Here is a 72,089-nt window from a genome sequence, read left to right on the forward strand (position 1 = left end):
ATTATATTAAAGTGATGTTTGTAATTTTGATATAAAAACTTTATATTTCATTTGACAAAAAAGTATCGTATGAAAATTATATAATTAGATTGTGACAAAAAATACTATCATTAGAGTGTAGATTGGCGTCACAAGTCATAGGAGTAATGACGTTATGACGGAAGTTGTCGAATGGTATTTTGGGAAAGAAAAAGGTGAACACAGGGGTACCATTTGTAGAAACTTAAAAGTAGGGATACCATGTGTAATCTATCAAAGTTCAAGGTTAGCCTGAGAAATTTACAATATTATAATGATATAGTTAATTAAATTTTCATTTAAAATAGAGAGATATCCGTACCAATAAAACAATAAAGGGGTATTATTTTTTTTTTGTTATTTTATTGTCATGTCATCAAACTTAATGTCCATTTAACAGCCTTTATATTAGGGGGTATCATGGGCAAAAAAATGGAACCTCAAGGGTACCGTAGGCAGATTCTTAAAAGTAGGGGTAACATGAAAAATATGACAAAATTAAGGGGTACCACGGGAAATTTTCGTATCTTAATTATGATAAAAAAAATTGAAGAAAAATAACGTACAATTATTAGTGGAGAGTACTTGATCATATTATTAAATTTAAATATAACTATTAGATATAAAGAGTAGCAATTATCTGTATTCGGTATTCAGGATCTGGTTGGATGTCGAACTAAGTGCAAAAAAAAAATGGTGTAATTCTGAGTATCTTATTCGTCCCACATTGAAAAACAATGCAGATTTGATGAATATATACTACGTATAAATAGTAGAATTGTCCCACATCAGAAAAATAATCCAAGTTTGGTAAATATATTACTTATAAATATTAGGCTCCGTTTGGCACGACACTTCAGGTAGCTTATTTGACCAAAATTTCAGCTACCTGATTTTTTTTGGAAGTGTTTGACAAATAGCTTATTTGGTCAAATAAGGTATCTGAAATGAAATGCTAACTCAGGTAGCATTTGAGAAATCAGGTACCTGAAATGACTTATTTTCCATTTCGTACCCCTTTATTTTAAAATATTAAATAATTTTCATATCCTTTTAGGTCATTTACCAAAATCAGCTACCTTTTCAGCTAGTTTGCCAAACATTTTTATATAAGCAGTTATCTTATCAGCTCCTAATTTTTAGTTACTTTTTCAGGTTTCAGTTAGCTTTTTAGTTTTCAGCTACCTTTTCAGGCAGTTTTGCCAAACAGAGCCTTAGAATTGTCATACATCGAAAGATTAGTATAAGGTGGGGTGATTGTATGATTATAATAAGAGTTAACCCACGTATTTATTAATCTTTTATTTTTTTTGAAAGAGATATTTTAATAATATGTAAATAAATCATTAGACATAGAATATAAACATTAAACCCTTATAACATTTTTTTTTGTATTATAAATAAGTTAATTACCCCGTTGCAACGCACGGACATTCAAACTAGTATAAAATAGGAGGGAGTATTATAATTTTGGCTAGGTGGTTTTAAGCTAGCTTATTTCAAATGGAGTCAAGAAGTCTAACAATCATCAAGTTTGGGCAACAGTTACATGAGGTCAATTCGACTTATAAGTCACGTTTGGCTGTATACGGCATCAAGTTAGTCAAGTCGGTCATTTATGTCGTTAATTTTGCCAAATGTACGGCTCGACTTTAGCTTTGTGTTATGTGTTATGTCAAGGCTATTTGACAACGGTTTATAAATACGAGTATTTGTTAAACAAAAATTACAATTAGTTTTTGAAATCCTTCAAAAAAAATAAAAAAAATAATGGCTAAAATAAATTTATCGCTAATTTATATTCCAATATTATTATCTATGATTACCAATTTAAAAACTTCATCGGCAACGAATCTTCTTGCCCATGAATGTTCAACAACCACCTTCGCCAGCAACAGCAAATACGAAACCAATCTAAACACACTCTTTCAGTACCTGAGGTCCAACGCCACCAACCCCACCAACAGTTACGGCTACCATGCCGCAACAGTCGGTGTTGGAACAAACGATGTCGTATACGGTCACTTCCTCTGTCGTGGTGACGAAAGCAAAAGCTGTTGTCAAGACTGTGTCACCTTGGCAACAGTTACGGACTTGGCGAATATTTATGTATGTCCTAACCGAAACGCGGCTACTATATGGTACGACGAATGTATGGTACGTTACTCGAATGAGTCATTTTTCGGTACATGGGCTGAAGATCCTGGGTGGGGAGAATCGAACAGACAAAATGTCACCGGAAATGTATCGCATTATATGCAAATAACGAAAGATATGTTGTTAAATATTACGAGTCAGGCTGCGAACGGCGGGTCAAATATTAAGTATGCGACGGGTGCGGTTCAGTATTCGAGTTCGGATACGGTTTATGGGTTGGTACAATGTACCCCTGACCTTAGTTACGACGATTGTAAGAAATGTTTGGTAGGTGTGATTTCGACATTCCCTATTTCTGAAGGAGCCCGATATTATCAGTCTAACTGCAATACTCGATTTGAAACGGGTCAATTTTTTAGTGGGAGTGTTAATGTGACGGGGTCACCACCACTGCCACCGCTGCCAACACCATCATTACCACCACCGCCACCGCCAACAAGAAATACGACGGACACCGGGGCGGGGACGATGATATTAAGTCCTATTGGTAAGTTATACTCAAGCTTTTATTTTTGTGCGTTTGTCGTGGAACACTTAAATAGCGTTGTACTAGAGCTCTTCATGGAGGGACGACCTCGACCTATAGACAATGGTCAAACCGAAAATGAGTTTGTTCTTCGACACATCACCGCCACATCAACAAATAATAAACTTAAATCCCAAACACATTATCACAAAACGGAAATCTGGTTCTTAGATGGGTCCCAAATATCACATTAATAATATATTGGAAAAAATACAAATATTTTTATAAAGGAAAATGCATTTATAAGTGCTAGTCCACATATTTGTTTGGCTGTTTTGAATAAAAAAACGGGATGTTTATTTGGGAAGTAAAGTGCACGCACGCCACATTTGTGCTGCGTTCTTTACACGCTCCAACAACTTGTTATTTTTTTTTTGTTATTTTTTTTGGTAAAATGTAGGTGCTGTTTGGTAAACAGTAGATTAATATTAGCAGAAACAGATTTAGAAAGTAGATTTGACTAGCAGAATGATTTAACAGATTTGACTAGCAGATTTATTTAGCAGAATTGTTTTAGAGGTGTTTCGTAATTGACAGTTTTAAATTAGCAGATTGTTTAGATCTTTTGTAAAATGACAAATAAGGATATGAACAAATTATTTATTAAATATATAAAAGAAAGGTTAGTATTTTTTAAGAGGGTAAAGAAGACAAATTCTTTTCTTTCTAATCCGCTAACCCAATATGCTGGTAGGAGCAGCATATTGCAAAATAGCATATTGGACCCCAATATGCTATTTCAATATGCCAAACACTCTAAATAGTACTCCCTCCAATTCATCATAATGATCCAATTTGAGATGGACACAATACTTAAGAAAAATGAATAAAAAATGAATAAAGGATAAATGTGGGGTTTGTTGATACGAGAGAGATGAATTATTAGGAGTTAAATAAGGAGTTGTGGGGCCAGAACATTAAAGAAAGTAATAAAATAAGAGTAAAAGAGTTGTGTTGGGTTTGGTAATAGGAGAGTAGAATGAATAAAATAAGCGTAAAAGTTACCAAAAAAAGGAAAAGGGAACATTACTTGAATAATCCGTTTCGGGAAAGAGGGAACATTATAACGAATTGGAGAGAGTATATTCATATGTCAAACATGCTAAACCACTCTAATATGCTGAAATTTGGCCAATATGTCATTTACCAAACAAAGCAGTAAGATATATTATAAAAAAGGGATAAAACCCGTAACCATTACAAAAATGAACCGAATAGAACCGGGCCAAATCTAACAAAGACATACAGCTTTCCATTTAATCTTTTTTTTTTTTTTTTTTTTTTTTTTTTTTTTTGGCAGCAATACATAAAGATTTACAAACTACGTCCCCCTCATGGCCCTCTTAGCGAGGTCATGGGCGGTCCTATTAAAGCATCTAGGAACAAAAGAAAAACTTAAACAATGAAACATCGGAAATAAATCGCCCATATCATCTAGAATCCCTTTTACCAGATGATGCATTTGTTCCCTTCCAGTTATTTGGAGCAAAAGCTTGAGACAATCCGTTGATACATCTAAGTGTCGAATCCCTTGGTCCCTTTCCATTTAATCAGACCAACAAAAACAAATAGAAAGAGATGGTGTCTTGTCGTCATCGAACATAATCCACACCCTTTATCTTTCAAACATAACTCTCCAACTTCTCTCGCTCGTTTCCTCAGATGGATATGCTCACAAAATCTCTGGTGATGAGAGTTTAAATCGACACTATTTTTTTTTTCTTTTTTTTTCTCTCACCTTTCATGAACGAACTCGTTCGTCTGCAAGAACTCTTAAGAACGAACCTATAAAGAACTGCACTCCTCAATGGTGTTAGTTTGTTCTTAGCTAAGAACACCATCGATGAACGAGCCATTGCTGATACTCTTAGACCTCGTCCGCCTGGCCCGCTAACAAGCGGGATTGGACATTAACAAAAATCTGCACACGAACGTGTTCAAAACCCTCTAACAAGCGGGATTGGACAATGTATTTCCAAAACTAGGCTATGTTTATCCCCCATACTATTAAAAGTAGTAATGAGTCTTAAAAGTCTACAATTTATTTTTAAGACTCGGTTGAGACTCTCTTGTTTTTCTACATTATCCCCTACAGTCTTCAGAAATTCTTATTTATGAAGGGCGATATTCGTCACAAGCTTGTAACGGGTCAAATAAAACCCATTTGGATATATAAAGACAAACCAATTTGTGATTTCCTAGACGCTCTTACTTTTGCCTTATCTACCCAAGTTGGGTGATATTTGCCCCGTCACAAACTTGTGACGGATATACCGGTCACAAGGGAGGCTTATTGTATACTCTTATACCCAATAAAATTACAAAAGACTATACTTAGGATCCACATTTTATACCCACAAACTACAAATCACCAGTGTTGAGAACGAGAGTTAGCTCAAATAAGTGGTAAGAGCTCTCTTACTCCATCAATGAAGCTGAGCTTCAATTCTCACTCGTGATATAAATGCGCTCATTTGAACAATATGAAGAAACCCAAAGTTTTACATGTGAGGGTTGTCCCACATTGATAAAAGAGGAGAAGAATTACCACTTTATAAGGCAAGGGCCTACTCCTTCTATTGCCGATTGATTTTAGAGTTGACCTGTGTTGTGAACTCTTTTTCCTCTCTTCGGATGCAGCTCAGGCCTGTTGTTGAATTTAACATGGTATCAGAGCCCATGGTTATGTGACCTGAGTTTCATAGGCCAAAGTTTGTAGCTGCACGAGTAAAGTTTCCCAGTTGAATTTGTCCGGTCCAGTTGATACTGTTTAATTTTGCCCAGAATTACCACTTTATAAGGCAAGAGGCCACTCATTTTATTGCCAATTGGCTTTAGAGTGGAATCCTCTTGGACCTATGTTGTGGACTCTTTCTCCTCTGTTCGGGTGCAGCCCAGACCCATTATTGAATTTAACTAACAATTTTTTTTTTTATGAATTTTAACATGAGTCTTAGATTTCCATGACCCTATCTTAAAACCTTAATATTCTCCACCCACATTATTGTAAGTCTGAGTTAAAAAGTGTAAAAGTCTCGGGCCCAGACTCACCGTGAGATTCGAATAATCTTAGGGATCGTTTGGTTCTCAACGGGAAAATACAATGCCCGGGAAGTTCTAATTACTATGCTATTCTAGTTCATGTGAATTTGAAAAAGTTGTTTGGTTGCATGTGGGAACTTCAATTCCATAGGAACTTCCACTTACCTAGGGGGGCTAGGTAAGCAACTTCCTCCATTATGGAGGAATTAGAGTTCCTAGGAAATTCCAATTCACATGAATTGGGGCAACCAAACAACTAGTTATTTTCACACTTCCCATGAATTACAATTCATGTATTTTGATGGGCAACCAAACAAGTCCTTAGTCTTAACAAAAGATTGCACACAAACCTATCCAAAACACGCATCTTTATAGGCATAGTGTCACGGTCCGGTATTTTTGCCGGATCGTGGTGCGCACCCTTGCCCAACTCTAGGGCAAGAATGCAAGCAACAAGGGTCTCGCACTAGTGAGGGATGCCCACTAGCACGTTTCTCGGGACTCGGGACGTGTGTCGGGAATCCTAGTCACGATTATCAAGTCCGGCACACGAAAGCAATAAAGGTAAGCAATACGATTATTGAAACAAGCAACAAGCAACAACAAGCTTTTGGATGAGAAGCGGTTTTTGATAGACTAGCACCTCTCATAGAGGCAAATTTGATAGTTTGATCCTGGTAGCAGGATACATTGAATGCGTAGAATAGCGATATGTTTTCTAAACGCCTAAAAACATATATTAAACTAAAAACGAGACTTCAAGAGTCAACACGCAGGAAGTAGTCTTGGTCTACTAAATGAAACTAAAAACAGAAATGAAAATACATAAGCGGAAATATAAAATCTAAGGGCTCGAAGTGAAAGGACCGCGCGCCCAATTCTCAGGGATTATGCGGCTAAATGTGCGGCTCCTTACACTCTCCCCCACCTAATCTGTTGCCGCCCTCGACAACAAACAAATCTCGAACGACGCTTTAATGAGACATCCTCTGTGAGCTGTGGCCATCCATGCTGTATTAAGGTTTGGCTTTCTGTTTACTCCGGCTTGTAGATACTTCTCGGTCCACACCATGATCGGATTCATCGTCCCTTTAAGAATAGAGTGCATTTCCTTAACGGTTAGACTGTCGAACATAATATCCTCCAAGTTTATCACTCGCATGTGGTCATTGTGGAAAGTCCATGGCCTCGTTGCTTGAGCGGAAGCTTCACGAGATCGTTCCTGGTGCTGGCTCCAGCGCACCTTCACCTTGTCCATCACCACTTCACTACCTGCATTCGATTGTAAGTTAGTTTTCCAGGACGCCGAATCAGCATTTCGGCGCGGCTCCCTGATGGTACGAGGCCTTCTTGTTTGGGTCGACTGACCCTCAAACTAGGACGTCGATTCAGCATATCGATGCGGCCCCTTAATGTCACGAGGCCTTATTCTTTGGGTCTCACGACCCTTATTGTCTACTCCCCTTTGAGGTGGTAGACTCTCATTTTGTCTCTCGGGCCACTTAGCAACATAGTTAGCCCGAGTCCTGTTCACCCTCGGTTCCCCTTGTCCTCGTCCCCATCCAAGGTCTTCTTCACTAAGAAAGACCCCATCAGCAGCATCGAACCGTCACTTGCCTTTATCACTGCTAATACTTTCTTAAAGAATTGCATCCCGAGTACTAACTTGAAGTCGTCTAACGGAACAGTGGTGAAGTCGAGCTCCCCTGCCCATTCACCCACCTGAACCGCGACTTTCTTAGCCACTCCTTGGACACGTTTCATCTTCCCATTAACTAGCTTGAGACAGTTGTTCGTGTCGCACAGAACTAGTCCCAATCGATCAACTTCCTCTTTAGTCACGAAGTTGTGGGATGCACCCAAGTCGATCATGGCCCGTGCTTTCCTCCCATTCACCATCAAATCCACGTACATATGCCCTGTGGATTTCTTGGCGAGGGGTTCGTCCAACTTCCCCATCGCACTTATCCTCTGTAGTGAGCTCATACGTGGCTGGTCTTCCTCATCACCCGAGTCTTCATCATACTCTTGGTGATAGTCGGCCAGTGCCCTGTCAAGACGCTCTTGATCCCCCTTTGGTATCTTCTGAATCATCGCGTTGAACTCGGCCTTGTTGGGACATTTGACCATCTTGTGAGGACCCTTACACACAAAACACGCGAACGGGTTCTTTGTTGTGGACGCAATCGAGTTTCCCACCTTTGAAGATGAGCTTGTGGGCGAGTTCGAACTGCTCGTCGCTTGAGCCTGGCTCCCCTGTGAGCGAAACCGACTGTTCCCAACCGAAATTGAACTAGCTTGTGGCTTCCTTCTGTTGAATCCAATTTGAGGCGCACAAGTATTCTCCGTTGGGGCAACATCTCGAGGTACCTCTCGCTCTCCGTGGAAATCGAGAAGACGCTCCGCAGCCGATATGGCTGAAAACAGAGTCTTGGGGTTCTGTCTCATTACCTCCTGTTGAGCCCACCTCTTCAATCTGTTGACGAACTCGAATGTCATGTCCGTCTAGGTCATTTCCGTAATCTCGAGTATGCAAGCTGAGAATTCCCTCAAATAATCTCGGATTGACTTGGCGTGCTTTACTTCCTTCAGCTTCTTCCAAGCGACAAACTCAGTGTTCTCGGGGTAGAAGTGATCCTTCAAACTCCTCTTGAAGTCGGCCCACGATGTTAGTGTAATCGTGACCGATTCGATTTTCTTGTACCTAGCCCACCACCACATCTTGGCATCGTCCACCAAGTACATACTTGCCTTGTTCACTTTCCCTTCTTCGTCGAGCCCACTTACTCTGAAGTATTGCTCCATATCGAAGACGAAATTATCGACCGCTTTCGAATCCTTCGACCCATCGTAGGTACGAAGTTGAGGCGCCTTCACTTTACGGCCCCTAGAGATTTCCCGTCATTGGCCACTGCTTTCAAGAGCGTGGCACAAGTGTTCTCTAGCTCCTCGATCTTTCGATGGAGGTGATTAATCTCTTCCGACCGATCATCGGGGATTGCCTCACTGATCGCTTGGATCCGGTTACTCATCCCGTCCACCTTCGACTCAAGTTCACTAACCGTCTTTTCCGTCTCCTCGATGCTCTCTCCCATTCGGATAACGATGCCCTCGAGTAAGGGAAGTTTCCTATCGAACAACTCCTCTAAGGCGTCCACTCGGTCCTCGATACTATTGCCCATTTTATCGATCTCGATGAACAAATGCGGCTTGTAGAAACCCGTCCGAAGACCGGGCTCTGATACCAAATGTCACGGTCCGGTACTTTTGCCGGATCGTGGTGCGCACCCTTGCCCAACTCTAGGGCAAGAATGCAAGCAACAAGGGTCTCGCACTAGTGAGGGATCACCCACTAGCACGTTTCTCGGGACTCGGGGTGGTGTATCGGGAATCCTAGTCACGATTATCAAGTCCGGTACACGAAATCAATAAAAGTAAGCAATACGATTGTTGAAAGCAAGCAACAAGCAACAAGCAACAACAAGCTTTTGGATGAGAAGCGGTTTTTGATAGACTAGCACCTCTCATAGAGAAAATTTGATAGTTTGGTCCTGGTAGCAGGATACATTGAATGCGTAGAATAACAATATATTTTCTAAACGTCTAAAAACATATCTTAAACTAAAAACTAGACTCCAAGATACAACACGCAGGAAGTAGTCTTGGACAACTAAATGAAACTAAAAACAGAAATGAAAATACATAAGCGGAAATATAAAATTTAAGGACTCGAAATGAAAGAACCGCGCGCACAATTCTCAGGAATTATACGACTAAATATGTGGCTCCTTACACATAGTAATGTTAGCACGGCCGACGGCCAACGTCCGACGTCCGACCTAAGACCCATTAGTTTGACTACTCCCCCCGTTTCTTACCTAAAACATAAAAGCTCAACTCAAAAAATAAAAGTGTCATACATAAAAAAACGGAGGGAGATTTCATATATATAATTAATAAGACCTTAACCACATCAATTATTGATTGACTTTTGAATATAGTGATTTGTTATATACTAGTGTAATCCCGTGCAGAGATGCACAGTTATTTTAGATCGGAATGTTAGAAAATTTCGTAAATAAAAATGATAAAATTAAAAGTAGATTTAAATATTTACCCACAATAGATAAGCGATATTAAGTTAAAGGGTAGGATTTTGCCCGTAAGTATGGAGTCAGTGGTTAAAACTTGAGTTAAATTCCCACGAAAACCCAGTGTGCACCGAAGGTAGCGGCTGCGGGTTCCCTCGTCACAAAAAAAAATGTAAGATTTTATATTTATTCGTAAGTGTATAGTATTAGAAGCTAACGCTCTTTATGTATATCTTCCATAAACAATGTCAATTAAAATTACGTATAATATTTAGCGGAGAATATAAGAATTTTAATATTTATAAAATTTAAATAAAATATATTATTACAAAACAAAGTATACAAAATGGATTTGCACAAGGGTCTGCCACTTTATTGTGCGGAAGCGTGAATATCGTGAATATATTCTACATCGGTAGAATAAAGATGGAAGAGTGTGTGAGTGTTCTTCACAAGGGTCAAGCGTGAATATCGTGAATATACAAAATGGATTTGCAAATCCACTTGTTGTGCGGAAGCGTAAATATCACGTGTTGGGCCTCTGCTGCATCTTTGTCCATAACCCATAATAGTACGATATTGTCCGCTTTGGGCCAAGCCTTCACGGATGTACTTTTGGGCTCCTTCCTAACAGGCCTCGTACTATTATATTTTGCAGACACTTATAAAGATGATCTTCTATCTTTGTTCTATCGATGTGGTACATGGATTTGCACCCTGATAGTTACTGGTCATTGGGGACTTAGGGTATTGGCGGATGATTGGAAGATGGGGGAACACGGAAAATTTTATGGAAAAATGTCTTTCGGAGTAATTAATTAATACAATGAACTAGGGGAAAAATCAATTTTTTTTTAACTATTTTTGTTTTTCATGCTTTAGTCGTACCTATTGGCGGCTCTTGTCATGCCAACAATCGAATGGCTTGAAATCTTGAACGAATGCAATGAAATTGTGGTTGTATTGTAATCATGCATAGAGAAAATTTACAGTTTCCAAATGCAATGAAATTGCAGGTAAAAGAAAAACGTCAACTAATAAGGTGATCGCGATTGCTGTTGTTATAGCTCTTCTTGGAGCTGGATTTCTGGCGATAACCTCCTATTTCATCATTACACGATGTAAGAGTAAGAGGATTGATGATGATGATGATGATGATACTCATGAAACTGGTATGAAATCTATCATATACTCCGTATTATATAGTCCCATTGGGAGACATTGTTACTTTTCAAAGCTCAATGCTAAAATTAATTTTAGTTAAAATATTTTGATTTTTCGTATAGTTTATATTATTGTTTCAATAGTTCGCTCATTGTAATACTCTACTCGCTTTAACTGTAAATCCTGATTCATATTCTAATGTTCTATACATAAATATATAATTATAATAGTTATTCATGGTAACTGAAAATTAATACATATGTATATACCTATAGTTTTTGTTTGAACGATTAACATATGCCTATTTTTAGGTGTGATGGCCGGAATGCTTGAAGAGGATCTCATAACTCGCGAGTCTTTGCTATATACTATGGCGACCCTAGAGACAGCAACAAATGGTTTTTCGAATGAGAACAAGTTGGGTCAAGGTGGATACGGTAGCGTCTATAAGGTAATCATTTGCCTGAATTCTGATGTGTATTTTCTTATAAAAATGTGGTAATACGTCTAGTTCGATGATTCAAGTATCTGATTTGTTATTCATAGGAATTTTGTCTCAATCAATAAGCTAAGACAAATTCAAATTTAAGATATCGTTCAAGTGAATCAAATGGGATTGGAAATCGAGGATACAAGAAACTTGAAAATGTTTCAAAAGAGTGTAAATAAAATTTTCGTGTCAAAAGAAAATCTCTAACAATTATATCATGCTTCTCGACCATTATGTACGTCTGTGCCATTTTTAACGACTTGATTACTTTATGATTTAGTGACATTACAACAAACTTAAATTTCATTTTTTTTCTACCACAGTAAAAAAAAAAAGAAGAAGCATATCACTATTTTACATAAACTAGAAATCCATGACAACTTGGAGCCACACACAAATTTATGGGGTGATTTTAAACATATGATATTATATTGAACAAAATTTAGTTAATTTACTACTATTAATTTTTTGTATATATATATATATATATATATATATATATATATATATATATATATATATATATTTTTTTTTTTCTTTTGACAACAATAAACATTCGTATTTAAACACACAAGCAAGATACAACAAAGTTTAGTCTGTTGCAAGGCTTACAGACCATAAACGATGAAGAACAAACAAAGTACAGATCTGAAAGAGAGAGTTCGGCACAGCAATTGGTACTGGCAATAAGTTTGCCAGAACGGAAGATAATTTTCGACATATAACCCGGAAGTTAACATGGCCATAATATGTCTGTTGAGCATAACGCATAGCCAGAAGAAGGGCTCTTGCAGAAGCAGTGAATGAGGTTCCCGCACGGACAGTGAGAGAAAATGGATGGCCCAAAGCAGAGTCAAAAAAGAAGCAAATGAAACAATGTGAAGCACGAACACGTTGTGTAAAGACGGAAATCCAGACATCGTCTTGTTGACAGGTAGAAGTTCCTGTAATATTAATAGGAGGAAAACACACAGCAGGAGTCTTGAAGGAGGACCTAGTCAGTTGAAGTTGAGCATTAGAACTTACCAGGTCGTCAGTGAGATGATATACAAATCCAGGATCAACAGGATGATTTTGGAAAAGCACCAAATTACGAGATGTCCAAATTGCACGGAGTACACAACAAAAGTAAATCAAGCTATAATCTTTGCTCGGTCCATAAGAGTGACGCGAAAGATAAGATAATAAATCCGCAATCCATGTGATAAAGGGGGTAAGCGGGTTCGCCATGGAGTTAATACCAAGCCAAGAAGATCTCCATAAGTGTTGTGTTATCAAACAGGATCTAAATAAGTGTTCCATAGACTCATGCGAAGAATGACAGAGGTGACAGTCCTGCTCCACATTCAAACCTCGTGATAGCAAATTAACATTTGTTGGCAAAATATTGTGTGCCATTCGCCAAAGAAGGACAGACAACTTACGTGACATTGTTTTTCTCCAGACAATATGCCAAGGAAATCGTTGTACACTAGATCGAACAAAGGAAGAAGACGAAGTTTGTGACCAAAGGAAAAAGTAGCCGGACTTGGCCGAGTAAACGCCATACTCCGTAAACTTCCAGTAAATGAAGTCATCAATATCAGGTACTGGAGGTTCCATAGCAATGATTTTCTTCGCCGTTTTGGTAGAAAAATAACGAAAGAGCATTGTCGGATTCCAGTCCCCAGATTCCAAAACAAAGGATGATAAAAGTGGTGGTGGGTCTGGAATGGGGGAAGTAAGTGTAGGTAGCTCTCCATTTACCCATCGACTCAACCAAATATTAACCAACTTACCACTTCCGATTTTCCAGCAAACTGCATCTTTAGTTAAACTCACTGCACGACAAATTCCCGACCATGCATAAGATACATTCAAAACCGATGACTTGGACTTCGGAATAGGCAGATCCTTCTGGTATTTTGCAGTCCAAAACTTTGCAAGTAAGGTAGTTGGTTGAGAAGAAATGCGCCAGAACTTCTTGAGGAGTAAGGATTGACTTAGCAAGAAAGTATTTTTAATGCCAAGGCCGCCATATTCCTTGAGAGCATGTAAAATATCACGGCGAAGCCAGTGTATGGTATTCTTGTTCCAATCACTCCGCCACCAGAAAGCGGTAATCAGAGCATCGATCTTGCGACAGACACCATGTGGGATAGGAACACAGGATAGAATATGGTTTAAAGAAGCCAGCAGGATAGAGGAAATAATAATAAGCTTACTCGATTGGCTCAGATGAAGTGCAGTCCATGAAGCGATACGAGTAGTAATTTTGTCAATTAAAGGAAGAAACGGTTCTGATTTTTTCCGAGGAATATCAATCGGAACACCCAAATAATCACCAAAATAAGAAACCGTGGGCATCATCAGGATCGGTGTCAGATGCGCCCGGAAGTCAGTTGGCGTATTCGGACTGAATTTAATGTACGACTTATCCAGGTTAATCATTTGGCCAGACACAAGTTCAAAATCCTTGAATAAATCTCTCAGAGCTTCAAAAGAATTATGTGTGGCTTTACAGCAGAGCAGAGCATCGTCCGCATAAAACAAATGCGACAGTGTAGGCGCATATCTCGAAATCTTGATTCCAGTAAAATTTTTCATCCTTTCTGCCTTGGCAAGCTGACGAGATAAAACTTCCATGCAGATAATAAACAAGTAAGGGGATATCGGATCTCCTTGACGCAGACCAGAAGTGGGTTGTAGAGGCTGAGAAGGTGTGCCATTTATAAGAATCCTATAAGAAACCGTGGAGACGCATTCCCAAATAATATTGCGCCAGTGAATAGGAAACCCCATATGTCGCATTACCGCCATAAGGAAATGCCAAGATACTCGGTCGAAAGCTTTGCTCATATCTAATTTCAGCACTGCATAACAATTTTTTGTATATTTTATAACCAAGTAATAAATTGAAACCGCTTTAACCGAAAAAACAACAAAACTACATGATGTTAGTTCAGGGTCAAGGTCCAAGGGCCACGGCTCAACTGAATCCTGGGATTGTCCCGTGGTTGTCTAACACGATCTGTGGCTAGGTGTATGCGAAATTGATAAGTTCCGTCAACGGGCTTGGGTCGCACCCGCATGGAGAAGAGAGAGTTCGGCTTATAAGTCCAAGGGGGGTCCAATCCAAAACCAATTGGCAATGGGTGGAGTAACTCATTGGTTTATATGACTCACATGTGCCTTTATCTTAGGTAAGTTGTATCCCTGTTCAGGCAGATTGGATTTTTTAAGTCTTTCGTCCAACTGCAATTTTTGGCCCAGTTTTTCTTTTTCTATTTTTCATGCCCAGGTCTTTGTTTTAGTTTTTTCAACCATGGGCTCTGATACCATGATAAGTTCCGTCATCAGGCCTGGGTCGCACTCGCATGGAGAAGAGAGAGTCCGGCTTATAAGTCCAAGGAGGGTCCAATCCAAAACCAATTGCCAATGGGTGGAGTAACTCCTTGTTTATATGATAGACAACTCTCTCCTCTTTTTCCAATGTGGGATACTCACATGTGCCTTTATCTTGCACAGATAACATTATACCTCAAGTGGTACAATAGCATTATACAACCAAGTTATATCTTATCGAGCTTATGTGTATTTTTTTGAGCTTTCTTAAAGTTAATTTTTTTTTATGTTTAAGTGAGTAAATTCAGAAATTTTATGATATAGCTCGACTTCTTTAAAACAAAACTCAAAAACTTTATTATATAGCTCGGATTCTAGAGCATACAACTGGGTACAACTGGTTGTAGGATCTATTAACTGTTTATCTTGGGTGAGCTATATCTTGGCAGAAATAGTGAATTATGTAGTAAATGACACTTGTGGCTTTTTCATTATTTTGTTTTAATTTTAGCTTAGATCTTTTTATTTCCTTCTCCTTTTGTACCATCTTTAAGTATTTTTGAAATAATCTTGTCGCAATTTATTGTCATTATACACAGGGTACGTTACCAAATGGGGAAAAAGTCGCGGTGAAAAGATTGTCTAGAAACACACGTCACGGTGCACAAGAATTTAAGAACGAGATCATATTAGTAGCCAAGCTTCACCACAAGAATTTGGCTAGGCTGTTAGGATTTGCTTTGCACCAAAAAGAAAAACTATTGGTTTATGAGTATGTGCCTAACAAAAGCCTTGACAACTTTGTTTTCGGTAATTCGCCTGCCTTTATTTGTTTTTTTTTTCTCCTTGTTGGTGCTTGTTTTTTTTTTTTTTTTTTTTTTTTTTTTTTTTTGGTAGATATGAGGGCAAAGCCCAAACCTTGTTGGTGCTTGTTGATGTGGTTAATTTTAGTGTGGATTGTAAAAATCTCCTAACAACTAAAAATTTAGGTAAAACTCCAATTTTCCTGTCCAAAACATTATAATTTATAATTGGGTCTATTTTTTGTAGTCCATTCGATAAGTATGTTACGCTACAAATGAACGTAATTTATTAAAATTTAATTTGTACAACTCAAATTACATCAATTTTGCGATTCATTATAATTTGTACAACTCAAATTACATCAATTTTGCGATTCATTATATGTTTCAGATCCTGTTAAACAAGGACAATTAAATTGGAGATCGCGTTACAACATTATTCTGGGAATTGCGAAAGGAATGCTTTATCTTCATCAAGACTCCGGTTTGAAAATAATACATAGAGATTTGAAGGCTAGCAACATATTATTGGATGCAAATATGAATCCCAAAATTGCTGATTTTGGTTTGGCAAGGATGTTTGATTATGACAAGTCCCAAAGCGACACAAGCAGGATCGTTGGAACATAGTAAGTACCATTTATTTATAATATCGGCCACGAATGTAGAAATTCCCCACTTTATCATTCCGTAAACCTACACACGACAATTTCTTGTATCCTGGCATGGGTCTAGGCGGTACCCAAGAATTTTAAAACAAATTGACAATATTAGGAGTAACCCTTATGTATGTTAACTAGGTTGAAGTCGCTTTTTTAATTTGTGTCGATATGAGGCACTAACAAGAAATTTTAGAACTATACAAGATCTTCAGTCTTTAAGGGGTCGAACGTTGAGAACAAACTATAAAATAGTCAAACTTTAATGTAATTTCTACTAATCAAGCACGCCATTCAAAAGTAAATGTAATTTAATGTAATCCATGATACAAGAAACTTTAATGTATAAATGAGGAAAAATACGATTAAAGTATTGTATCAAATACCAGTTAAAAGTAAATATTTCCAATGGCTTGGATTAACGAGAATATACTTCATTATACGGAGTAGTTCGGAAAATTTATCACTCACATATCAATGTTGCTTATTGCATCAGTGGCTACATGTCTCCGGAATATGCTACACGAGGGATATACTCGGCAAAATCAGATGTGTACAGCTATGGAGTATTGATCTTAGAGATCATTAGTGGCAAGATGAATTCAGCATTTCCTGAAGCGAGCTATGGCGAAAGTCTTGTAATCTATGTAAGTTATATTCATTTTTTTTCTTACAACTAATTGAATGGAGGGAGTAATTCATTAATCGCTTATAACATTAACAGGCTTGGAAGTTATGGCATGAGGGTAAATCCTTGGAATTTGTCGACGCAAGCATAAGACATTCATGCTCGAGCCATGAAGTGATGAGATGTGTGCACCTAGGTTTATTGTGTGTTCAAAAGGTAGTCGAGGCAAGGCCGACAATGGCCACTGTGGTCTTGACATTGGAGAGTAATAACACTGTTACTCTTCCTGTACCAGGACAACCTGGTTTCTTCGACAAGATCTTAGGAGTTTCCGACATTGGCAATGACATTGTCATAGTTCATTCCTTAAATGATGTATCTATGAGTGAAATTGAACCTAGGTAGTTCGATGAAAAGTCTTCAATAAATTGCTAGATAGATTGAATGAGATTTATATATACAAATTGTTTTATAGGACGTTCTTTTTATGTGACTAGTCACTAATTCAATTACAAATTTACGATAAACATAAATAAAAACTAATAGTTCTTGTCTAAAATTATTTTACACAAGTGTATTGTAAATTTAAAGGATAGTTTATTTAAATAAAACCACCAGAATAACCGTCACGTCCACCGTTTCATGATAAAGACATCAAGGTATTTGCTATACTCCCTCCTTAATGCACGGGTCGTAATAGCAGATGCTATTATTAGATACATGAACATATATAATTGAACGTGATTAAGTGTTCAATACCGTGACAATATAAATAATCCATATTTGGAGATTCGAATATTTGATAAATATTAGATTTGAATATCAGATAATATACAACCGTATTTTATTGGAATTATATTAAAGGTATTTGACATGTTAAACCGGTTGAAGGTATGTAAAATTGTTAATTACAACATTTATGTAAATTATGACATTTTAACTTATGTTTTAACATAAGCAATTAAAATACACAAAAACTTGAGAGAGACGGAATTTGCATGAGGAGAGAAGATAATTAAATAGTATAGGAGACATGGCGGGGCCTGCATGTAAAAACTCACCAGCCAATTAAAAGCAAAAAAAAAACTTGGCTTTTATACTATGAAGATTGTCAAGATATTGATACCATATATGGTCCAACATGCAGACAAGATATTGATTCATCATACATATATGGCCTAGTATTAGTATTTAGATTTAGAGGCTTAGAGCCACAAAATTAAAACCTAACAATTTGAAATTTTGATAGAACACGATTAAAATCGATCTGATCCAAAGCCAAATTAATAACCGATATAACCCAATTGTCATCGCGCTTAAGTCTTCACTGGCAATTTTTGTCAATTGATTTGACTCTAGGATCAGGTTCATCGCGGTCTATCAACTCAGATAACTCTATTCAAATTAATAACTCCATACCCGATCTGTCATTTTCGTCTAGATGATTATAATGCTCATTCCATATAGTCAACAAGTCGAACAACGATCCGATTTGAGACTATTAATCAATTGGGTCATTAGTTTCGATTTCAATATACATTTCGATTGTTTTCATCTAGTTGGTTAGGTACTTAATTTTCTCCTTCAAGGACTTTTCTTGGTTAGTTACTTAATTTTCTCCTTCACCGAACCTTTACACACTGAAAAATATCAACATCAACCTTTTTTTCCTTTGAAGAATTCCAACACATAACAGTATTGGAGTCCCCAATAAATATATACAAATAAATGCAACGGTTCACACACACTACTCTTCATCAACAATTCAACACAATTTTTCATCTTGTGTTTTAATCTTAGCTAATTTTAGTAATTAAGCACAAAAATGTACCAAATTAGTTGGTTATTAGCCTTTTTACCGGTGCTAATCGTTACAATGATCCATCAAACGACAACCGCGTCAGCCCAATTCGTCCACACCTGCACAAATGACACAATGTTCACCAATGGAAGTACATATCAAACTAATTTAAACTCCCTTTTACGCGCTCTCGCCTCCAACGCCACTAACAACCCGTCGGGTTTCTATAGAACCACAGTCGGTAACCCGACAATCGAAGCCATATATGGCGAATATCTTTGCACTGGGGACCAGAACATCAGCTCGTGTCACCAATGTGTCGCTACCGCTACCACTACGGACATTCCAAGGCTTTGTCCTAACATGAAGGTCGCTATTTTATGGTACGACGAATGTCTGGTTCGGTATTCAAACACGTCTTTTTTCAATAGTATGGATCAATCACCTTCATGGATTGCCTGGAATCCAAACAACATAATCGGTGACGAAACCCGGTACATGGACGCGGTAACTAATATGATTAGTAATGTGATCGCGGTTCGAGCAGCCAAAGGCGGGTCATTTAAGAAATTTGCAACCGATTTTGTGAACTATTCGGCGATTCAACCTATATATGGATTGGGACAGTGTACCCCAAACTTAAACGCTAACGATTGTTACGAGTGTTTGAACTCGTCGATCCAATCCTTTCACCAGAAGCCGGGTGGTCGGGTTTTGGCGCCGAGTTGCATTGTACGGTTTGAGGCTTACCCCTTCTTCAATCTTTCGTATCTACCACAAGCATCACCACCATCACCGTCACCGTTACTTTCACCGTCTCATGGCTCTGATTCTAAACCAATACAGCTACCAAGCGACTCTAACGGTACTCCAATATCTCTCAATCATCGAAATTATTACTTCGAAATTATTATGTTCGTATAACGGGTCGGGTTTAAGTCGGGACAAAATTAGTAAACGAGACTCGATTGTGTTTGACTCGGGTTGGGCAGAGAGTATGACTTTGACGGTGACTACTTTTATGTTCTAAATTAATTTAAAAAGACTTTGACTACTTACTTAGATCGAACAAAAACTAGACTTTGATTCTTTGACTACTTAACTGGGTAGCTTAGGAGTCTAGAATAACCCGCCCCGAATAATCCGACCCGAATACTCGAACTTGACCCGAATTCGAATTGTCTGATCCGGTATAACCCGACTCAAATTTTTATTGTTCCAAACTGGTTACTATCCACGAAGACCTTGATAATAGTTGACCCTAAAATTACATGAACCCGAATGGCCCGGCTCGACCTGACCTGAAGTCTATTGACTCGAAATTACCCGACCCTAACGACCCCTTTGCCAGGTCTATTTAGGACGAATAGCGAACTAGCTTATAGTAGGGGTTCAACGCAAATTCCCTAGTGTACGACTGTGTCGTACGTGTGACGAGAAAAATATGACCGCTTTTTGATAAATAGTGACCATTTTTGAGTAAATAGTGACCATTTTTATACTAAAAAATGACGAGTAAAGTACAGGGTGAGGACCTAAAGTATGCACAAATATAGCGATAAGGACCCGAACTATCATAGTTAATCGTTAAGGAACCGAACTATCACAAGTTAATCGTTAAGGACCTCATTCATCTTTCTAACTCTTTTTTTTTTCTTTTCTTTTTTTTTTAATTGTGAATTATACATTTACCTTGATATTTCTAATACCACACACATAGAACAAGTGAGAAAATTATTTTTCCATTGTACTATTTTTATATAATTGATAAAAATGCATCTCTCTCTCCTATTTTTTTCATTTTCTGGTCAAGCATTAATTTGTTATACCTCATTCTTAATCCACCCACTATTTTTTTTTTTAATATTTCAGGTTTAAAAAATAAAAAATAAAACAATTTGATGTATTCAATCTCAAAATATTAGTTACACACCAAAAAATTGTTCTTTTCGAAAATATTACTCCTATTAATTTGCATGTTAGAATTATTTAGACTGATCCAGTCACCAATTTATGCAAAAGAACACTCCCTCCGCCCGGTCAATAATTATCATTTTTCGCTTTTAGGTGTATCAGTCAATAGTTATCATTTCTGTTTTTGGTAAAATTATCTTGCGAATTAAAAGCAAATCTAACTACATATACGCCGCTCTCGTTGATATAAGCTACAAATTAAAAGAAATTATATGAACATATTTTTTAAAATTCTTTATTAATAATAAAAGAAGTTGTAATGAAAAAGAAATAGGATAGAAACTAGAAAGAGACAAAGTAGTAGAAATGGAGAATGATAGTTGACAATAGTTTGATGAGAGAGTGAAGATTGAGAAGAGGACAAATAATGAGGTGAACAGTTTTAAAATTTGCATGCATTTTTTTATTTTAAAGAGCAAACTCGATAAAAGTTAACGGATGTACTAACAAGTTGGTCAAAGTTAACGGCAAATAGTATCTTAGGTCCTTACTGCTTAACTATTAAATATAAGGTCCTTATAGCTACATTCTTAGATACTTTAGGTCCTTGTTGTGGACATTACTCAAAAAATGACCATCTTTTTCAAAGTGATCACTATTTTCCATAAACTGATAACTATTTACCAAAAAGTGGTCACAATTTGTCAAAAATACGAAAAAGACCGTCATACAAGAGAATTGTTTGAGTTCAGTGGTGGACTGGTGGTGCAACACCGTAGCCACGATGCTACTCTACATCATCTCGGGCACTATCACCATACATCTGAAGAGACTTCAATACAAGTACATAACTAAACTAGGTAAAATTGACTCATCTCGAATAATTAGACCCGACACCCTAACAAGACTCGAGAATAACCTCTAACCTGCATTGACCTGAACCATTATGATCCGACCTGAATGTTTACTGTGTTACAATAAACTTGCCATTCAATAACCGTAAAAAACTTGTTAATAATAGACCTGAAAATAGCCCGAACTCGAAATGACCTGAATTCCTGCAAACCAGAAAGTGACCCGACCCGAGTAACCGGTCTGCAAGGTCTATAGATAGCATACTTTCTTTGAATAATTCTTTAGCCAATATACTAACTATTGTCATACAATTTTAAATGTATAGGGAAGAAGAAAATCTCGACAAAAGTGCTTGTTGCCATCATAGTAGCTGCTCTACTTGTCTTCTCAGTAGCATTATGTTTAATATGCATTTGCGTTTGTCTTCTTAGAAACAAAGCAAGGAAAGTTGATGTTTCTACTCATGCCGAAACTCGTAAGAATAACACCATTTACGTTTAATATTTGATCTTACATACATGCTTATAAGTCGATATCTCCTGACTTGATTTTGATGCTTATTCGGAGTTATAGCTAACCAAGATTTCACTGCCGAGTCCTTGCAATATGACTTCGCAACACTTCTCAACGCGACAAACAATTTTTCAGACGAGAATAAATTGGGTGAAGGCGGTTTTGGTGGCGTCTATAAGGTACGTTCACATGAAACTTGTATTAATATTCAAGACGGGGTGCTTCATTTACGCTAATATCTCACCAATTTGACAATTTAGTTAATAGAAAAAAAAAATCAAATAAAGGATGCAGATTTTGATAAAACTATCTTATATGAGAATTTGTGTGCATAGGGTACATTATCAAACGGGAAGTTGATAGCGGTGAAGAGACTATCCGCAAGCTCTAGCCAAGGCATACAAGAATTTAAAACAGAGGTTTTGGTGGTAGCCAAGCTTCAACATCGGAATTTGGTGAGACTACTCGGATTTTGCTATACTAAGCAAGAGAAGCTACTTGTATACGAATATTTTCCCAATAAAAGCCTCGACAATTTCATTTTTGGTACGTTATTCATTATCCCATTCATAATTTTGTACGATTATTAAACAAATTTGTCGGACAACAAATTATTGTTAGACGTTTCCAAGAGCGAATTAGTACTCATTTCGTTTAAGATTAACTACTTACTTTTTTTTTTCATTCTTGTTTTATAAGATGACTGTTAAAGTTTTAATATACATTTTATATGACATATGATGCTTTAGATCATGAAAATCGACAATTGCTCAACTGGGAAAGGCGTTACAATATTATAAGAGGCATTGCTCGCGGGTTGCTTTATCTCCATCATGACTCTCAGCTCAGAATTATACATCGGGATCTTAAGGCAAGTAACATATTGTTGGATGACCAGATGAATCCAAAAATTTCAGACTTCGGCACCTCTAGAATATTTGGTGTGGATCACAGCCAAACCAACTATACGAACATAGTTGTCGGAACATAGTAAGTAAATACGATTTGCTGTTACGTGAATTCTTTCTGTATACTTCGTTTTTTTTTGTATTCTGTATACTTCCTCTGTTTTTTAATGATGTTCACATTTCCTTGAATATATGTGAGGAGTATTTTAATGAAATGAGAACAACATTAAAAAACGGAAGAAGTAGTACTTAATTAAACATGTAGAATCACTTATCAATGAAAATTTTGTAGTGGATATATGGCGCCAGAATACGCTTTGCAAGGACAATTCTCAATCAAATCAGATGCATATAGTTTCGGTGTGCTTGTCTTGGAGATAATTAGTGGAAGAAAAGCCAGTACATTTAATCAGGCTGGTGATGCCGAGGACCTTCTAAGCTATGTAAGTACTCCGTAATAGGTAGTCAAGACAAAAATGATTGAAAATTGAGGAGAACTGTGACAAAGAGGATGTGATCGATATTGCAGGCTTGGAGACAATGGGAAGCGGGAACGCCACTAGAGTTTGTGGATACAATAATACGAGATTCATGCTCAAACAATACCGATGTTATGAGATGCATACAGATCGGCTTGTTGTGTGTCCAAGAATCGGTAGAGGATAGACCGACAATGGCAAATGTCGTCCTCACATTAGACAGTTACTCTATTACTCTACCGGTGCCAGAGCAATCGGATTTCCTTGCAAGACCAAGAGTAATTACATCTTTCCCTAAGGAAGTCAATAATTCAGATCATTCATCAAGTAAATCTATCCCTTTATCTGTTAATGAGGACTCTATCACTGAACTCGAACCTAGGTAGAACATTGTGGATGTTCCACATGTGTGCGTGGTTTACATGCTATTGTCTACGTTACTGATTTTTCCGTATATAGCTAGTAGTAGTTGCATCACAAAAAAATGGGAAAGACGGTCTTTCATTCACTAATTATTGAGACGTCACTCTTCCGAACCCCTTTAACATTATTCCTGAATCTTGACCGTCTGTTTCATTTCGTACTTATTTTCATAATAATTATAACTATCTTATCGTGAATCATGATTCGTACTTGTTTTATTACTTTAGTACCATTTATATATTCTTTAAAACATGTTATTGACCGGTGGAGCTGGCCAACAGCACGGGCCAGCCAAGGCCCGAGCCGCTCCCAACCCGCCACCCCCACACAGCCCGCTCGACCCGCCCCTTGACCAGCCCAGCACCTACCCTGTCCCGTCTACTTTAGAAAAAAAAAAAAACAATTTACGTTATTAGGTCCGCCAGCCTAGCCCGTCCCCATCCCGCCTTGAGCCCAGGCCCGGGTCAAGCATGTCCCGGCCCGACCAAGCCCTGGTCTAACCAGAAGAGCCCAGCCCGTCCCTGGCCCGCCCGACCCGAGTACAGGTCAACTGACCGGATAACCCATCGTCACATCCTTTGAAAGTTGACTTCTTAGAGCTGAAATAAGTCGTCTATCTTATCTAAAGAATATAAAATAACAAAATTGCAAATCATTGAATCAGTTGCTCAATAATTAAGCTTTAAACATGCTAGTGTTTATTAGTTGACCTTGACTAGCTAGATTATTATTAAAACATGGAAATAAATTCTATAAATCCATAATTTACAAATGACTAAATCAATACAATCAACAATAAAATGGCATTTTCTAGCAAATTAATCACCTTCATAATTATAATCTCAACATTTAACAAGCTTGTAATTAGTTCAGATGATCAAGATTTCGGCACTTCTACATTATGTATGGGAAACTCAACCAAAGGTAACTCGTCCTACCAAAATTACGACATGAGTGTCTCTTCTCTTCTTTCCGATCTTGCTCTTGAATCCCAACCACCAATACCCGGGTTTTTCACCACCTCGACAGGTTCATCTCGAGCCAAGGCTTACGGGTCTTATATATGCTGGGGCGATATTACTCCTCAACTATGTCAAAAATGTGTACATTACGCAACAAAAGCACTTTTAAACCAAGATTTCTACGAAGAATGTTACGCGTTTGGTTATTATTTAGAATCAAATTTATGTCTCATCCGATATGCAAATCAATCAGTAACCGAGTACAAAGAAGGTTTTGTAATTTCCATGGGAAACATAGGCGGAAAAGTGGCAAATTATACGCCCTATAATAGGACGTTATCGACTACTATAGAAGGGTTGATAAAAGAAGCTGGATCTGGGAATTGGACTAGGACTAATTTCGCGACAAGGGTTGTCCCGGTGACTGGATCTCGAGATGAGATTCATGTCCTTGTTCAATGTATTCCGGTTATATCGGCCAGGAATTGTAGTCGATGTTTGCAGGAAGTGTATGATTATGTGCCTACACATTGTAATGGTACTGAAGGTGGAGTAGTTGTTCATGCTAATTGTATAGTTAAGTTTAGTAATCAATCTTTCATTGGTGGTGCTTATAGGAGTTTAAATCCTAGTTATTTACATGTTTATGGGGTTATTTTGATTTTACTCTTCTTGGTGTTTGTATAAAATTAGATGTTATTTATAGGAAAAAGTTTGGTTAATTGAAAAGCATATATTTTTTAAGGTCCTGCTTGATACTCAGCATATTAATAATAGCAGAAGCGGATTATAAATGATAGATTCGATTGACACGTTTGACTAGTATGTTTCAATTAGCAGATTTAATAAAAATGTTTGGTAATTAGTGGATTTAGGTTAATAGATTGTTGTATTTGTGTGTAAATGGTTGACAGATTCAATTTAATATGCTGGTTGGAGCAGCATATTGGAAAACAGTAGATTGAAGGTCATTTAACAAACACATAAATTAGTAGATTGGTGAAACAAACACGGTAAAAGGCTTTAATATGCTAAAAATTCACCAATCTAGTGTTTACCAAATACCCCTTAAATATAACAAAATATTCTACTTTTATTTTCTAACTAGTGTAGATCCCCGTGCTACAGCACGATATTTTTTAGTTTTGTTTTATAAAGAGACATTCTCGTTAAATTAATTGCATAAATTAACTGTACCTTTAATGTTATAATGTACTAATACAATCTTAGTAAGAGCTAGAAAATTAAAGTTTATTACCATCAAAAGACACTTTAAGTTAAGTTATTTTTGTCTTAAACCATTATTACTTTACTATAAAAATTAACTCTGTAATGATATATCATTGCATGAAACTAATTTATGACATTAAATTACAATTAAGCGATGTAAAAATGTAAAATCTAATTAAAACGCATATAACCTTATAACAAAAACAGGTAAAAACAATATACTACGCACTTTAAAAGACGATTTACTAATTAGACTAATACTTTTCTTACTTTTAATAAAAAAAATGCATAAAAATTGTTACATCCGTTAAAATATACATCATATTTAGAGTGTAACTGATGAAGGATAATATAAGAAACAGATTTACGTAAGTTTACGGTGTAAGTGATGATAATAATTATGTTAAAGACTGCATAAGAAGCAGGTTTGCGTAATTTTAGAGTGTAACTGTGACACCCCGCGATAACGCGGAAACATAACTAATAAATTAAAGCGGAAATTTGTGAAATTTTAAAAACTTTTAGATTACTAGTTAAAGATTAAAACGCGGGTGCCAAAAACGAAATGAAACAAGTACTACGATAGACAGATTTAGGTTATTACAACCCAAGTCTAGAAAGCGGGGAAAAGATATCCCACGAATAAACAAATAAAGGGTTTCTAAATTAGAAACTAAGGTCACTACTACAAAAATAGGCTTAGAGAACTGTTAAAATCACCTTTAGAGAACGCCTTATAGGCGTTCTCTAGGTCAGCGTTCTCTAAAGCTTATAGAACGGTTGGGATAGGCGTTTTCTATTCACAATCATAGAGAACTGTTGAAATTGTCTTTAGAGAACGCCCTAGGAGCGTTCTCTTTTTATATGAATAGAGAACGGTGGGCTTAGTCAACAATTCTCTATTCTTCTTATGTTTTTTAAAAAAAAAATTAATACTACGTATATATAAATGGAGAAATACTGACAATTAAAACGAAAACACAAAACATGAGAAAGTAGCCAGTTTTATTACTTCAAAAGTGACATACACTGTATCATTAATCACCATCTCAAACACCATACATACGGCAACATGCTCTATATCAGCTTCTAGTTTACAAATGAAAAGTGAAAATTGTTAATAACCACCTAGTATTTGTCGTATTTTACAAATTACCACCATGTATTTTGTTTATTACAACTTACCACCTATATTACACCGTATATATCCCATTTACCACCGTATTTCATTTCCGATCAACATTCTACTTAAATCCCGACTAGTTAAGTTAATAAAAATTAGAATGACTAAAACAACCTTACCTTGATTCCATCAAAACACACGCTACCCCTCTAAACTAAAAATAAACAACATCCATCACCAACATCATAGTTCATTCATCACCACCATCAATTAATCAAATTTCCAGAATGCTACTACCTTACCCACCAACAATAATAAACTTAAAGCAAATGCTAACTATGGTACATGTATCATCATCAATTCATCTTTATCTCCTCTTTCCATTTACACAAATTCCATCTTTATTTTATAAACACTACTTTTTCATTAATACATTTCAAATTTAAATCCCAAAAATTGTTCTTTTGATAACATTCAAAACTTAGACCAAACAACCCAACGACAATGGGGTTGCTTTGTTTTACTTGATTTTATTTTTATTTTATTTTTTTGGTAAAATTTGATTTTATTTTTATAAATTTATAGGAAGTCATCAAAAAAGATTCAATCTTTATAACAAAAATCACATTATTGTGGAGTATAATTTTTGGGTTATAACAAAAATCTAATTAATTGTGATTAATTTTTCTGGGTTATAAGTAAGATTTAATATTTTTTTATAAAAAAAGGGAGAAACAAAGAAATAAATCGCATCGGAAGAGTTAAAAAAACACAACAAATCAGAAGATCTATGGCTTTCAATCCAAGGAAAAGTTTAAGGCATATCGAAATGGATGAAAGAACATCGAGGTGATGTACCATTGATAGACCTCCAATCGTTGCTTTGAATTTATTGTCGGTGGCGGTGGTGACTGGTGAGGTTATAAAATTCTGGAAATTTGATGATGGTGATGAACTATGATGTTGGTGATGAATGTTCTTATTTTTAGTTTAGGTGGTGGTATGTGTCATGAGGGAATCAAATTAAGGGTGTTTTAGTCATTCTATAGTTTATTAACTTAACTAGTCGGGATTTAAGTAGAATGTTGATCGGAAATGAAATACGGTGGTAAATGGGATATATACAGTGTAATATAGGTGGTAAGTTGTAATAAACAAAATACATGGTGGTAATTTGTAAAATACGACAAATACTAGGTGGTTATTAACAATTTTCACAAATGAAAAATATACAACTAACTCAAGATACACCTTACACCAAAGTGCAAAACATCTAAATTCCCAGCTAACACGATACTCCACTTGACCGCTACCTTGTTCATCAATTGCTCATGTGCCCTTCCACAATCATTTTCGAGCCCAATTCTAGGAAAAAAAAAAGGTGTCAATTATTGTTTGAAACATACGGAGTAAATAGCAAAACTTATCTGTGAATGTCCAGTAAGGAGTAAAAAAACCTATAAAAATCATATTAATGGACATCATGATATTATAACCTGCAAAGTGCTGCTCAGAATCCATATAGCATAAAATTCACAACACATAATCAACAATTTAATAACTTTAGACTGATAATTTAGAATAACACCACATAATCATCAATTTAACATAATTAATTTAGACTAATGGACATAAGAAAATTAGAACCATAAACATAAATTGGGATAAAACAATATAAAGTTGAGAACTTTAAGCATACTTAGAAAATTAATTCACTTACTTGTTTACTGGTGGATGAATATTTGCTGAAGATCAGCGTAGATCCACCAGAACTAGATGAGACCAAGTTTTTTGTAGATGAATTTGAGGGAAAAGACTTCTTAGTAAACGTTGGTTGTCTATTAGTTTCAACCATTTCTTCATCTACTCCCATATCAAGAAACTCTAATCCATCCTTCAGATTAATATCAAGAAACCGATTTTCCCAGGGACGTACAACCATCCATCTGTCTAACCATTTCCAATCCCAGCTGTTTTTATCAAGCTCAAAGGCAGAGGAAGCAGTCAGCTGTCTTGATCCTGCTTGCCACTAAAACAGATATGGACGTTAGACTAAATCCCATTTATTATGAAGCTAAAGGAGATAATTACACAAATAAGCATATAGCCACGGAAAGAGCTGTCTCAATGTGGCGCATCTCTAAAATGGCGTCATAGATTTTTGGCATTTAATTCCAAAGATTAACGCAGCAGTGTTATGATGTGATTTCCATTGTGGGTCATACAAAAACAGGCTCTGAGTCTCTAACACACGGGTAAGTTTGCATTCATCCAACCCCCCCTCACCTCCATCCCGTCATTTGCAGGAGCCCTAGAGGCACTGAGTTAATATTGTCGTACTAGTAACATAACATCAACTCATGACTTTGAGTACCTCAATGCTTACATAAATGATTGTGCTTACAAAAACATAATGTGATAATCATCACGGCAACGTAGAGAAATAGCCATGTCAGCTTGGTTATTAAAAAAACACAATGGAGCAACTAATATTACTACAATTTCCAGTTTCTTCATTTAAAGTAATGATTTACGAAGGACCATTAACTTGTTGAGATAATGAACCTGAAATTCAGCCATTAAAATTATACGAGTAAAAGGGTATATGTAAAAGGGTAGTCCTCAATTACTTTTCAAACCCTAACATCAATGTTGTCCATAATTAGAATACTCTCTCAATGTGTAAAAGGGTAGTCCTCAATTACCTCAATCAATCAAAAAATAAAAGATCCACATGACAGTGACATACCCAATTAGAATACTTTCTATTTGGATGATTACCAATAAATTAATTTTCCATCAAACACTATATAGAAAACAATAGCATCAAAATAAACGAACAAAGATCCAAACATTCAATGAAAAGTATCCAGTCCAGAATCAAATTACCTAAAACGCACAACTCAATGACTCTTTATTTGAACAGTAAGTGCTCTTAGACACTTTGATCTGGTATGGGGTTGATTCTGGTGCTGGCGCCTTCTTTATGTTAGCGTTTTTGTCAGACCGTTGAAATTAGGGTTAGGAGTACGCAAACGAACTAAGAGCTGTCACTGAATGTTGCTTGATCCAACCAACTGAAGTCATATAAACAGCCTGTGAAATATGGGAGTGAGGAATCTGTTGACAGATGAAAAAGCACCACATAAGCAAGTTGTGACCTTTTGAGCAGACGGAATACAAACTTGATGCAGGAAAGCTCTTCCAAAATTGACAAAAACTGTCAAAATTGGACCCAAGTTACCAAACTATCTCAAAAAATGTTTGAGACAGTTCAAGACAAAGGCAAAGTGTAACTGCCACCACACTATAATGGCCAAACACTTACAAGGAAAGGGAAAGAAGATACTCATGATACTCATTCCTCTCCCCTGTTTCTTAAGGATTCAAAGTTAGAATCATTGCTCATTTGAAAAATGTACAACCTAAATGAAAATTAAAGAAAAGTTTGAATTGTAAACATCAGACATGATCATTAACATACTGATATTCTCAGTATAATGCAAATGAGCAATTGCTTTAAATATAATATGTCTTGGGTGAATCAGATGCGACAAAATGTGAAGCGATGTAACACAGATTCACAGTATAGTAGTGACTACAAAATGAACCAACAAGTTTATGTTGGAGCCAACAAGCAATAGTGTCTGGTGCTAAGGAGACAATCAAATGGCATTTGTTCACAACAATGAATGTACAGTTTCTGCATTGACTTAAATGTTATTGAAGTACAATTTTCTGCAATTGCCTTTAGATTACATAATGTCAATAATCATCTTCAACTCTGAAAAATAGCTAAAATAAAAGTATATACTCAGGGGGTTATGGGCAACAGAAGTAAAGAACAATAGTAAGTAGAAAAAAATAATGCAATTACCCACGCCTCAATTCCTCTTGCACAAGCTCTCAATTCAATTCTTTAGTATTATCTCAGTTCCGAATCTTGGGTCGAAGATATAGAAGCGAAAAAGGTTACTATATCTTACGAGTACTATACAATTACCGCAACTAGAGATGGTTAGGTGTTAATTTATATATATGCTGACATGTATGTGAACGTGAGAATATGACCAGGGGTTACCTTCCTTAGTGTACCTAGATACGTCTTTGTTTTTAACTTTGAAGCTTTAATATTCACAAACTTAGCTCAACCTTTATTAATGAGCAATTGCTCTCAATTTTATCAGTCTCGGACAAGTTTAACCATAGATTATACTTTCAAGTTGATGAAACGCCTGAAGCTTCAATTCTAACACACTACGCTCAACATTTATTAACAATTGCTTTCGATCTAATAAATCTCGAGCAAGTTATAACCATAGACTATGCTTTCTCTAGCTGATGCAACATATTCTACAGCAATATATACCTAATTTAAATTGATTAAAAGCCCCCAATTTAAATAACCCTAAAAATCAAGTAATATCAATTTAATCCTAGTAATTCAAATACAACAACAATTGATTATCAAACAAGAATAGTAACATTGGACAACAAACTAATGCAGTCGATTAAGCATAAAATCGGATGCAAAACCCACAAACCTAACTAAAACGAAATTATTGAAATGGTAGATTATACATACCGGAAAGAAGGATGAGCCGCCAATGAGAGATCGATTGGGTCTAACGGTGGCAGATTGATTGGTTTTTGTTTAGATGATAATGGTGTTAATCAATCGATTATTTTTTTGGGAAATTTTGTTTTCCTTTTGGCAGTGGAAACTGAAAATTAGCATGGTAGGTTTAATTTTAGGTTTTTTTTGGCGGTGGAAGTGACCGTATGGGTTTGGGGAAAATTTTAAGATAATTCACAAAAGTTTTGCGCCTTTTATTTTTTTTTTTTTAAAAAGGAAATGTTTAGATAACTGTTAATATGAAAAGCGTTTTTTATTGTTTTTTTAACACAACGCTTATTTAGGAGAGGCGTTCTCTTTATTGCTAGAAAACGTTTAAGTAACTTAACCGTTCTCTATTAGGTGTTACTTATTCAGGTTTTTGTAGTAGTGGGTCCGAGGGTTTAGTTCTCGCTAGCCCACACGTCTTCCCCACGTAAGCATCTTCACCACCTGTCATTCATGTAAACATGAACGCCACAGTCAGTGGGGAGTAACTTGATGAGTAGTATTTTGGTAGCTTTTACCCCGCGCTTTTACTCCTATTCAACTCGATTTTGTGTGCGTTAAATGACTTTATAGCTCAATTAATTGCTAATTTATAATAATTAGTCGTAGTAGTTATATTTATTAATTAGTCGGATGTTTATTTAATATTAATATTACTATTACTTTATTACGAGAATGTGTAGGCAAGGAGGCAAAATGAAACGGAAATTGAGGAGCAAAGCGGGTCAAGATGGAGTCAAGTGAATTAAAAAAGAATGAGCTATATAAAGAAAGTTGACTTATGAAAACTTAGTCAAACAAAACCATATTCTCCTCATGGCTTTCTCGTGCAAGTCCCAATTTAATTCCACCATCACTAAACCTGTAACACAAACATCATCAACGATCATTCATCACATCCCCTGCATCCCGTATCAAACCTCCATTGCTGCCACCATTCTCCCATCATTCAATAACCACGGCTCATCAACTTCCCCTGCAATCCGTCTTCATCACCACCATTTTCATTCACTTCATTTCACTAATCCTCTGCCCTCGCATCACCATGGCTGCCGCCCAAGCTCCTCCAACCTCCCTCATGTTCCGAACCCAGAAATCAGCCCCCATCAATGGCCACCACGGCCTCACCAAATACCCGCAACCACCGTGGTTTCCTCTCCCCCATCGACACCAACAACGACAACAGCAGCAGCAACTACCACGCACCATCATCGTTCCATCGTCATCAACACCTCGCATTCATTAATTCATCCGGAAATGGTTCTCAGCCGGCCAACCGGCAGCCGCCTCACCGGCTCTCATTCCGCAACAAATCTCAAGATGGTTCTCAGCCGGTCAACCGTCTGCCGATATCTCAACCGGCTCTAAATCCTATCAATTTCACCTCAAGTTTACAGTGGGTTTTGTGCCGGTGTACAGCCGGCGGCCGGTGAGCCGGCTGAGACCCATGTAGCTGCGTTTTTGTGTCTTGTCGTTTTCCCCTCTACCCTTTTTGTTGTTTCGTTTGCTTTGTTATATTTGGTGTATGCAAGTGTCGTGTGTGAGGAGTTAGCTTTATTATTATTATTATTATTATTATTATTATTATTATTATTATTATTAGATTAATTAGACTAGTATAAAGACTCCACCACACTACATAAGACCATATATACCTTAGAAATTAGAATAAAAATTAGATTAGATTATTCTCTCTCAAATATTTGTAGAACCCTAGAAAAATATTTCTCCTCTCTCAATTTTCCTCTTATTAAAGTTGTAATCTTTCCTTAATTAGACTTTAATTACTCATCAAATTAGTTTAGATTTAGTCCTAGTCTTAGTATTTTGGGTTGTATTTGAAGATTTGAAGAAATTCATTCTTCCATTATTCTCCAAGCTTGCTACTTTCCTCTTTGTTGGTACAATTCTCATCTTTTATTTACATTATTTTCATTTGTTTACATTTCTTATGTTGTTTAATTGTTATTCATCAAAAGTATTAGTCTTTATCATGTTTGCAATGTTTACTTGTTTATTGTTGCAATTTGTTGTTAATTTCTCACCCATGAACATGAGTGAGTAGTCTTATCTAAGGTCATAGGGGGAATTTGGGTAATTAAGGGGATGAATTTGGGTTGTTAACCTTTTGAATTGGGTGATTATGTGGTTTCTACTTTTAATGCATTTGAAGTGTTTGTGGAAATGCCTCAATGAAAATTGGACATTTCATTAACATGTTTGGCTTACCTTGGTGCATTGTGCTATTAGATAGTTTTAGAAGTGCTTATAGATGAGTTTTAATGAAAGTTAGAACATCTCTTTGATGCATTCGATCCGTCTTGGTGCTCATGCTATTGGGTAGTCTTTATGCTTTATTTGTAGCTAGTTCATCTCGATCAAGTGACAACTTATTGAGGAGCTTATGGTGACTAATAAATTAGTCTTAAACCCTTGACCACTATTATTACCCTTCTCTTGTTAGACCTTGTTTCTCCCCCTAATTGCCCTTTGTGAACCCAAAGACCTTAGCCTTCCCTTATTAATTAAAAGCAATTTCATTTAGTTTAAATTTTATACCTTGTTGCATCTTAGTTTATAATTAATCAACTTTGTTTTTGTTTGACTAAACTAAAGACTTAAACAAACCAAGTATCTAACCCCCGCCATCTTTGTGTTCGACACCCGAATAAATACTACTTTTATTTGGTTCTTTATAAATAGTTTTTGGTACCGGAAGTGACGGCAAAACCCGGTCATCAAAATGGCGCCGTTGCCGGGGATGGCGTTAGGTTATGCTTAGTTAGTTGGAGTTTCTAGCTTTAGTCTTTACTTGTTGTTTGCTTGTTTGAGTAGTTACTTGTTTCTTGTAGAATCCACCCAATCGCACCAAGAAACCCTTACCAAAGAACAACCAAACAACACAATTTATCCCTTCTTACAAAATCCTTTCCACAATTTTTAACTACCTACAAATACTCACCACAAAGCCAAACATGAATCAAGAAAGCTTCAACCAAGGTTACCAAGGTTACCAAGACTTCTACCATGGAAATCAAGGGAACCAAGCCAATCAAGGTTTCAATCAAGGGTACCAAGATCACAATTGCAATGAAAACTATCAAAGTTTTGACCAAGGGTACAACCAAGGGTACCAAGAGCAAGGGTATAACCAAGGTTATCAAGACCAAAATTTCAATCAAAACTATCAAGGATTTAACCAAGGCTTTCACCAAGGCCAAGGTTCAAATTTTCAAAACCGGTACAACCATGACTCTCATTTCTCACTTGCCAACCAATCTTCCAATCAAGAGCCACCACCTCAATCAAGCAATTTCTTGGGAGATGCTCAATATGACAAATTGTTTAAGATGATAGAAGACTTGGCAAGTTCAACCCTACAAAGCATGAATAGCTTCTCCGCCCATCAAAAATTTCTTCAAACCCAAGTCTTTGAAAACATAAAGGAACTCTATGCCTCCCAAAGTACCATTATCCGTCTAATGGGTTCCAAAGCTCTTATTGACCCTCAAACACCACCGGATGAATTTTTAGGGCAAGGGCAAAATGCTAAGGATCCTATAGAGGTAAATGAGGTCAACACAATCATTGTGGGAGGAGAAGTGGCAATGGAAGAAGCATGTATGTCCCCTAATCTTGGTAATGAGATAATGCCAATATCATTTGAAGTGGGTGAAGAGAATGATGATTCGATTGTATCAACTACCTCCGAAATTGTTGATCAAAGAAGGTGTGAAATTGAGGACGAGTTTGTTCTTGAAGAAATTATGGGGATAGAAGTTGAGAGGAAAGAAGTTGAAACCGAGGATGAAGAAGAAGAAATGGTAATGTGGGAGGAAAACTCATCGGGAAAACAAGAAGTTGGTGAGTTGGTTATGGAGGAACCCAAGGTTACACCAAAACCTCCTCATGTGCCACTTTTACCTTTTTCTCAAAGGGTGGAAGTGACCAATGAAGACTCATGTGTCGATAAGTTCTTTAACTTGATGAAAATTTTGGAAGTCACTCTTCCATCAAAGGAAGAGACACCTCATTACACCAACTTTCTTGAGGAAGTTATCTCAAAGCAAAAGAATATCTATGATGATGGGGAAGACCTCCCACCACCAATTCCTTCTAAAATTCATGAAGATGAAGTGTGTGGCAATGACAAGTGTGAGGAAGAGGTTAGGACTTTGGAAATGGAGGTTGATGAATTTGAACTTGCCATACTTGGGGAGTTGAGGAGCCATGAGAAAGACTATGATATTTGTAGTTTTGACACTAGCTTGGAAGATATTGAAACTCTCCTCTTTGGAAATGGTTCGGTTCATTTGGAGGGTCAAGAAAATGAGGATAAAAATGACATCATGAACCTCAATGTTGAGAAGTTGACTCCTCCACCTCCCACCTCCTACCAATTTACTTGCCTTGAAGAGTTTAGCTCGGTCACTTCAAGCAAAGAAACCCCAAAGAAGATTAATGAGAAAGGAGTAGGTGAAGTGTTGATGATAGAAGATGAAAAAGGGAAAGAAGAGTTGAAGCTTAATGTTGGAGAGGATCACCCCAATGTCATCCCTCCCAAATTTGATTCTAGCACTAATGCCCCTCCAAAAATGAAGCCAAGGGTTGAGAAGAAGAAACCAAAAAGATGGAGAAAGAAGGCGAAAAGAAAAGGTAAATGTGAACCAAGCCTAGAAAATGAAGAAGTTCTTGTCCATGACAAGAAGAAGTTTGAAGAAGAAATTTCCCGGAAATGGTCGGAAGTGCACCATGCCATAAACGGTGCAGAAGTGTTGTCAAAGCTTGGGAGCTCTTGCTCCATGAGAAAGTTTGAAGTTGTTAAAGGGATAGCGGGATTCCAAGAGGGGGATCCCGGTTGATTGAAGTCTCCTTAATGAAGAGGTTTGGTGGAGTTACTTAAGAACCACCGCATTGTATATATTCTCCTTCTCTTTAATTAAGTCTTTACCGCATTTTGCATTTAGTGAGATGATCCGAGTAGGAGTTAATCTAAATTAGCTCTCTTTGCATACATGTAGTGTAGTTTGCATTGTCATTTAAATTTAGCATATAGAATAGTTCATGCATTACATTCATTAACCAAAAACCACTAAAAATTTGAAAAATCAAAAAATCTTCAAAAAATATGTATTTTATTTCGAAATTTCCTCCACACATTTATTTCCTTTTGAAATATGTAAATAAATAAGTTTGGGGAGGAAATTCCATCATTTAAAAATATCAAAAACATGTTATTTATTTTCAAATATTCAAAAAATCAAAAACATGTCTTTAATTTTGAAAAATTTGAAAAACACAAAAATATGTTATTTATTTTTCCTATTCTCTCCCTATACTTTGTTCCATTGAGGACAATGTAAATTTCAAGTGTGGGGAGGGAAATATCCACTTTGTGCATATTTGTTTATATTATATTTGTTCATATTTGTATATACTCGTTAGTTTGAAAAATTACAAAAATGACTAAAAATTGAAAAATTTCAAAAAAATTCAAAAATATTGCATTGTTTATATTATATATATTGCATTTGTCCTAACCATTTTGATAGGCAACACATGAATCATCGGAGAAGACGCTTGGTAAAATTCTTCCAATCCTTTCTCTTTTATCCTTCCTTTCCTTTTTGTATATATAAGTATGGAGGAGGACGGGATATGTGATGTGGGTGTTCCTTATGGGAACCGTTTTGGATATGCTTGTGTTGTTGGTGTGTTGTTAGGATTAGAACTTGTATGCATTTAGATTAGACATGTATATATGTGTTCACTCTTACATTCATATAGCTTGTTCATACGTGTAGTTTGCATCCACACACGTTGCATTTCGTTTGTAAAAATTTGCATAGGGAGTCTAAAAGTGGAGGGCATATGTTGACAATGATGATAATTTGTTTTGCCCGTGTCATTTCCCTTTTGATAGCTCGTGCCACTTGATGACACATGTTAGGGTTTTTGCTTGCAAAAACCCGGAAGTCTAGCTTAACAACCAAGTTGCGACCACCTTGTGAGACCGTATTAGGCCCGAGACTTGACTTAGGTCCGACATAGCTACTAAAATGTGAGGATAGAGCCTCCATATGGCCGGTCCATCAAACCGGTCCCGTTTAGGTCATGTGAGTAGTCCTCCTTACGTGGTATGTCATGTCAAAACGCACAAGTATGGTGCTCATTCCTTACCGTAGAAGTGTCGATGTGCATATTGAGACAATTTTGTTCAAATAAAGTAACCTCACAATAGCCAAATAAGCTTTTGTTATACCCTTGAGTCAATTGTTTCCTTTTGTTAACCCATTTTGAGCCTAAACCTTATCATTTCTATTGCCAACAAAATAACTACATCCCATAAACAACTCACCTTGGTTGAGTAGTTCGTCATTGTGGTTCTTTTATGGAGTATATTTGGGTCAAAATTTTGACTCATCTTGAGGTGTATGATCTTAATGCCACATGAGTGAAATGCAATTTTGGCTACTTTTGTTTAATAAGAGGTGAACAAGTCGTGAAAAATGCAAGAAAGAAAATCAAATAGAAAAGAAAAAAAATGAAGAAGAAAAACAAATAGAAAAGGAGAAAAATGAAATGAAAAACAAAAAGAAAAGAATGTATATTTTGTGCCAAATAAAGGGTTGGTAATTTGCAAACTGAGCTTGTTTTGAAGAGAATTGAATGATTTTTGGAGATGGCAATCTTGCCATATTTTGTGGAGGAATTCATTTGCATTGGTTGAGTTTAGTGAATTGGTTAGATGTGGCGACTACTCGATCCGATAGCCTCACATGTCATAAAACGGTGTTTGCACCAATCCCTTTTCACCTAACCCAAGCCCCATTACAACCCGGTTGTCTCTCTTGTATGTGCATCATTTGACATTTCTCTTGCGGAAATTGGATATAGTACCATATTAGATTGCGGGCATGCTTCGCAAGTCGAGTTAGGAGAGTAATTTTGGTTACTTTTTGTCACAAAAATCACCCCGTTCTTTCATTTGAGTGACTAGTGAAACCCGTGAGAGTCGGGCTTTGGTCTCCTTTTGGTCAAAGGTTTGATATGGAGTCGAATCTTGCGTGTGTCGTGTCATTCTTGGGAGTATAGCGAAGTACTTCCCCTTTCCCGCCTAGAATTTGTTTCTTAGGCACCCGTGTGGTCAATTTAGGTTGCTTGAGCTAGAATTAGGGAGTTGAGACCTTGGTAAGACCCAGAGACGACATCCTCCACTAATGACTCTCTTTATTCAATTTTTGAAAGTAAAACGGCCGCTTAGATGAGGAAAGCGGTTTGACTTTTTGTGATGCATCTTATATGTTGAATTGTGCTTAAATGATGGATGTGTCAAAATTTTCCGCAAGCCCCCACTTGCCTTGCAAATGAGCACATACCTCATTGTGTTTCGTTGTGAGTTGAAAGGACGGAGAAGGCCCGTTAATTGCCTTTCATCGGATATTAGTAGTTTAGATAATACTTTTATATTACGAGTCTTAGTTTATTAAATGAGCTTACTCGAGGACGAGTAAGGTTTAAGTGTGGGGAGAATTGATGAGTAGTATTTTGGTAGCTTTTACCCCGCGCTTTTACTCCTATTCAACTCGATTTTGTGTGCGTTAAATGACTTTATAGCTCAATTAATTGCTAATTTATAATAATTAGTCGTAGTAGTTATATTTATTAATTAGTCGGATGTTTATTTAATATTAATATTACTATTACTTTATTACGAGAATGTGTAGGCAAGGAGGCAAAATGAAACGGAAATTGAGGAGCAAAGCGGGTCAAGATGGAGTCAAGTGAATTAAAAAAGAATGAGCTATATAAAGAAAGTTGACTTATGAAAACTTAGTCAAACAAAACCATATTCTCCTCATGGCTTTCTCGTGCAAGTCCCAATTTAATTCCACCATCACTAAACCTGTAACACAAACATCATCAACGATCATTCATCACATCCCCTGCATCCCGTATCACCAAACCTCCATTGCCACCATTCTCCCATCATTCAATAACCACGGCTCATCAACTTCCCCTGCAATCCGTCTTCATCACCACCATTTTCATTCACTTCATTTCACTAATCCTCCCCCTCGCATCACCATGGTCGCCGCCCAAGCTCCTCCAACCTCCCTCATGTTCCGAACCCAAATCGCCCCCATCAATGGCCACCACGGCCTCACCAAATACCCGCAACCACCGTGGTTTCCTCTCCCCCATCGACACCAACAACGACAACAAGAAGAAGCAACTACCACGCACCATCATCGTTCCATCGTCATCAACACCTCACATTCATTAATTCATCCGGAAATGGTTCTCGGTAGGCCAACCCAGCCGCCTCACCGGCTCTCATTCCGCAACAAATCTCAAGATGGTTCTCAGCCGGTCAACCGTCGCGATATCTCAACCGGCTCTAAATCCTATCAATTTCACCTCAAGTTTACAAAGTGGGTTTTGTCGGTGTGTCATGGCGGCGGTGAGTGAGCCTATTTGAGACCCATGTAGTCTGCGTTTTTGTGTCTTGTCGTTTTCCCCTCTACCCTTTTTGTTGTTTCGTTTGCTTTGTTATATTTGGTGTATGCAAGTGTCGTGTGTGAGGAGTTAGCTTTATTATTATTATTATTATTATTATTATTATTGTTCCGGGTGTAAATCCAGAGCAGATGTTTGATACCACTCGTAGCTAGTAGAATGATGTCCTTGCTTGAATCCTCCTTTGATCTATCCTGAAACGATGAACAAACTGAGGGCTCGGCTTTGGCCGAGCGTACTCACTCCGACGCTCAAGTCAGTTAACTTAGAGAGGTAAGTTGTTGCTACTTGGCTAAGAGTATAGTGTAGAGAGATAAGGAAGATATTACCAGATGAATAGTGGTTATTAGGTCAATTTGTGGATCCTTTCCTCAATGAAGGTTGAGGAGTATTTATAGGCATTCACCTTTTGTCACGTAGTGGCCAAGTGGCCAAGTGGCTCATTAGGTGGAAAGACCGTTGTACCCTCGGCCGATGGACCTGTGGTAGGCTCGCCGAGGGTCTTGGATATGAGTACGCGGATATGTGTCCCGGCTGGCTAGTTGTCTGGCCGAGACCCAAGTGACAGGCCGATGGAGTGTATCGGCTAGGCTGTCTAAGTCGTTGACTTTGCTATGGATACCTTTGACCTTGCTCAATATGTTGACTTGGTCAGCGGTGCAGAATATGCCCCATCAATTTGCCCCCAGCGTAGTCTATGCCGTGGCATGGGCTCCGATGTATGTTGAGCGTATATTCTGCGCAAGTATTTTGCAAAAATTTTCTGCGTCGGCTTCTTCTGATGCATCGGCTTGATCATTCGTAGGCCTACCATATCCCCCCTCCACACGGATGCGTAAAGGGTATCCGATGTGGGAAAGAATGATGATGCCGGCCGAGACCAGGGCTGAGAGTGCCGGTTGTTTTTGATTGCCCCCCGATCTGCGCCGCTGATCGCAAAGCTGAAGCTTGATATCTCTGCTGCAAGGGGGGGAAGCCGCGAAGGCTAAGCGTGATCTCGCTGCTGCCGAGAGGCGTGTGGAGGAGGTTGAGGAGCTGCTGGGGGCCGAGAGGGCCAAAGTTTCCCAGGCTGATGGCGCCACGGCCAAGATGATGGACGAGCTGGAGAGGTGTAAAGGTGCCTACAACGCCGTGGTTGCCAAAAGGGACGAGTGGGAGGATCGGTTCCAAAAACAGGCGGAGGCGCTCGGTGACGCACAGGCTATCCTTGCTCAAAAGGAGAAGGATATTGAAATGCTTCAAGATGATCTTCTTCCTAAAATGTGCGTTCAATTCCGGGATCAGGCCGAGGAGGCGGCTAAGGAGGTGATCAGAAAGCTCGTGGAGGCAGGCTTTGTCCCCGACGGTTTCCCGTGGGATAAATATGACCGCCTCCGGATGAGATGGCCGAGGTCGCTGGGAAGGCGGGCCGCCGAGAAGGCGGAGGCGGCGAAGGCGGCTCAGATAGCGTTGGCCAAGGCGGCCTATGATGCAGGGGAGGCTGGAAAGGAGACTGAGGGGCTGAAGGCGGCCAGGAATGACGAGCCTTCTCCAGAGCCGGCCACCAAAGATGATGCTGTTGCTTCCGATGGAGGGCAGCATCAGGCATAGGGAGACGGGCGGTCGTCACCAGACTCACCCGGCATCTCGGATAGCCTTAGCTGTTCGGGGGCCAACTATTGAGCCTTTCCTCCCTGCCACCTTTTGGCGCTTCAAATGATATGCTTGTAATCTTTTGCTTTTCTTTTTCTTGTTTGTAAAAACTTTCTTGGTAGGTTGTGTTCAGGCTTACCCCTATGGGGACGGCCGTCGTCTGTATTCTTCCTTTAGTTCTTTCAACAAAGCTTGTCCTATTGGCCTTTGGCTTAGCCGAGGCATTGATCAACCACCTTGGTTTGTCTTTTTGCGTTATTTAATTGAGTGTCTTCGTTTTTACCTTTTGTATGGCCGAGGTAGTTTGAATGCATATCTCAACTGCGTAACGTCTTTGATGTATTGACCGATGCATCCCCGCCGCTCTCGGCAAGTTGCCGAGGTAGTCGGGGTTACGGCTTGATAACAATTCTTCTAGCGTACCGGTCATTGTGTCCCCGTCGCTCTCGGCCAATTGCCAAGGTAACGGGGTTATGGCTCGGCAGCAATTCTTCTAGCGTGCCGGTCGTTGTGTCCCCGTCGCTCTCGGCCAATTGCCAAGGTAACGGGGTTATGGCTCGCGCAAAGAATTCTTCTAGCGCACGGTCATTGTGTCCCCGTCGCTCTCGCCAATTGCCAAGGTAACGGGGTTATGGCTCGCGGCAATTCTTCTAGCGTGCCGGTCATTGTGTCCCCGTCGCTCTCGGCCAATTGCCAAGGTAACGGGGTTATGGCTCGGCAGAATTCTTCTAGCGCATCGGTCATTGTGTCCCCGTCGCTCTCGGCCAATTGCCAAGGTAACGGGGTTATGGCTCAAGAAGCAATTCTTCTAGCGCATCGGTCATTGTGTCCCCGTCGCTCTCGGCCAATTGCCAAGGTAACGGGGTTATGGCTCAAGAACAATTCTTCTAGCGTGCGTTTGTCATTGTGTCCCCGTCGCTCTCGCCAATGCCAAGGTAACGGGGTTATGGCTCGAAAGAATTCTTCTAGCGCACGGTCATTGTGTCCCCGTCGCTCTCGGCCAATTGCCAAGGTAACGGGGTTATGGCTCACAAAGCAATTCTTCTAGCGCACCGGTCATTGTGTCCCCGTCGCTCTCGGCCAATTGCCAAGGTAACGGGGTTATGGCTCGGCAAGAAGAATTCTTCTAGCGTGTTTGTCATTGTGTCCCCGTCGCTCTCGCCAATTGCCAAGGTAACGGGGTTATGGCTCGGCAGCAATTCTTCTAGCGCATCGGTCATTGTGTCCCCGTCGCTCTCGGCCAATTGCCAAGGTAACGGGGTTATGGCTCGGCAAGCAATTCTTCTAGCGTCTGCGGTCATTGTGTCCCCGTCGCTCTCGCCAATTGCCAAGGTAACGGGGTTATGGCTCAAGCAGCAATTCTTCTAGCGTCGGTCATTGTGTCCCCGTCGCTCCGCCAATTGCCAAGGTAACGGGGTTATGGCTCTAAGCAAAGAATTCTTCTAGCGTGCACGGTCATTGTGTCCCCGTCGCTCTCGGCCAATTGCCAAGGTAACGGGGTTATGGCTCTCAGAAAGAATTCTTCTAGCGCACGGTCATTGTGTCCCCGTCGCTCTCGCCAATGCCAAGGTAACGGGGTTATGGCTCACAGAATTCTTCTAGCGCACGGTCATTGTGTCCCCGTCGCTTCGGCCAATTGCCAAGGTAACGGGGGTTATGGCTACAAAGAATTCTTCTAGCGTGCCGGTCATTGTGTCCCCGTCGCTCTCGGCCAATTGCCAAGGTAACGGAGTTATGGCTCGGCAAAGAATTCTTCTAGCGCACGGTCATTGTGTCCCCGTCGCTCTCGCCAATGCCAAGGTAACGGGGTTATGGCTCGGCAGCCAGCAATTCTTCTAGCGTGCACGGTCATTGTGTCCCCGTCGCTCTCGCCAATTGCCAAGGTAACGGGGGTTATGGCTCGCAAAGCAATTCTTCTAGCGTGCGGTCATTGTGTCCCCGTCGCTCTCGCCAATTGCCAAGGTAACGGGGTTATGGCTCGGCAATTCTTCTAGCGTACGGTCATTGTGTCCCCGTCGCTCTCGCCAATTGCCAAGGTAATCGGGGTTATGGCTCAAGCAGCCAATTCTTCTAGCGTCTTTGTCGTTGTGTCCCCGTCGCTCTCGGCCAATGCAAGGTAACGGGGTTATGGCTCTGCAAAGAATTCTTCTAGCGTGCGGTCATTGTGTCCCCGTCGCTCCGCCAATTGCCAAGGTAACGGGGTTATGGCTCGGCAGAATTCTTCTAGCGACGGTCATTGTGTCCCCGTCGCTCTCGCCAATTGCCAAGGTAACGGGGTTATGGCTCTCGAAAGCAATTCTTCTAGCGTGCGGGTCGTTGTGTCCCCGTCGCTCTCGCCAATTGCCAAGGTAATTGGGGTTATGGCTCGGCAAAGAATTCTTCTAGCGCACGGTCATTGTGTCCCCGTCGCTCTCGGCCAATTGCCAAGGTAACGGGGTTATGGCTCAAGAAGAATTCTTCTAGCGTCTTGCGGTCATTGTGTCCCCGTCGCTCTCGGCCAATTGCCAAGGTAACGGGGTTATGGCTCAAGCAAAGAATTCTTCTAGCGTGCACGGTCATTGTGTCCCCGTCGCTCTCGGCCAATTGCCAAGGTAACGGGGTTATGGCTCAGCGAAAGAATTCTTCTAGCGTGTTTGCGGTCATTGTGTCCCCGTCGCTCTCGGCCAATTGCCAAGGTAACGGGGTTATGGCTCGGCAGCAATTCTTCTAGCGTACCGGTCATTGTGTCCCCGTCGCTCTCGGCCAATTGCCAAGGTAACGGGGTTATGGCTCGGCAAAGAATTCTTCTAGCGTCACGGTCATTGTGTCCCCGTCGCTCTCGCCAATGCCAAGGTAACGGGGTTATGGCTCAAAAGAATTCTTCTAGCGTGCGGTCATTGTGTCCCCGTCGCTCTCGGCCAATTGCCAAGGTAACGGGGTTATGGCTCGGCAGCAATTCTTCTAGCGTACCGGTCATTGTGTCCCCGTCGCTCTCGGCCAATTGCCAAGGTAACGGGGTTATGGCTCGGCGTGCCTGCGTGAGCTGGTGCACTCGCAATTAGGTCTAGGAGTGTCTTCAATTTTGCTACGTCAACATCCTGTCCCATGATGGTGACGTGGTTGACGGGCGGCGGTGTGTCCGGTATTATCGGCATTCCGAATTCCGGTTGGATTACTCCGCCGGTGGAGGGTTGCAATACTCCAGAATGGTGAAATGTATCATCCTGGGGTAGCTCGGTTTCGTCGGTCACGACTATTTGTTGTTTTGACATCTTCTTAGCTTTTTCTGGGTGGGTTTCTTTTTGTGTTTTTGTTTTTGTTTGGGAATGAATGTGACTAGCTTCTAGTGTCTTACTCCCCACAGACGGCGCCAATTGTTCCGGGTGTAAATCCAGAGCAGATGTTTGATACCACTCGTAGCTAGTAGAATGATGTCCTTGCTTGAATCCTCCTTTGATCTATCCTGAAACGATGAACAAACTGAGGGCTCGGCTTTGGCCGAGCGTACTCACTCCGACGCTCAAGTCAGTTAACTTAGAGAGGTAAGTTGTTGCTACTTGGCTAAGAGTATAGTGTAGAGAGATAAGGAAGATATTACCAGATGAATAGTGGTTATTAGGTCAATTTGTGGATCCTTTCCTCAATGAAGGTTGAGGAGTATTTATAGGCATTCACCTTTTGTCACGTAGTGGCCAAGTGGCTCATTAGGTGGAAAGACGCTGAATTTGTACCCTCGGCCGATGGACCTGTGGTAGGCTCGCCGAGGGTCTTGGATATGAGTACGCGGATATGTGTCCCGGCTGGCTAGTTGTCTGGCCGAGACCCAAGTGACAGGCCGATGGAGTGTATCGGCTAGGCTGTCTAAGTCGTTGACTTTGCTATGGATACCTTTGACCTTGCTCAATATGTTGACTTGGTCAGCGGTGCAGAATATGCCCCATCAATTATTATTATTAGATTAATTAGACTAGTATAAAGACTCCACCACACTACATAAGACCATATATACCTTAGAAATTAGAATAAAAATTAGATTAGATTATTCTCTCTCAAATATTTGTAGAACCCTAGAAAAATATTTCTCCTCTCTCAATTTTCCTCTTATTAAAGTTGTAATCTTTCCTTAATTAGACTTTAATTACTCATCAAATTAGTTTAGATTTAGTCCTAGTCTTAGTATTTTGGGTTGTATTTGAAGATTTGAAGAAATTCATTCTTCCATTATTCTCCAAGCTTGCTACTTTCCTCTTTGTTGGTACAATTCTCATCTTTTATTTACATTATTTTCATTTGTTTACATTTCTTATGTTGTTTAATTGTTATTCATCAAAAGTATTAGTCTTTATCATGTTTGCAATGTTTACTTGTTTATTGTTGCAATTTGTTGTTAATTTCTCACCCATGAACATGAGTGAGTAGTCTTATCTAAGGTCATAGGGAGAATTTGGGTAATTAAGGGGATGAATTTGGGTTGTTAACCTTTTGAATTGGGTGATTATGTGGTTTCTACTTTTAATGCATTTGAAGTGTTTGTGGAAATGCCTCAATGAAAATTGGACATTTCATTAACATGTTTGGCTTACCTTGGTGCATTGTGCTATTAGATAGTTTTAGAAGTGCTTATAGATGAGTTTTAATGAAAGTTAGAACATCTCTTTGATGCATTCGATCCGTCTTGGTGCTCATGCTATTGGGTAGTCTTTATGCTTTATTTGTAGCTAGTTCATCTCGATCAAGTGACAACTTATTGAGGAGCTTAAGGTGACTAATAAATTAGTCTTAAACCCTTGACCACTATTATTACCCTTCTCTTGTTAGACCTTGTTTCTCCCCCTAATTGCCCTTTGTGAACCCAAAGACCTTAGCCTTCCCTTATTAATTAAAAGCAATTTCATTTAGTTTAAATTTTATACCTTGTTGCATCTTAGTTTATAATTAATCAACTTTGTTTTTGTTTGACTAAACTAAAGACTTAAACAAACCAAGTATCTAACCCCCGCCATCTTTGTGTTCGACACCCGAATAAATACTACTTTTATTTGGTTCTTTATAAATAGTTTTTGGTACCGGAAGTGACGGCAAAACCCGGTCATCATAACTCAAGGTTCTCCCAGCCACAATATGTCCAAAAGCAGATAACAAACAACACTTAATCAAACATATTAATCATGCAACATATGTGAACCATGAAGAATAAGGAGATATAATGAACAATCATGGTGCAACAGGCATAATACTTTCTTAGCAGAATAGGCATGGTATATGAGGATGTATATACAATCAAGGAAATAGAATAACCAAGTCAACCCACTCATGTTGACACGACTCAACAAGTGTAAGACATAGACTTAGTATGAACTCACAAGACAAACCATCTAGACTCCAACCTCTTGGTAGGACGACGATCATAATACGGTCCTAGTCTAAACCTGGATCCAGACTCTCGGGATGGACGTCACCCGATTCGACAAACGATATACCAATCATATCCAAGACTCGAAACATGGCACACACTCGTAACCAAAGATCGAGTAACCTCTAATCGGAAACATGGCACACACTCGTAACCAAAGGTCCGAAGAAAGGCGGAAGGATATCCTAATTCGGAAACATGGCACACACTCGTAACCAAAGGTCCGAAATAGGAAAGATAACCCAATCCGGAAACATGGCACACACTCGTAACCAAAGGTCCGAAAGGGGTAAGTAAGGAATGTCAAGTAGTCACACAATGTAAAACGTCACACTTGAGTCATAATAAGAGTAAGAATGATCATGCAAACATCATATGACACGGGATCATGAATGTCACATTCATACTCATGGCTTGCATCTCACCATGAGTACGGATGGGAACATCAATCCCGACGATCATATCGCAACTAGAGGGCTTATAGCTCACCCCTAGTATCCGATAGGACCAAGACTCTCTCAACAAAGCAATACAAGGCATTATCAAGAATATGACCCTTCACAAATAACTATTTAATAATGATACTCATACTTGTCTTATATTCCATTTTCTAATTTAACATGCCGGTTGAATATAATATCATGAGTGACAATGAATAATTTACGTAAATGAAATTACGGAATAAAATGTGACCAAGTCCAATTGACTCATTTATGAGCCCAATAAACAAATTATGAGGAGTCCAACAATTAAATCACATTAAGCCCAACAAACAAGATATGTTAGACCCAACTTAATACTCATGTAAAAACAAACATATAATCATGTGAAATCCAACAATTTGATCATGTGAGAGAAATAAATATATATATAAAGAACAATGTTTAACGGATTACGTTATATAAAGCACGAGACGGGAATTAATAATATTTTACATAAACCAAATTAGCGCCGAATGCACTCATAATATGAGTGGCCCAAAGACTACAAATCAAGCCCAACAAGTAAATTATGGTGAGCCCAAGGAATATAAGAATGTGAGCCCAACAACTATACACTAAAAGAATGACTTAAGGAAAAAGAAAGAAGAAGGCAAGGTTGAGGTCTCAACCCACGGCTCATTCACCATGACTCACAACCGCCACTGCCAAGCCGCGGTTGAGGTCTCAACCCACTGCCACTGCCGTGGTCACTGCCACCCTCGGTCAGCCCACAGCTGCGGCTAAACACAGCCCCCTTACGCCACCATTCCCGCTCAAAACAACCTCCAAACAGAGAGTAAAACAGGACTTCGACACTCCCTAAGGCCCGAGTTTTATAAGCGGTAAAGATCGAGTAAACAGGTGACGACTTTAGCGTAAAGATACAAGCAGGAAAGCCGATCCGAGGAACCATTAAATCCGTCCCAAAACTGAGAACGAAAATAGTAAGACGAAGGGTAAAGCAGGGGCGGACAGCCTAGCAGATATACGGTTTCAGACAATCAACAAAAGACACATTTGAGACGGGAAGAGCACGACCTGAGCAGGGATAAACCCCGTCCAAAATCTCGCCACAAGCGCACCCAAAAAGTCAGCAATGCAATATACACAGTTCCTCAAAGAGACAACAAGCAACCCTCGACTTTCGAAGACGATGAAACCGTGACAAACGAGCCATGGGACAACCAATGACCAACTAAGCTGACCACAAACTTAACAAACTTAACTCCACACATGAGAAAGCACACAAAGGTTGAGACTTTACAATAAACACAGTAAAGATTGAAACTTTACGATAAATGAAGGTAAAAACCGAGTAAGAAGGGCGAATTCCCGACATATTGTCAAGTAACCTATCACTGTTACCTGTTTTTGATCTCTTAAAGTCCAAGGAATCGCCCTAGGATGATCTCAAACCCAAAAATGGCACAGAAATGCTCAAAAACCGCATCCCTCGAAAGACGGACGAAATGAAACAGACGAAAGTTTGGCTCTTTTTTACATAGAAAGAAGGAGAATGAGGAGGGGAAGCTAAAGATATAAAAATGGTGAAGTTTGGTTGAGAAACGAGGGAGAAATCTGGGACTGAAGGGGACGAAAAAGGGTTGAGTATGGTGTTCTGCTATTCATTGTTGTTGCTGCTGCTTGTTATGTTTGAAAAGAAGAAGAAGACGAAATGAGGGTGTGGGGATGGGGACACGGTATCAACCACAACAATATCTAATAATAATAATAATAATCTATATAAAATAATAAAACAACAACCATAACATATTTTTTTTCCCTCCAAAACCTCACTTCACATTTAACATGGATTTTAGGATTCCTTAAAAATAGGCCCACTAACTAAATAGCCCAATATATAAAATTTATTTTATGTTGTTAACGTAAAATTTATACCACCATATTTTATTGTTATTTTTACTAACTTCTCTATATTTTAAGGTCTCCATAATATCATAATTAATTTTAGAATTTTGTGGTTTTTTTTAAATAATTTTCATATCCTATATAGTATATACAATTGTTTGATGGCATGAATTTAAATTTTTAAGCATCATGTTTTTACTCGATTTGAAAATATTGTTTAATCATGCAATTTAGATAATTGTTAGTCTCAAAATCATTCCTTTTACGTTTTTAAACCGGTGTGAATAGCTATTTATTAAAGTGGCCAGTCATCTTGAAGTGTTCATAACTTTCAATCTAACTATCTATACTAATTAATAAAACAATAACAATTGCCATAGTATCTTGATTAATTTTTTTTACTATGAACTTAATGTTTTGTTGCCGATCTTCGATTATCATGTTATTATAGCATCTTTAGAGAAGGTCTCATAATAAATTTATTATGAGCTTATTTTATAACTATAATACAAAACAGTACCACGGGCAATAAAACAGATGAAAACATGGTTAAAAATAAAACGAGTACACTTATTATAAGAATATATACAAAGTTAAAGAGTCGTTTCAAGTCATGATTAACAATATAATTATACAATGGTAATGAAAACGATAAATGATTACAATGTTATATCAATAACTTCTTTAGAGACTATCTCCGATCTCCCTCAAATTTTTTTATTAGTTAATGCAATTTATACGAATGAAATTTGATTATGAGTAGGTTGACATTGTTTAAACACTAATAAAGGATTAAAAGTTATGCATTAGAGAGTTTTTATTGGATGTATATTTAACGTTAGCGAACATGAATAAGGGGCTTACACTCTAGAGTGTTAATGACCTAATTCTCAATCACAAATTATACTATGATATGATACCTTAATATGGTGAGACCACGTAAAAATGACCATTTTATGGTAAAAATTTAGCTTTTGATATTAAAAGTTACCACTATTTTGTTACTAACAGTGACTATTTTAAAAAAACAATCATTTTTACACATAATATTCACTATTTCTTATAAATTGGTCACTTTTACCAGTCTATATTCTACTTACATTGATAAAAGTGATCAATTTCTTATTTCTTATTTCTTATAAATAAAAAAACACAAAACATAAATATCTTTTTTAATTTCCCACCTAAATACTCACCTCATACTAAGCACAATTTTACCAAAATTCATTAGCCCACTAATCAAATGGCCACAACGATCATCAAATTTATATCTACTAACTCATACAAGACTAATATTGACTATGAAAAGAGCCCACCATGTTAACAAAAATGAACCTCAAATTGATTTTCAAATTGATTTTGTACCAATTTCTACCAGTCAAATATTGAATACCTTGAAACTAAAAAATAAATTCAACTTAATTTATGACTTTTGAATGTGTACATCAAAAGATATGAGACACAAGTAATGTTATGGGACATAGAGACCAAATATATTTTGCGATTAACGGGTCATAAAATAATTTCAAAAGCTCAAAGAGGTTTTACTTTGATCATTTACATATACTGATTACTATATCAAATAGAAAATAATTTATAGAGATATCATAATGTGTAACTCATAAGCGTTATTAACTTGACTCATGTTCACCCTCCCAAGCAAAAGGTCACGACCTAGGTCATCTAATCCAATCATTTTCCACTTTCTAACATTTCCAATCACTTTCTACAATCTACCCCACAAAAACCTCTCTCTTACTTTTTTCAATTATTATTTACTAACTAATTATACACAAGTTTTTATGGTAATTTTAAAAAAATAAAAGTACTCCAATATATTAAACATTAATTTAATGACGTACACTTCGGAAAAAAAATTATTAAATAACAAAGTTAAAATTTAATAATCGAAAAGCCGATTTCATTGACAAAAAAAAAACCGCATACATAATTAAAAAAGCCGCATACATAATTTGAGCAATTAAAAAAAGCCGCATACATTAAAAAAACCGTATACATAATTAAAAAAACCGCATACATAATTAAAAAAGCCGCATACATTAAAAAAACCGCATACTCTTTGTACTTTTAATGTTAATATATTAGTTTTCTTTTTTTTATTGGATTTTAAATATTGAAACCAATTACAATTTGACACATGTAAGGTCAATTGTTGGGTCAATTTGAGCAAGTGAAGGTCACCAATTGACCTCTTCTCACCTTTTCAACCCTTGAGTCATCCTAATCTTTTGCTTAAATGTGGATTAAGGTGACCTTTCACCAATTGACCCCCCAATTGACCTTGCTTGGGGGTGGTCTTATGCCAAGTTTTCAAGTGTACACGTTAACTGATATTGTTTTGACTTAATTCGTAATTCTACTTTTTATTTCATCCTCATTTCAATTTTAATTTTTGTGCAAACATTTCAAAACTTATCCTATATTGTAAAATTTGCCGATATTTGAAATTATTAACATGCTTCAACATAGGTGTAAACATTTCGGCATATGCATGCACTAATCAAAGATATGAGATACGACGGGTGTAAGCATAATATACAACAATAGTGTAACTATGTTTTTACAATTAATACTCTCTTAATACTAATGTTATTTTGAAAAAAAAAAAATTAATACTATAATTTAAATATGTACATTATACTGTTATAAAAGTATTGTATTTGTAATTATATTTGCCAAGTATATAATTTTCATGTAACATATGGGAAATCAATTACCTCAAATAAGAAACCAAAACAATGTTGTAAATTTAAGAATTTACGAAAAATTTTATGTATATAATCTATACACGCCCGTGCAACTTTGCACGGGCCCTAAACTAGTAATAATAATATACTCCCTCCGTCCCGGTCAATTGTTGTTCTTTGGTTTTGGCACAAAGACCAAGGAAAGAGGATAGGACCAATAATTAAATGACAAGTGGAACAAAAATAAATGAGAATGATCAAATTACTCATCAAGTTCATTCTAAAAATAGAAAGGACAAAAAATGACTGAGACACCCAAAAATGGAAACGGACAACAAATGACTGAGACACCCAAAAATGGAAACGGACAACAAATGACCGGGACAGAGGGAGTATAATATTAATGGGAGATATTTTAAAAGTGGTGTAGAGGTAGGTGAATGTGTTGTTGGTTTTTGATTGGTCCGGATTAAAGTAGGTACAACATGAAATGTGACGGTCTAAAGTTTAGACGGAAATTAAGACGGAGATTATTATTATTACTGTCACTATTATTACTATCCGACCAAAAATACGTATACATTTATTCTTATAAAAATTATGCCTCAAAAATATAATTTAATAGTACGTATTTTTATATAAATGAACTTTTATATATTACTTTTATAAAAATCGTGTTTGACATTAAATTAATTAAATTGAGAAATTCAAAAATATAAAATAAAGTAATCAAACGGTTTAATAAATTTTAAATGTCAAAATGGGAAATTCGCGGGTGTTACAGTAACTGGTGAAAAATAATATTTATGGATGGAAATGGTTGCATTATAAATTATAGATTTTAATGAAAAACTCATAAGTATGAATTTTAATTAAAATATTAAAGTTTAATTACAAGAATATATTGATTGAAAAGATAATAATGTAATGAGTTTTTTTTTACTTGTTACCTTATTTAGCTAGATACCTTTTGGAGGGAAAACTAAGAGAATATTAGTAGTAGGGGGATGGGAAATGGTGGCAAATTTTAAACAAATAACATTCTACTTTTATTGCCTACACCAACTCCAATACCCTCCTCAGCATTACCGAAGTTTGGAAGGGGCTTTACAATATTTAACCTTCACACGGCCGGATATTTCTTATGCCTTACAACAAATTTGTTTGCATATGCATGACCCTCGTGAAGGGCACTTGGCAGCTCTTAAACGTATCCTTCATTACATACAAGGTACTACTTCTCTCGGTTTACACCTATTTTCCTCACATGATATGGGCCATATGGCCCTTGTTTCATATACTGACGCTGATTGGGCCGGGTATCCGGACACCCGTCGTCCGACTTAGGATATTGCATTTATCTAGGTGACAACTTGGTTTCTTGGTTTTCAAAGATGCGACCTACTATATGATCTCGCTCAAGTGCGGAAGCTTAAAAACCGCTTAGTTGCTAATGTGGTATCTGAGTCATGTTGGCTCCGAAATTTATTGTTGGAACTTCATGCTCCACTATCCAAGGCCACCATTGTATATTGTGACGACGTAAGTGCAACATATGTCACAGGCAATCCCGTCTCACTAGAGCCTGTTCAAGTAAGTTTAGATCATGTTTTGGACACTTTGCCATACCTACATGTAGTGATTTTAAAACAAGATTTCTACACCGATTGCTACACTTCATCCATGTAGGGGATTCGAGCTTGTATGCTACTTTCCCAATCGGCATGATCACTAGGATGAAGCTTTCATACTTTCACACCAACCGCTTGTCTCGTTTCCAGAGGAATCTCACCTGCTATTTGTTCAAGTTCACCATGACCATGTCGCCCACCTTGAACTCACTTAGTCTCCGATTTTCATCTGCCAACTTTTTCATGTGGCGAGACGCTTTCTCCAAGTAAGCTCGAGCAATCTAGGCATTCAGCACGTTCCATTCTTTGCAAACTCGTGAGCTTTCTTTGTCCGATCGCCATAGATATTCAGCTGTGGGAGGCAATAACGGCTGTTGACCTATAACAAGCTTAAACGGGTTCTTGTTTGAAGAGGAGCTCGGTTGCCCGTTAAAGCAAAACTGGGCAACATCAAGGAGTCTCACTCACACTCCATTTGACTTGTCCCCACAAAGTATCGCAGGTACTCTTCCAACACGCTATTAAATCGTTCTGTCTGACCATCCGTTTGGGGATTCTCGCTTCATGAGACTATTTTAAGAAGAGTTATTCAAGCTGCTGGGTTCAAACCTCTGAATGTCCTCAAGTTACTATACTCAATTAAAAATGGTATTGGGAAAACAGGGATAGGCCTCGTCGTCAGAAATCCGTCATAATTCCTTATTAACTGACCGAGATCTGTGTCATACGTGTTGGATTCAAACTTGATCCAGATTCGATGGATTCCAATGTGTCAAGACCCAAGCCTAAACCCGTCCCACTAGAGCCTATTCAAATAAGTCTAGATAATGTTTTGGACACTTTGCCATCCCTACATGCTACGATTTAAACCAATCACCCAACTTTTGAATTATTTCTGCCAAGTCGACTTCGTTGACTCAAAGTCAAACACACTTAAATGGACTTTTATATCTTAGTGTCTATCTTATCTTATCTTATCTAATGGATATAAAATAGTTGCAAACCATTGAGATTTGAATCATAAGCTTTAAACATGCTAGTTTTTAGTTGAGCTTGACTAGCTAGATTATTATATATAAAAATTTGCAAATAAATTCTATAAACCCATAATATTTTACAATAAAATGGCATTGTGTTGCAAAATAATCAGCTTCATAATTATAATCTCAACATTGAACAACCTTGCAATTAGTTTACTTGATCGAGAATTCGGCAGTTTTTCAATATGCATGGAAGACTTATTAACCAAAGGTAACTCATCGTACCAAAATTACTACATGAGTGTCTCGTCTCTTCTTTCCAATCTTGCTCGCGAATCGTCCCAACCACCAATACCCGCCTTTTTCAGCACCACGACTGGTTCATCCCGAGACAAGGCGTACGGGTCTTATATGTGTTGGGGAAATATTACTCCTCAACTCTGTCAACAATGTGTACATTACGTTACCAAAGAGAATTTAAACATAGGTTTCATCTCAACCGATTGCTACGCATATGGCACTTATATGTTTTCAAATATTTGTCTCATTCGATATTCAAATCAGTCCGTAAATGAGTATAAGAAGGGAGGTTCTGTATTTCCTGGCGGGATAATAGGCGGAAAAGTGGCCGATTATACGCTCTATAATAAGACGTTATCGACTACTGTTGAAGGTCTGATCAGAGAAGCTGGATATGGGAATTGGACTAGGACTAATTTCGCGACAAGAGTAGTCCCGGTGAGTGGATCTCGAGACAAAATTCATGTCCTTGTTCAATGTACTCCGGTTATATCAGCCAAGAATTGTAGTCAATGTTTGCAGGAAGTGTATGATTCTGTGCCTAAATCTTTTAGGAGTCCCGGTGAATTTAAACATAGGTTTCATCCAATTGGTGGTGAAGTTATTAATGGTAATTGTATACTTAAGTTTAGTAATCAAACTCTAATTGGTGGTGCTTGAGGAGTTTAATTACATGTTTATTTGGTTGTTTTTATTTCCTTTTTCGTTGTGTCTGTACAAGATTCGATGTTATTTTCGGTTTTGTTTATGGATTGGATAAAGTTTGATTAATTAAAAGACATGTTTAAAGTTTATGGATTGGAAAAAGCTTGTGTTCAACTCGTCAGGATTGAGCAATTGGTCAATAACGGTCTCAAAGCGGCAGTTAAAAGATGCAAAGAACTCATTCGCGAAGGTCATGGGTCAATTAAATTGAAACATACTCGGCCATTGTTGAGGATACTGTATCAGTTATCAGTTGGATCAGTTGAGCTTCAGCTTCAGTTGAGCCATCAGAAGGTTCTGGATATCTGCTCCACATCATGACTAAGCATTGGGAGTCTGTTATCATAACCGACTGGAATTAGTTTGTTACAAGAGTTTGTTACAGATATTTCCTTACATTGAAGATATTTTACACACTCAAATTTGTATATAAATAGCATACTGTACAGCATTGTAACTTAAGCTTTTGATCAATAAAATCAGAACATTATTTACCTTTGTTGTTCATCAATTTTCTGATCAATTATTTACATTTCATCACAAAACTACAATTTAATATGGTATCATCGTCACTCGATCCTGATTAGATGCTTGATTCTTGTTATTTCTACATCAAATTCAATTGTTTACAGTTTTATTGCCATTATTATTTTTACTTCGCCTAATTTTGACATTTTCATCAAATTTGAGCTTCCGCTGATTTTTCTCCGTCAACAATGGCGACACCTACTCCTTCGTCTGTTTACAAGGATCCGCTTCATCTCACTACTGGTGATCAAAGTCTTTTACAGTTACTTCCGCAGGTTTTCACTGGTAAAGGATTTCTGCATTGGTCACGCAATTTGCGCATTGCCTTGATTTCCAAGAATAAGCCTGGTTTTATCAATGGTACTCTTCCTCAACCACCTGCAACTGATGCTCGTCATCATGATTGGATTCGTACCGATTATACTGTTATGCGTTGGATTCAGTTCTCTTTAGCTAAAGAAATCGCTAAGAGTTTCTCCTATGTTACCTCTAGTAAGCAGTTATGTGAGGAGTTGAATGAGCGTTTTAATCAGTCAAATGCTCCCTATCTTTATCAGCTCCGTCGTGATGTTGCTCAGATTAAGCATGTTGATCTCTCTGTAGCAGAATACCACGCCAAGCTTCGCTCAGGGTGGGAGGACATCAGGTCTCTAGATCCCCTGCCTGAATGTGATTGTGGTGCTATATCCACATGTACGTGTAATCTTCTCAAGAAGATTGTTCAGAGAGAAAACACTCATGACATTTTGGATTTTCTTATGGGATTACATAAGAAGTATGATTCAATTCGCAATCAAATTCTTGCACTTGATCCTCTCCCTAATATTAATCAAGTGTATGCCAAAATTCATCAAGCTGAAGTGCAGACCAGTATTACAACTGCTGCTGATAGTGTCATGAACACTGATAGCATTGCTTTGGCTGCTAATCAGACTTATGCTAAGAATGTTTGGCGGCGTGACAATAAGAAAGTCAGGTATGATAAATCTGATGATCAACCTGAAGAACCTGACAAACCAGTCTATTACTGTACACGATGCAAGAAGCACGGTCACACCTTGGAGTATTGCTGAGTTCATAAGAGAGAGCAGGCCAAGAAAATTGCTACTCAACAGAAGACTGTTCCAACAACTACTGATATTGGGAAGAAGTTTGCTGGAAATGTTGAGGAAGTGCCAGGGTATGAGCTTGACACTCCATTGGATGATCAAGCACCTCCAGTGATCAATGTTGCTATTGTTCAAGCAATTGCTAAGGAGGTTTTCAAGTTACAATGTCAGAACACTGCTAGTACCAGTGCCTCTTCTCCTGCTTCAGGTACTCTTCTTGCTGCTAGTGCACATGTTCAACATACTACCTTAGTTGACACTACTTGGATCATTGATTCTGGTGCTTCTGACCATATGACATACAAGCTGTCCAATTTGCATCATGTTCAGCACCTAGTTAAACCTTTGTCTATCACTTTACCTGATGGACAGGTTAAAGCTGTTCATTGCATTGGTGATGTTCAGCTATCTGACAGACTGATCTTGTATAATGTGCTCTATCTTCCTGATTTTAGGCACAATTTACTTTCACTAGGTAAATTGTTGAACACACGTAGTCTATGTGTTAACTTTCATCCTCATGGATGTTTTATTCAGGACAGTATCACTAAAGAGACTCTTTGCTCAGGCCCGAAGTTTGCTGGCATTTATCATCTTCATAGCATACCTAAGACTCCTAAAAATAAGTGTATTCCTTCACTGTCTAGCAATGTTCTTTTGTCTAATCATGTGGCATCTAATGATGTATATCTACTTCATGCTAGACTTGGACATAATGCTTTATCAACTATGCGACATGTAAAGTGTTTGAATACTACACATTTTAATGTCAATAATTTTCATTGTGATACATGTTTGATGGCCAAACATCATAAGAGTCCTTTTCCCCTTAGTACTTCTGTCACCCATGCTCCTTTTGACCTTATTCATGTTGATTTATGGGGTGGATATAGGGTTTTGGCATTGAACGGTGCATCTTATTTTTTGACCATAGTAAATGACTATAGCAGAGTTACTTCGACTATGCTTCTTAAGCATAAGGATTTAGTCTGTCAGACTATGAGCCACTTCATAGCCTATGTCAAGACACAGTTCAATACTACCATAAAGATTCTTAGATCAGATAATGGTACTGAAATCCTTCAACAAGGATGTGCCAAGCTTTTTGCTGATCATGGGATTATACATCAAACCTCCATCCCTGGGAACTCACAGCAGAATGGGCGGGTTGAGAGGAAGCATAGGCATCTTTTGGAGGTGGTCAGGGCTCTTATGCATCAGTCTGGTTTACCCAAGAAGTTCTGGGGAGACATGATCCTAGCAGCTACTCATATCATCAATGTCTTGCCTACTTCTGTACTTAAGTGGCATACCCCTCAAGAATGTCTTTTTGGTACACCTGCTGATTATACCCATTTGAAGGTAATTGGCTGTCTTTGCTATGCTGCTAGACATGATGGGGATAAATTTGAGGATAGAGCTACTAGATGCATCTTTCTTGGTTATCCTATGGGCAAGAAAGGCTATAGATTGTACACCCTGGATAGTCATAAGGTGATTTACAGTAGGGATGTTGTTTTCAGAGAAAGAATTTTCCCTTTTCTCCAACCTGACACCCTACATCAAAGACAAATCCATTTTCCTAATCATCAAAATTTATCTCATTTAGAAGCTGATCCACCTGCTAATGGCAATATTCCTGATGATAATACAAGTCATATTCATACAAATCCTATTACAGATACTAATGATAATAATATTAGTCCACATATTAATACTGACAGTGTTTCACTTCCTGACACTGCTACCATGAGAAAATCAACCAGAGCAAGACAATTGTCTACAAGGTTGAATAGATTTTGTGTGCAAAGGCTTGCCTCCATCCATCACTTCTCTTTCTACCAATACTGAGCCCCCTACTGCCTTTACTGCTACTCTAAAATTAGCTGGATACTCTCCGCATTACCAGACAGCTTGCTATAATGTGTTTCAACATTATGAACCCTCTACATATCATCAGGCCAAAGATAGTCCTCACTGGCAGGATGCAATGAACAAGGAGATTACTGCTTTGGAACAGAATCACACTTGGGAACTGACTTCTTTGCCACCTGGTAAGAGAGCTATAGGAGTTAAATGGGTTTATAAGATCAAGTTTAATCCAGATGGGTCTATTGAACTGTACAAGGCTAGATTGGTGGCTAAAGGTTATAGCCAAATTGAGGGCAAGGATTATAACACTAATGGAAAAAACCCCTATTGCGTCAGTTGTAAAAGGCTTTTTGCGTCGGTTTTTGACTAACGTATATCGAGGGGTCGTATTTGATATGCGTTTGTTGTGGAACCGACGCAAAAAGTTAACATTTGCGTCAGTTGTGTCTTAAAAACCGACGCAAAAAGGTGTCATTTGCGTCAGTTGTATTAGTAGAATTGACGCAATAGACTCTTACAACCGACGCAAATAGTTGTTATTTGTGTCAGTTCTTCACATAACTGATGCATTTGCTTTTATTTTTTTGCGTCAGTTCTACCAGAAAAAACTGATGCAATTGATATGTTGTTTTAAGAACCATTTGCGCATTTGTCATCAGAAACGGATGCAATTAATGTTTTTTTTATATACAAAAATTTGTTGCCGAAAATCTCGTAAAACTAACAATTCGAATACAAAAGCTTGAAAACCTACAACAAGAATCCAACCAGCCACCAATACATAACATGTAAAGTAACATTAAATTTCATTCAACCCAACAACGTTCCAAATACAATCCAATGTATACAAAATCTCACAAACGTCTTAGTTACTAAGCTAATCTATACTAAATGATCTCTAAACATCTACTAGCCGAAACTTCTCTAGCCAAATTCATATACATGGTTGAAAAATGAATGTGGGGACGTGATGTATTATGAAAATCAAGAATATAAAACCCTTGTTCACATACACCTCTTCAATGCACAGGGGATTGTTAGATGTTAAAGTCGACATCTCTTCCCATGTAATATCAGTGCTTGCTTTGTGCAAATGTACACCATTAATTTTGAAGAGCCTCGACGTGAGAAATGTGCAAGGTCTTTGAGGCCATCACGTTTTTCTTTAACCGAGTAATAACCTATGGGGAGATGGATTCAGCAAACAAGCAAGGGCATGTCAGTGTATGAAAAAAAATGGGAAGTCCCAGTTTCAAATTAAACTAATCTTGAAACCAAATTAGAATAATTAAACAAGACTATAATAAGATGTAACAATCAGAATGAAACTTGAACTTGCAATAGGTTTAAAGTAAAACTAGAAAGATGCAACATGTCAGGCTTGTAGGAAGACAGCCATTACTTCAAAATTGAACAACTTGCATTTGTTGCATCCGCGATAAAAATTCCCAAGGAAATATTCAACAAAGCAGCTAATGGGCAAAATTATGCGATGGTTATATTTAGGACTATTTAATTATGTATATAGAAGTATAGAACTACAAACATGTGCAAAAATTTCACGTTAGTCCTAACAGCAGGAGCATCAAATAAAAGAACCATTGATAAGCTACCTTCTGATTGAACTAGAAATTTTTCTCATAACACATTTAGATTGGTCCCCATGAATGTCCTATATGAATTAAATAAGAGCATTTGTTGGTAGAAGAACAGCCCTCAAAACAATACCACTCACTAAGAGAACACTGCAGAAACATGGGAGGCAATTTAACTACCTATAGTACAGACGTAAAGGCTGAAACCTCCGCCAGTTTGTCAGCTGAAACAATTCTAGTACTGAATGTGGTATCAACAAGAAAGAGAACAAGTGATATCGTATACTCTTAGTCCTTCATAATCTAGAGAGGGTATAAATACAACAAACTGAAGAAGGCGAAATGTAAATTGACACAGTAGTCGATAGACACTCAACGGCTCTACTCGTCGGATGTAAACACCACACACACATCTAATGATAAGGATATACCATCACATATTCATTTAACTGATGTCATTCAATAATCAACTAAGCGTATCCTGGAATGTCCATACACAACACAATTCACATGAACGTTTGAAACTTAAAATTGTACTCAATATGCAAAGCAATTGGCATAAAGCTAGCTAGAGTGAAGGAGAGTAACCTGTAACCCGTCAAACCAAGGTGCAAATGAAGATGACAGTTTTGTATTTGACTTGCACCGCCATCCTTTAAAAGATGTCCTCTATACTGCAAAAAAAAAAAATTCATGAGCTCACTCCCACACTCATGACTGTCTCCAACAAAATTAACAAAGCAAAAGGACCATTTAAGATACAGGTCCGTACCTTGTGATTAAGTAGCATCCACCATCAGTTTGAACAAAGCAGAACCTCCATGGTGGCAACCAGACATCTTCCATGCCATGTTTTCTAGCTCAACCTGGCATTCAAAATTTTCATTTCAAAACCTCCATAATAAACTATCAGAGAAAACCATTTCAGAAAGCCGTCAAAATGTTTTGAAAATATTATACAACTAGCCCATACTAAAAACAATAATTACGGCGAAAGCACAATTTTGGGCAAAATCAAACAAATTAAGAAACTCACATCAAGAGCCATTTGGGTAATAATATCAGCAAAAAAGAAGCTAATTCATCATCCGAAGTAACATCTGAAAACTCAACCACATCCAACGCCGCTTTACACTGCTGCATCGACAAGCTTTCATTAACCTTAACTATTTTTGATACGAATTTGGTGCGGAAGCGTTTTAAAGAATAAGAACGATAATGATAAAAGAGATATTTGCTTCGAAATATGTGAATAAATCGAAACAATGGGATATTTGCTCGGGTTAGACCTATAACTCAAACAATGGTCAACTATAATCAAGACCTATTGATTATAACTCGGGTTAATGCTTGAAACGCGTCAAACAATAACAAATTTGGATCGAAACGCATCGAGCCGTCAAACAATTGCAACAACAACGTTCAAGTTCGTTTTTTTATCATTCATGTGTGTCTTCCCAAATAAACTTGATTGGCTATAAATAGCCTTAAAACGCAGCAAACGAAAAGACAAAGGAAAATTAAAAGACTAATTATTAATGATAGCTATTAATAAAAACATTGCATCCACCAATGCCATTGATCCATTGAATCAAACCATGTTTGTCTCGCATCAGCAACTCGGCACCAAAATTCGTCCACCCGGCCTCTGTTTATCAAAGCGTTGGATTGACGAATTCAAACACAGGTAACAATCGTAAGCATTTAAGTTCGGAGTACACTGTTCGAACCCATATATAGGCTGAATCGCCGAATAGTTCACAAAATCTGTTGCAAATTTCATAAATGACCCGCCTTCGGCTGTTCGAACTGCAAGCACATTAGTAATCATATTCGTTACCGCGTCAAGGTACCGTGATTTGTCACCGATTATGTTGGCATAATTCCAAACAGTGATCGAAGAAAATTCATCTATGGACCTATACTAGGCCCGACTACCATTAGAGTTGGCCATGTTAGGGTTAGGTTTTCGTGAGGTATTATAAATACCTCACCATATTCATGTAAAACGTAATCATCATCAATAATACAATTTCCTTATGCTATTCTCTCCTCTCTATAATCTTAACATGGTATCAAAGCCTCTTTCTTGAGGACTCTAAAATCGCTTCCGCATTCTTGCCTGTGGACGAAAATTTAGTAACGCCCACCGGTAGGATTCTCAATCACAATTATTAAAACTAGCTAACAAATCAATAAAAACAAGCCGAAAAAAAAATTCTACGTACAATGCTATTCCTTTAGCAATATTGGTGAGAAGCATTGCAAATGGTATATCATCATCCTTTGTGATGGTCACATCTTTACAACTTGGGAAAAACTTCAACCCACATCCTCTTCTTTCTTTTTTTTCAGCGGATTCAAAAAAAAACAAAAAAAAACCCTTTTTTCTCTTATCTTCAATTCAATGACAGATCTAAGAAATCTTTTTTTCTTTAATCAAGTTGGTATTAAAAAAAACCAAAACTGGCGAGTTACGCACTGAACTGACAAAACCGGCGAGTTACGCACTGAAAAAAACTGGCGAGTTACGCAAGAAAATTGTCTGGCGAGTGCCATACACACCCAAAATTTGTCTGGCGAGTCCTATACGCACCTTTACCAACCAACTTGTGCAGAGGAAGAAGATTGATAAGAAATTTTTTTGATATAAGATCAAGATGAGGAGATGAAGACGTTTTTTAATGTTTTTCTTATATTTCTCCAATCGTAAAGTTCGTAATACGTACTGCCTTTACGATTGCGGAAGGGTATTAGGAAAATGGACCTATACTAGGCCCGACTATCATTAGGGTTGACCATGTTAGGGTTAGGGTTTCGTGAGGTATTATAAATACCTCACCATATCGATGTAAAACGTAATCAACATCAATAATACAATTTCCTTATGCTATTCTCTCCTCTCTATAATCTTAACATCATCCATACTATTGAAAAAAGACGCGTTTGAATAGCAAACCTGACATTCGTCTCCCCAGAAAACACCCTCCTTCGAGTTTGGACAAGTCTTTCGTATATCCGTAGGGAGGGTGGAAAGGATACATTGGTGGCATGAGCTGATGTTCACGCCCCCATAGCAGAGGTATTCACCATAGGCGGCCTCTATTGACGGGTTACCAACTGTGGTTCTATAGAAACCTGAAGGGTTGTTAGCAGCGTTGGAGGCGAGATCGCGGAAAAGGGTGTTTAAATTGGTTTGATACGTACTTCCGTTGTTGAACATTTTGTCATTACTGCAGACATTGGCGGATTCGACTGAGGTGATCGATGTTTGATGGATCATTATAAGAATTATTATAATTTGGAGAAAGCCTAATAACCAACTATTTTGGTACATTTTTGTGCTTAATTACTAAATAATTTGTGTTGATGAAAAGTATTTTATGGACGGTTGCATTTGTGCGTCTACATATATATACTCATTATGGTTAGTGATTCTCACTGGATCCTAACTCTATATACTGTCTTCGTCATAACCATTTGTTGCATTTGTACATGCATTATGTGTTGGAATACTTCAAAGAGAAAAAGTGGTTGATTTTGATATTTTTCAAGGAGTAAATTGACGTCCTTGAAGGATAAAATTAAGTACCTAAAGTCCTAAACCAACCCATGAAACACTCTAAATGAAGTTTGAAATTGAAAGTGACCCGATTGATTAATAGTCCAATTCGATCATGGTTGGACCCATTGACTATCTTAAATGAGCTAGTTTATAATCATCTAATCTGAAAATGACCAAACAGACGATTTAAGTTCATCCCGGTAGATGTACCATGATAAACATGATTCTAAAGCCCAAGTTACTCGACCAAAATGACCAAATATTTTTTTTTGGTAAAATGTGAGTAAAATATATATCAAAAATGTAGGATTTACATGTAATGCAAACCCCTAGTTACATAAGGTGTCTATGACATAACCAATTTGCATCATTAACATTCTTAATCTCCTTCTCTCGTCCCCTAGTTCTGTTTCTCACACCTTCTATAACCTGCAAGGCAATCTGATTTGGGTGCACAAGGACTGCATCAATTCTGCACTTATTTCGTTGATACTAAATAGAGTAGATTGCCCCCAAGAAGAGTGCAATCTGCACCCCTCTCTGGACGTTAGTACCTCCCCTACTAGACCACCAGTCAAGATCAATCACCAAAGGAAGTCGCATCTCGTATCTGCCGTAAAAACATCAAAACTCTCCTACTGTACTGACAGGCAAAGTACAGATGATTTAAGGATTCATTTGTCTGTCCACATAACAGGCAACCAGCATCAACATCCATCCCATAGCTGATTAGTTTGTCCACAGTGTTAAGAGCCTCATGAGCCACTAACCATCCCATGAACTGGTGCTTTGGCAGAGCCCATTTAGTCCAGATCACCTTATTCCAGCAGACAGGTGGCCTGGTGTTCCTTAGCCATTCATAACAGCCACTAGGTGTATACCCAGTTGGTTGTACTCCCCATACTCCATCCACAAAAGCATGGGCAATTTCCTGCTTAACCTTGCAAATCCTTCTCCATACCCAGCTAGAATTAGTTGAAGGAGTATACTCAAACCAATCTCTCCCTCTGATATGATTCCATTGTACCCACTGTACCCATATGGAATCCCTGTTCTCAGCAATCCAGTTCACCAACCTCCCTACCATAGCCTTATTCCAGACTTCTTGATTCTTCAGACCTAATCCTCCTTCTTCTTTTGGCAAACAGACTTTCTCCCATGCTACCAGAGGAGCCCTCCTATATTCTGTACCATTATCCCACAAGTAATTCCTACAAATAGCTTCTATGCTTCTTATGATGCCCTTAGGTAAAATAAACATCGAAGCCCAGTAGGAATGCAAAGTATTCAGGACTGATTTGACCAACACCAATCTCCCTGCATATGAGAACTTCCTAGCTCCATAATTGTGAATCCTCCCACATATTTTCTCAATGAGACATGCACAGTCTGAAATCTTCAGTCTGGTAGTTTGGATTGGCATTCCCAAGTACCTAAATGGAAGAGCTCCCTAAGTAAACCCTGATATCCTCAAAATATCATTCTTAATATGCTCAGGTACTCCTCTGAAGTAGGCATTAGATTTAGCATGACTAACTTTTAAGCCAGAAGCTTTTGAGAAGGTAGAAAAGGACTGTAACAAAAGCATCATGGACTTAGTGTCACCTTTACTGAACAGCAGGACATCATCAGCAAACATAAGACAATTTAACCTCTGATTTTTGCACATAGGGTGGAAATGGAAATCATACTTAGCTGCAGCATACTTCAAAGTTCTGGTTAAATATTCCATACACAAGGTAAAGATTAGAGGAGATAATGGGTCACCCTGTCTTAACCCTCTCTGTCCCTTAAAATAACCAAACATTTCCCCATTGAGAGATAAAGAGAAAGATGCAGTGGTAATGCACTGCATAACCATGCTTTAGAAATCAGCTGGGAAATTCAACATCCTCATTAACTCCTCCACAAACTGCCACTCCACAGTGTCATAAGCCTTCTGCAGGTCAATTTTGAATAGACATCTAGCTGAAGCATTAGGTCTCTCATAGAGTCTAATGAGATCCTGACAAATCGCATGTTCTCCGAATGCTCCCGTGCTCGAATAAATGCTCCTTGATTTCGGTCTACTATATGAGGAAGCACTGCTGCAAGCCTAGTACACAAAATTTTAGAGATAACCTTGTATACAACATTGCAACATGCTATAGGCCTGAATTGAGTGACATTCTGAGGTCTCTCACATTTTGGAATCAAGGTAAGAGTTGTGGCATTGATTTGTCTGAGCAACCTTTTCTGTAAGAAGAAATCCTGAACTGCTCCAATCACTTCTCCCCCAACTTCTCCCCAGGCATCCTTAAAAAACTTACTTGTGTACCCATCAGGGCCAGGAGATTTAATATCAGAAATGCTGAAAAGTGCATCCTTAACTTCCTTCCCACTGACAGGCCTCATCAGAGCAGCACAGTCCTCAGGACTGCATTTAGGTCCCTGCCCTATTATTCTCCTGCGTATCCTTCCAATAGCCTGACTGGAGCCAAGTAATCCTTTATAGTATTCTAGAAATGCCTCTTGGACCTGATCAGAAGTATCATAAACTCTTCCAGCTGTGTCCTCAATCCTGAAGACTCCATTCCCATGTTTTCTCTGCTTAAGCAATCCATGAAAGAAGGCACTATTTGAGTCCCCATCCTGCACCCATTTATGTTTAGCTTTCTGAACTAGAAAGCTATCTCTTGCTGCAGCTAGCTCTTTCAGTATTGCAGCAGCTTCTGATTCAGCTGCTCTTTTCTGCATATCTGAAGGATCCTGGCCTAGTTGCTCCTGCAATTCCTCAATCTGCTTCTGTTTAATGTCAGCAGCTTGCTCTATATCACTGAATTTTTCCCTGTTCAGCTGTCTCAATCCAGGTTTCAGCACTTTCAATTTCTTGACCAGTTTAAACATTGGAGTCCCATCCACCTTAGTTTGCCAGACACTTCTTACAATAGGAAGAAACTCCTTGGATCCACCCCACATATTGAACTATTTAAAGCTTCTCTTGCCCTGCACCTGCTTGTTACTACTCACAATACAAGGAGTATGATCATACATCCCCTCAGGAAGAAAGTGTGCATACAAATCCTGCAAATGGTCACACCAATCCTTGTTAACCAACACTTTGTCCAATCTGCTATAAATCCTCTCCTCAGGTTGTTGTTTATTGTTCCAGGTATATAGGGCACCAGTAGCAGCTATGTCCAGGACTCCACAATCTGCCACACAGTCTCTAAAAGGCTCTATCTCAGATGAGGGCACATTGCCACCAACTCTTTCATTTGCTGCCAAAACACAATTAAAGTCTCCTGCTATAGCCCATGGTCCATCAATAGTCCTTGCAATTCTCTTCAGATGACCCCAAAGAGAAAATGACCAAATATTTAAACACCATGACAATTGGGGTTGCCGAAGGTGTTGAAGGGGTAAACTGTAAAGGGTAAAAGTTGAAAGAAAGGGATGCTGGGTTAGGGGGATGGGTTAATTAGGTTTGGAAATGACAATCCTGCATGGATACTATTTCAACAAATAGTTTCAAAACCGACCCAAAACGATAAATTTTTTATTTTTGAGGCTTTTTTTTAAAACATCATTCCATGAAAGTTCTACTCCTTCAACAACTTCTACTACCAATACGACGACTTCGTCTCATCGACATTGTTCTTCTGATAGTGGTCCCCTTCTGCCCCATTCTCCTTCTTACCCGTAATCTCATGAATGAAAGTTCAAGTTTGAGTCCGATCTTAAGCCCAAGGTACTATATGTTATGCGGAAGCATGAATATTTTGTGTTGGGCCTCTGCTGCATCTCTGTCAACAATCTGTATTAGTACGATATTGTCCTCTTTGGGCCAAACTCTCACGGATTTTCTCTTGGGCTCCTTCCCAAAAGGCCTCGTACTATTATATTTTGTAGACACTTATAAAGATGAAATTCCATCTTTATTCTACCGATGTGGGACATGGGTTTGCACCATAACAATCCTCCACTCAAACTAAGGACCATCATCTTAACTCGAACCTTGACCTCCATGGACTCAGACCTTGACCTCCATGGAGAACTTTTACACTCGGGACATGAGTTTTCACCCTAACAATCCTCCTCTCAAACCATGGACCATCATCTTGACTCGGACCTTGACCTCCATGGAGAACTCACACACTCTACAACCCCAACTTCTAGACACCTGCATCACCAAGTCTTGATAAAGATCGCTTAATGGACACACCATGTGTCTCACAAGGCTTGTGCTACACTTGCGAACCAAACTCCTTTGCATCCAATATACCCTGGACTGGGTCCGAATCCACTTAGTGCGTCACACCGGACCGCTTTTGGACTTAACATGGACCGCTTTTTGTTGCCTCCATTAAGTCTTAGCCCACCTCGTCGGGTCGCTGACGATCTTCTCTTCGACGGGCCCTATCTCAACACCGTGAGACCCATGTCGCTTCTCGCGAACATATTAGCTCTCCCTCGAGCTATAGGAGCTCCACGCCTTATAGTGTACGTCCACCTTCAAGTCTTGGCCTGATGAATCTCTGTGTCTAGCCCAAGTCGAACCTGGCTCTGATACCACTTGTTGTGCGGAAGCGTGAATATTCTGTGTTGAGCCTCTGCTGCATCTGTGTCAATAATTTATTATAGTACGATATTGTCCGCTTTGGGCCAAGCCCTCATGGATTTACTCTTGGGCTCCTTCCCAAAAGGTCTCGTACTATTCTATTTTGTAGACACTTATAAAGATGAGCTTCCATCTTTATTCTACCGATGTGGGACATGATTTGTACCCTAACACTGTAAGATAAGTGAATGTTTCTGTTTTATTGCTTGAATATTTGCAAGGTTATAATGAGAGTATTTATACTAATTATAAAGATCATTGGTTTCCTAATCTAGTTAAGGAAATACAATATAAACAAGAGCAATAGTATTCCTAAACTGATAAACAAATTGCAATTAGGAATTGTAGTAATAAGGAAAGTGTAGCAAGACGGAAACCCGGCTTGATTAGGTATTATTTACAATAGGTACACTTTTTAATTCTTGGGTTTTGACGGTTTTGAAGGATAATTCATGTCAGCCGACCTCAAATCATTTCGGGATTAAGAATCTCTTGTTATTTATTTTTATATGTACCATCAGCCTACCTCAGATCATTTTTATTGCTTGGAATGATTAATCAATTCTTTCGAATACTAACCATTAAAATATGTTTGTATCATACTCCCTCCTATTCAGCCTATACTTCCCCTTTCATTATAATACTCCTCACATATATTAGAGAAAGAGGAACTATAGGCTGAATAGGATTGAGTATAATTTGTTAATCAAGTCTGGTCTATTCATCATGGTTGTTAGATGTAGATTGTTTATATATTTTTAGATGTACAATTGTATGATCGAATTACTCATAAAAGACGTTTCCAATGTGAAAGGGAAAACACTTAATGAGACGTCCTAAAAAGGAATCGGTAAACTAATGTTGGGGAAGCGTCCTGTAAACCCGGCGCAGGAAGAGTCTCACCCAACAACGATATTAGGATGGAACACAAATAACAATATTAAGTAAGAGTAAATAAAGTGACACCACAATTTCTCACGTGGAAACTGAAGAGTCTATCGATCCGAAATACTCAAGAGGGGGGGGGGGGGAGGTGAATTGAGGATTAAAAACTTTAACTACTTTTTCGATTGTAATTGTATAATTAATTATTTAAAGTTTATTGATTAAACTTTAACTAATTAACTAACTAACGAATAAGAACAAAGTAAATAAACAAACGAAAGAAAGAGACGCACGGTTTTTGAAGTGGTTCAGTTTCACAAATCGAAACCTACGTCCACTATTCTCGATTAATAAATTTAGTACCTTTCTACGGATTACAAATTTACTAACCGAACCCGTACAACTAACCCTAGTTGTAACTCAAATGAGTATCGTTAAATACTCGAGTGACTAACTTACGCTAATAAGAAAGCTGATGCATGTATTTTATATAAGGTTTTCACCTCATTTTTATACGCATTTCTGTGTTATTTACGTTGCATCTAGCTACAAATACCCCCGAATAGTCTACTTTGGTTTGTCTTGTGTAAATTACAGGTACGGACCAGAAAGGAGCAAAATCAAGCCTAAACTTGTCCCATTCGCACGTATTTTGGAGAATAAGGAATTGGAGCCCGGAATCCATCACTTAGAGATACGAGAAGTAGCCTCAGAAGGTGCCATGGAGTCCATACGTGCTAATATAGCTCGATCGACCAGTTTTGCTACACTATTTGGTCGCTCGAATGCTTTATCCATCAAGAATCACTCGTTCGAGTTGTTCTGTTACTCGATCGAAATGGCTGATATAAGGAGTACTCGATCGAACTCCATATTCATTCGATCAAGAGGTTTTTCGAGATTTGTCCTCGATCGAGTGGTTTCATTTCACTCGATCAAGAGGCTTTATGTTTTATGCGACCTTTAGTCTAATTTCGAGTTGGGCTTTGTAATTTGAGATATATGTATGACGGAAGTGTCATACGCATGACTTCTTCTCCTCCCTTACTTCGACTCTTCTCTCTACTCTCTATACTTCACTCTTGGAACCTTAATTCGGATTTGGCTATTTTGTAATTGGTACTTTTGTTGGGGCTGGTGTCCTCTACAAGTAGTGCAATAACATTTAAATCTCTAAAAGGATCAAAGGGTATACTTTTGTATTATTATCAGTTGGTCCACGTTTATCAATAACGGTTGGCTTGCTAGATAAGTTTGACGTTATTGTCATACAGATGGCGGTGATCAACTGGTCCCTATAAGTCACACCTATAGGATACGTTTGAGAGATGTGACGGTATGAAAATACAGTCATGTTGATGCCAAAGTTGACTAAACAGTTAGTCGGAGTCATTGACTAATAATTAGTCAAACGCAATGTTGAGATGATTATTTGATACGGATTAAATAATAATGGCTAAGACGAATTAAGCGGTTAATTCGTAAATTAAATATTAACGATTATATTTAATTGATGTATATTGAATTAATTATACAATATTGTCTTTGTCGGACATGTATTAATATTTCAACTAATCCGTGTTATTAGTTGATGTTTTAATAACCGATAACCGATGACGATTTATAATAAAAGCGTGTCATATACATTTAGCATTTTACGAACCGGACCACGAGTTAAAAATAAGAGGAAGTGGAAGCCCACTTCCCCATGAGGGCTCGGCTGGCCGAATGAAAGGAACAAAAAGGAGAGCTTCTCCTCTTTGTAACCTAATCATTTTCATTTGTAAAATTATTAGGGTTTTGAGAACATTTCCTCTCAAGACCTAGATCTCACATCTGAAAAACTCACACATCAATTCTCTCAATATTGCAAGGCAATTAGAGAATACATTTCTAGCACAAGGGCATAGTCTCAGACGGTCTTGGGTGTATCGATTAGGAGGAAATCTACTTTGATTTCTGTTCTTAGGCCGCATCTCAAA

General features: G+C 38.1%; 5 protein-coding genes and 2 long non-coding RNA genes across 8 annotated transcripts; 4 read left to right on the forward strand and 3 right to left on the reverse strand.

Annotated features, from left to right (window-relative positions):
• The first annotated feature begins 1,746 nt into the window (after positions 1 to 1,746).
• On the forward strand, positions 1,747 to 17,365 carry LOC141591300 (cysteine-rich receptor-like protein kinase 15). Its single transcript, XM_074411625.1, has 7 exons — positions 1,747 to 2,662; positions 10,851 to 11,006; positions 11,310 to 11,449; positions 15,412 to 15,622; positions 16,007 to 16,244; positions 16,771 to 16,921; positions 16,999 to 17,365. Exons 1-7 carry the CDS (start codon positions 1,789 to 1,791, stop codon positions 17,305 to 17,307), a joined length of 2,079 nt encoding a protein of 692 aa, XP_074267726.1. The 5' UTR covers positions 1,747 to 1,788; the 3' UTR covers positions 17,308 to 17,365.
• A 1,306-nt stretch (positions 17,366 to 18,671) lies between these two features.
• Positions 18,672 to 23,901, forward strand: LOC141591301 (cysteine-rich receptor-like protein kinase 8). The gene is made up of 7 exons (XM_074411626.1): positions 18,672 to 19,526; positions 21,798 to 21,947; positions 22,055 to 22,164; positions 22,321 to 22,531; positions 22,735 to 22,975; positions 23,186 to 23,336; positions 23,423 to 23,901. The coding sequence occupies exons 1-7, from the start codon at positions 18,728 to 18,730 to the stop codon at positions 23,756 to 23,758; spliced, it is 1,998 nt and encodes a 665-aa protein (XP_074267727.1). The 5' UTR covers positions 18,672 to 18,727; the 3' UTR covers positions 23,759 to 23,901.
• Positions 23,902 to 24,595: 694 nt separating this feature from the next.
• Positions 24,596 to 25,444, forward strand: LOC141590603 (antimicrobial ginkbilobin-2-like protein). The gene has a single exon (XM_074411179.1). It carries the CDS (start codon positions 24,596 to 24,598, stop codon positions 25,442 to 25,444), a length of 849 nt encoding a protein of 282 aa, XP_074267280.1.
• A 2,770-nt stretch (positions 25,445 to 28,214) lies between these two features.
• Positions 28,215 to 31,895, reverse strand: LOC141592727 (uncharacterized). Its single transcript, XR_012521205.1, has 4 exons — positions 31,696 to 31,895; positions 30,000 to 30,230; positions 28,831 to 29,139; positions 28,215 to 28,475 (listed from the first exon to the last, which is right to left on the reverse strand). It is a non-coding gene; the product is annotated as an uncharacterized LOC141592727 (long non-coding RNA).
• A 23,197-nt stretch (positions 31,896 to 55,092) lies between these two features.
• On the forward strand, positions 55,093 to 55,908 carry LOC141590605 (putative cysteine-rich repeat secretory protein 6). The gene has a single exon (XM_074411180.1). The coding sequence runs from the start codon at positions 55,093 to 55,095 to the stop codon at positions 55,906 to 55,908; it is 816 nt and encodes a 271-aa protein (XP_074267281.1).
• A 4,677-nt stretch (positions 55,909 to 60,585) lies between these two features.
• Positions 60,586 to 61,913, reverse strand: LOC141591302 (uncharacterized). Of its 2 annotated transcripts, none has more exons than XR_012520796.1 (3): positions 61,830 to 61,913; positions 61,646 to 61,731; positions 60,586 to 60,643 (listed from the first exon to the last, which is right to left on the reverse strand). It is a non-coding gene; the product is annotated as an uncharacterized LOC141591302 (long non-coding RNA). The 2 variants fall into 2 exon arrangements; XR_012520797.1 differs by lacking the exon at positions 60,586 to 60,643 and adding an exon at positions 61,071 to 61,134.
• Positions 61,914 to 66,072: 4,159 nt separating this feature from the next.
• Positions 66,073 to 66,483, reverse strand: LOC141590606 (putative mitochondrial protein AtMg01250). Its single transcript, XM_074411181.1, has one exon. The coding sequence runs from the start codon at positions 66,481 to 66,483 to the stop codon at positions 66,073 to 66,075; it is 411 nt and encodes a 136-aa protein (XP_074267282.1).
• Positions 66,484 to 72,089: the final 5,606 nt, after the last annotated feature.

This window comes from Silene latifolia, chromosome 7 (assembly GCF_048544455.1).
Source record: "Silene latifolia isolate original U9 population chromosome 7, ASM4854445v1, whole genome shotgun sequence".
In the NCBI taxonomy this organism is placed as follows: Eukaryota; Viridiplantae; Streptophyta; class Magnoliopsida; order Caryophyllales; family Caryophyllaceae; genus Silene; species Silene latifolia.

Coding starts and splice junctions, on each gene's coding strand:
- LOC141591300 (XM_074411625.1), top strand. CDS start 1,789: ATGGCTAAAATAAATTTATCGCTAATTTATATTCCAATATTATTATCT. Junction 15,623..16,006: donor CCTTGACAACTTTGTTTTCG/GTAATTCGCCTG, acceptor TATATGTTTCAG/ATCCTGTTAAACAAGGACAA. Junction 16,922..16,998: donor GCGAAAGTCTTGTAATCTAT/GTAAGTTATATT, acceptor TAACATTAACAG/GCTTGGAAGTTATGGCATGA.
- LOC141591301 (XM_074411626.1), top strand. CDS start 18,728: ATGTACCAAATTAGTTGGTTATTAGCCTTTTTACCGGTGCTAATCGTT. Junction 21,948..22,054: donor TTCTACTCATGCCGAAACTC/GTAAGAATAACA, acceptor TAGCTAACCAAG/ATTTCACTGCCGAGTCCTTG. Junction 22,165..22,320: donor GTTTTGGTGGCGTCTATAAG/GTACGTTCACAT, acceptor TTGTGTGCATAG/GGTACATTATCAAACGGGAA.
- LOC141590603 (XM_074411179.1), top strand. CDS start 24,596: ATGGCATTTTCTAGCAAATTAATCACCTTCATAATTATAATCTCAACA.
- LOC141590605 (XM_074411180.1), top strand. CDS start 55,093: ATGGCATTGTGTTGCAAAATAATCAGCTTCATAATTATAATCTCAACA.
- LOC141590606 (XM_074411181.1), bottom strand. CDS start 66,483: ATGGTTATGCAGTGCATTACCACTGCATCTTTCTCTTTATCTCTCAAT.